This window comes from Molothrus aeneus, chromosome 1, assembly GCF_037042795.1.
Source record: "Molothrus aeneus isolate 106 chromosome 1, BPBGC_Maene_1.0, whole genome shotgun sequence".
NCBI classification, from domain to species: domain Eukaryota; kingdom Metazoa; phylum Chordata; class Aves; order Passeriformes; family Icteridae; genus Molothrus; species Molothrus aeneus.
Window position 1 is genome coordinate 68,672,358 of NC_089646.1, and position 72,089 is coordinate 68,744,446.

At 38.2% G+C, this 72,089-nt stretch overlaps 1 protein-coding gene and 1 long non-coding RNA gene across 3 annotated transcripts; one reads left to right on the forward strand and one right to left on the reverse strand.

The window, feature by feature from the left end:
- Positions 1 to 1,725: 1,725 nt before the first annotated feature.
- On the reverse strand, positions 1,726 to 26,809 carry PRP4K (pre-mRNA processing factor kinase PRP4K). Of its 2 annotated transcripts, XR_010784477.1 has the most exons (19): positions 26,716 to 26,809; positions 21,784 to 22,977; positions 18,750 to 18,923; positions 18,326 to 18,481; positions 17,509 to 17,590; positions 15,772 to 15,982; positions 13,296 to 13,369; positions 11,824 to 11,914; positions 11,301 to 11,448; positions 9,922 to 10,059; positions 8,591 to 8,744; positions 7,572 to 7,686; positions 6,936 to 7,087; positions 6,392 to 6,478; positions 4,952 to 5,725; positions 4,398 to 4,443; positions 3,791 to 3,877; positions 2,923 to 2,968; positions 1,726 to 1,911 (listed from the first exon to the last, which is right to left on the reverse strand). XR_010784477.1 is itself a non-coding variant. In XM_066558893.1 (15 exons), the coding sequence occupies exons 1-15, from the start codon at positions 26,751 to 26,753 to the stop codon at positions 5,522 to 5,524; spliced, it is 3,018 nt and encodes a 1,005-aa protein (XP_066414990.1). In that variant the 5' UTR covers positions 26,754 to 26,809; the 3' UTR covers positions 4,192 to 5,521. The 2 variants fall into 2 exon arrangements, 1 of the variants encoding a protein (XP_066414990.1); XM_066558893.1 differs by lacking the exons at positions 1,726 to 1,911; positions 2,923 to 2,968; positions 3,791 to 3,877 and having other exon boundaries at positions 4,192 to 5,725.
- Positions 26,810 to 28,223: 1,414 nt separating this feature from the next.
- On the forward strand, positions 28,224 to 36,082 carry LOC136553722 (uncharacterized). Its single transcript, XR_010783209.1, has 5 exons — positions 28,224 to 28,872; positions 31,270 to 31,386; positions 33,003 to 33,099; positions 33,607 to 33,707; positions 35,416 to 36,082. It is a non-coding gene; the product is annotated as an uncharacterized lncRNA (long non-coding RNA).
- The last annotated feature ends 36,007 nt before the right edge of the window (positions 36,083 to 72,089 follow it).

Genomic DNA, 72,089 nt, shown 5'->3' on the forward strand with positions numbered 1-72,089 from the left:
GCCTAATCTGTCTGGATATTAAATCCAGACTAAATTTTTTGAAATTATTTACAGAATTGTGTGTTGCCTTCCTAGTTGACTAGTAAATACTCAAGTAACCATGGTATGGAGGTCAGCTTGGCTTTTTAGTTGAGCAAAACCTTGTTCCTTCCCATGGAAAAGCTGCAGCCCAAATGTCAGGTTGTTTTACATGGTGTACCTCATCTGGATAACATTTTTAGGATGAGCTTTGTTTAACATAGGAGAAAGATATGTAGAATATCTGAGCTGTCCCCTTTACAGAAGGAGTTTTGCTATCAGTAGTTAAGAGCTGTTTGAAAAGTGAATATGCAGAATGTCAAACCCAGACTATTAAACACCCTTTTCTTGCTAAGACAGAAGATTACTTAAGGTGGTTACCTGTCTTCTCACCAATGAATTCAACTTCATCCTCTACAAAACTACGCTTGTGCCTGATACTACGTCAGATTTTGTGACAGATCTGCCTCTCCAAGTGGAAAGGTCTAGTGTAGCTGCAGGTTTAAATTGGCTCTCAAAGCCTTGAACATGTCAGAGTTTCACTAAGAGTCTGTGATAAGGTCCATTTCCACTAACAACACAGAATTAGGGTTTTAACACTTACTGGCAATCAAGAGTAGTTTCTTCTCTGCCTCCTTGCACCCAGTAACTTTTGTTATCAACTCCTTTTTAAAGCTGTACAGACTCCCTTTGCTAATTAGTCTTGCTAGCTACTATCAGCCCCATTTTTCAGACTGGGTATACTTCAGGTATCCTCAGGGACCCTTCTAGGTTATTTTGTTGCACTCTCACTTAAAAAGTCACTTCTGAGACTGAACCATCAACAGTTACTCTATCAGATATAGCTTGTTCATTTATACTTCCCATAGGAAGCTTAAAATTATTTCTCAGTAACTTAAACCAAACACTGAATCTTTGTAAATATTCATGGGTTTTCATTATTTTATAAATAATTACCTCATACCTACTTTATAGAAATATCTGGACCACAATCATCAAAATTGATGTTTATGAGGAAATAATTAAGATGGTGAAGAATTCAATAGATGTATGACAGAAGGAATGCCAAGGTTTTACATTTAGAGTAAGTATTGTCACAAGTTAAAATTAAATTTTAATTATCTACTTAAATTAACAAAATTTATTAAACTTAATTATCTACTTAAATTAACAAAACTAAGACACAGAAGTGTAGAACACACATGCTAAGTCTCACTTCTGTACCCACACATAAACATACTTAAACTAACAATGTGATACATAATTTACAAGTTAATAAATGAAAACACACATTCCCTCCCACTTCACCATGCTGCTACTCCCCACCTATTTTTTCCCTTAAAAAGATTAATCTGTAAGTATATATGGCTTCCCTTCACTGCAATACAATCCAATTCTTTCATCCCCTGACTCAATACAGGTTAACATCTTGCTATAAAAGATAAAAAAAGACACAGTAAAAATAAAAAGTGAATTCACAGTAAATCTTTGGTGCTGAGGGGCTTCCAAAGCTATGGGAGAGGCAACTTAACAAAAGCTCCATTTTACATGTTCAGGAAGACTTTTCCCAGAGATTCTCTAATGCCTCTGATACCTAAGGAGAGACCCCATTCAAAGAACTACACTTAATTTCTAGTGCATTCAAAAGTTGTTAATAGATACAGCTTTGCAGTAGAATATGGAGGCAGAACAGAAGACAGGATGAAGGCAAGTTTTAAGCATAGTTTATTAATTTCAAGCAATTGCCACTTCTCAACATCCTCCACCCACATTACAATTTTACACATGCTGTAGAAGATCCCTCTATCTCCAGCAGTATCACAGTCTGGTCTGCCTTCTGTATGGGGGTCAATATACACATAATGGTTCTTCAGAAGTTTAATGCCACTTACCCTATGTATGGAGATAAAGTATTATTAAAAAGGTTTTAAAGGAATCATTATCTTCTATTAAAAACTCTTGAACAGTAATTAATTTTTAAACTAAGTAGTATACACCAAGGTAATAAAAACATATTCTAACCCCACAGGGCTGGAATCTTGTTTTTTTGGAAGGCTTGGAAAACTGAGTCTGTTAAATGTGAAGCTCCTTGTCACCATGAGGGAGAAGGAAACAGAAATCAGCACAGTAGATTTAGCCAAACCTTCTATATGTAGGACCTCTAGCAAAGACATAAATGAAAAATGTGTGCTCAGGAGGAAAAGGTAAGTTATCCTCCCTATTAAATAAGCTGAGAAATTGTTCACTCTTGCACAGCTGTTCTGTTTGCACCCAGCCACATCCATGAATTCAGCTGCCTGTAGTGGCAGCCAGCTACTCTCCTCAGAGACCTCAGGCTACAGGGACAGGCACTGCCCAAAACTGGAGAGGGGCCTTAACAGTGTCAAAAAATCCTCTAGCCCAGAGGTTTTTGAAGCCAGAACTGAAGTTTTCTATCAGCTGGATGGGGGACTGAAATCCACTATTTTCTAAATAACCCCTGCCAGCTATTCTCTGTGTGGATAATAAAGTTTGACAGAATTGAAATAAATTATGAAACTACTGAAGTTAAAGAAAAAAGCATATCACCTGCTTAAATGTTTTCTGGTTAACACATTTACATTAACCAAATATAATGGCCTGTTTTTTTCCTAAATATAATATATTTTGTACTGCTTATTCTATCATTTTAAGAAAACCACATTTAAAGAGTAATGCTAGTTTACCTGCATTTAATTGCAATAAAAAATCTCTTCAACCAGAAACAAAACAATCTATGTAACAAATTTTAATACAGCAAGTATGTTTCAGGAAGTATCAGTAATGCAGCAGTGTTAATCAATTCTAAATTGAAATGCTGGAAACTAAAAGATTAAGACAGAACTAGATGAAGAGTATTTTTCATATCTTTTATAGGACAGAAACCTTTGTTCATGTCTTCTGGTAGCCTTCATCTTCTTTTGAGCTGCACCTACAACACAAAGAACAAGTAAACGAGCAACTTTATGCTTCTCCAGAGCAGCTTAAAACAATTCTGTAGGCATTAAGGGGCATCTTTTCTACTGCTTTGTTTCTGTATCACCAACTCATTTCATTGTTTCATATTCCTATTTTAATAAAGTACAAAGCAACAGAAAGAATAAGCTATTACTACATCTGTGTAAAAGTGCCCTCAGAAGTGCTGCCTATGCTGTAAAAGTGCAAGTTACACTTGCTGCATTTAACTAGCAAGCAACTAGTGTTTCACTAAACATGAAAGCTAACTTCTTTCATTTCCTGTATGAAAAAGATACCTCAATATGTAGAAATAGGGAGAGATTGGTTTCTATTAGGGATTTTACAATATAAATTGAGAAGAGACAGGTTGAAGGTTCCAAATAGGTATACAAAATCACCCATCTCCTGCTTGTTTTCGTAGTTAGTTCATTACACCTCCTCGGTGGGGTACTCCCCACCAGCAGAATGACCTGCTTTGTGGCATTTTTCCTCTTTCTTGAGTGCACTAAGAGTGCATGACTGTTGCCATTATGTACCTAGATGGATACAAAAATCCTTCTTAGTTCAAAGTATTATAAAGTACGTGAAACCAGTGGGGTTTTCACAGCCTGTCAGAATATATTAATAAAAAAATGAAAAGATGAACTTTTAAACATCATCAAAGAGAACATTAAAACAGCAGTATGGACCTGCAAAGGTTGTTTCTGTTTTCCTCACCCTGTATAACCAACTCAATTGTCTCAAGCTCTTTTAACTTGTTGCTAAATGTTTATCTACACATGCTGTCAGAAATAACCTTGTTAGGAAGGTGAAGTTGGTGTCTCAGCAAATCAGACCCATGGAGTAGGCGTTGAGTGGCCTGTGACTCGCTTTCCTTTTTTCTCTTTCAGCACCATCAAAAAGGAAAAGTGAGAAAAACAGCACAAACATTAGTTAAAGCCTGAATTTAATCCCATGTCCTACAGGAATAATTTCATTACAATGAAAGCAGACAGACAGTATCTGTAGGGTTTTTTGCTTTGTTTTTAAGCAGTGATAATTATATATCCAATTAATATAGCCTATAGCTCTCCCAAAGATCATAACATTTAATAATCCCTTTAATTAAATGATTAATAGGAAATGCAGGGGCGGGTCTTACAAATTACCTGATTTACCATCACTGAAGACAGATTCTTTTAAAAATGGCTACAAATGCCTTGTTCACAAAAGACTTTATTATCTAATGATGCATACTGAAAACATACAGAAATCTGCATGGTCCACTTTACATGCAGCAGAACAATCTTCACTTTACAATAAGTAAGTGTCAACTGTTTTATGCAAGAGACAACACTTTAAAGTCACATTTCTTAAAGAAAAGCTTCATTTACAAAAGAAATAAAAGGTAAAGAAGCAATTACCGCTTTTAAAAAGCAGCTGCTTTGTTCAAGAGTGGAAGGTTTATGCCTGTATTGAAAGACAACATGATCACAAATAATGAAAACAATGAACAAATGAAACACTTTTAGCATAAAGCAGTACACTTTCAAAATGACATACAAATAGTTAAAAATTATGTTGTCTATCTATCCTTTAGATATAAGGTCTTTCGAATGAGATCCCAACATATGTAATAACTAAATGAAAACTCTTCTGTAAGTATTGGTTCTATGTCATAGTGAACTGTATTTAACAAAATGTATACAAAGTCTATAGCAAGTTGATTAAAAAAACTAAAGTAATAAGAAACAGTACACTGAAGGCGCTCTATCCATCAAGTGCGCTCTCTCCCAGTTTTAAATGTGATGAACAGAACAGAAGTTGTAACTATGCCACAGTTGCAATGCCAGAAAATAAAACAAGATCATTTCTCAAACATGCAGGGAATTCTGCCACAATGCTATTGTCTCTCATTTGTCAGTTGTTCCAGTAAAATAACAGCTTAAACACCGGTGATGTTGATGGGTTAGCTTACCTTCAGTGTACTGAAAGTTGTACACAACCTGCTTTAAAAGAGGAGACCATCCCTGCGGGCAGGCTCAAGAAGGAACAGACCCCCTTCGGCACTGACTACACCAAGGGCATGCTGCTGTGGCCTGCACACACACACCTAGGAAAATGTGAATATAAACAGCATTTATGCTGGCCATTTTGTAAAGACAAAAATGAAGCCAAGTCTGCTAAAAACAAATCAACCACCCAGTATTACTGCTCTCTTTTTTTTTTTTCTTTCTTTTTTTTTATAACAGATGCTTTTTTCTTTTTATAATATATACGAACTGCAACCATATACATTAGCATTGTACTTTTGTGCAGTCTTGGCAATTAAAACAGTTCTACAGTGAAAATTTTCACATAAGACACAAAACAGAATTACTCTAACATTTCTAAAAGAAATATCGGCCTTGATGTTAATTCAAATGTATCATTTCTTCCTCAACTTTGCAGGGGAAATATTTATGTTTATATACATTAATAACTGCTGTGAAATTTCTTCAGTCTTTGTATCTTAATTAATCAAACCCTTTGAACTTCTTCGTCTGGTTCAAATTTTCTCCTGGATGAAGGCATGCTGTAGAGCCTGGTTGATGCTAATCCGTTTAGCTGGGTCTAGCATTAGAATCTGGTCCAACAAGTCCTTAAGCTGGTGCACTTTTTTACGCTGGTCTTCAGGGAGTCGTTGGCACCCAATCAAGTCTGCTAATAGGTCCTTGGTTGGATTAATGGTGCTCATAACAGTAACCTTCTCCTACAAACACAGAAATGGTAGCCTTGTAGAACAGAAGTAGCACAAACCCCTTATCCACCCCTTCTACAGAGCTTCAGCAGCAGCTTTTCAGCAGCCTTGTCTTGTACCTGAGCAGCAACAACCTGCCCCCATATGGCCTCATAAAATCGTCATGTGCAGAGAAAAGAGTGGAAAAAACACTGTGGAGGGGGAGGCCACAAAAACAGGTTCACACATGAACCTAACATCCCATAACTCAGAACATGGAAGTCCACATGGAAAGTTCCCCAATCTGACCACTATTTTGTGATTCTTAGATATAATGTCAAAATGATACCAAAATTAATAGTGACTTCATACAATATAACCACATCATACTAAAAGTCCTTCTACAAAACAAAGGCAGAATCTCTTTTATTATTAATTTAAGGACAGATTATATGGAGATTCCCTGTATATCTACCAGATTAAATTTAGTTTTCTTAATCACGTTCCTACATCCTAGGAAAAAAAAAAAATCTCTTTGGCCATTTTATAACTATGTAATCTGTCCACACTGCTGCAAAAGGACTTTCTAATAGCTTATAAAATCTTGTTTTTAATTAGGAAGCCAAGGTACATTTGAAAGACCATGTAGTAGGAAAGCTTGGAAAAAGTCATGGGTTAATCAACACAAGGAGGACTTACCCTTTCCGTCACTTTATCTACTTCTATATACATAAAGTTGAGATTTTGATCAAAGTGCTGATCTTTGAACACACCTTTTCGAATCATCTGAAAAATGAGGAAAAGGCAAGAGTTTCAGGCAAGTTCTCTGTGTCTTACACATTTCACAATTAACATCACTGTATATTAATTTGCTAACGTAAGTAACTTAATACTAATAAAAAAATACCAAAGGACAGGAAGAGATGTTGAGATTGAATACAAAGATACAGTTCAAACCCTTTGAAAAAGGACACAGTATCTTTCATTGACTTACGCATTTTTTTCAGGTCAGTGCTTAGAAGGTTTCTGTTTTCACTTTATACTTAGTCTATGAAAAAGAAGCTGTATACTTTCACTTCGTAAGATTTTAAATCAGTATAAATTACACAGTCAGAGTAAAGTCTAGTATTTACTGTTAAGAAAAAAATGTGTATGATAAGAAACAGAATTCCAGGAGAACAAAGACTGTATGTTCTACTGTACATTAGAGCAGTTTCATATATTAAGGACTTTTTTCTCTTACCTTGTTTGGCATCTTTCCTTTGAGATCCATGGCAAGTTTCAACATATGATTATTGGTTTTGCCAGGAAACAGTATTTTTCCTGTATAAAGCTCATATAACGTGCAGCCTACAGACCACATATCTATACCATAGTCATAGATTTTTCCTATAACTGAAAGAGAGCAATTATAGTTAATTCCATAAAGGCAGACATTGATATAATATCACAAAAGCAGACAGATGAAAAAATTCTGATTTGTAAACTATATTGGTGCTGCTCTTCTTGGGAATAAAAAGCTACCATAAAAGAAGGACATAAACCTTTTAGCTTTTGAAGTACCCTGTTTTAGAAAGGGAGGCTTTTACCTAACACCTAAACTGATCAGCTTTAAATTAGCAAAAACCAAGAAGTCAGAACAATACCTCTAAATTGAAACATAACTATAACCCATCAGAGTGACTTCTCACTGAGCTGATCACCAACATACATCAAGGGTCACACGAACATGCCTTCAAAGTCTGAATTTTTGAAAGCCATCATATTCTGAGAGTCATGTTTTGCTAAGACTAGAGAATAAATTCAAGTCAAATTTTCATCTGCTAGTTCTGGCACTTGCTGGCAAGTGATAGATGTAGCTAATCCAAAACGTACTTACTGATTTCTGGAGCTCGATAAAATCTACTAACTAGATAAGGTGTGATGTCGTTATCTGCAACATGTGAAGCTGAGCCAAAATCACAAAGCTTTAGTATTGTTTTAGACTCATTCACCTGCAAGTTGAACATAAATATCCATTAGCACTATTTGTGGAAAGAATTGATAACAGAACTGTAAAAGTGACAACACATTTAAGTCAGAGACAGGAAAAACATTCAGTCTTTAAATTGGAAGTTCCTTCCTCTCTATATTCTAAGAAAATTATACTACTTGCTCAAAATGAAAGTGAGAGTTAATGTCTTCAGACCCTACAAAATACAAAAAAAGAGGTCAGTTTCATGTACTTTCAAGGATGTACAAAACATCCTTGGTGGACCAGATTTCCTTCCAGGTATTGAAATTTTACTGATTTAGACATGCAACTCCAGTATCCAGAGTACCACTTATAAAACAGCATATTATTCACATCTCATGCTTACATAGTAGGTTTTACTGCTGAGATAATAATAAGAAAACATTTTAGGTAAATTAAAAATCTGAGTTTGTCACAGGGATGATGTCCAAAAAAAACCAAAGGAAATTGGACTTCTCTGATGTAGCTCTCATGCCCTACCAAAAAAGAGGCATTAAGGACCTTTCCCCATCATCTCACTTACATAAACAAAATCTCCATTCAGACTCAAATAATCTGCTTCCATTTTGCAGAAAGCAAAAACATCTCTCAACTATTGATGGGAAAATCTCAAATAATTCTCCTGTAAGACACTGTCCTACTTTGGAAAGTCTGCTTTCTATAAAGATAGGAGGAGATGTTTGCTTGAAAAAGATTTTATTAGATGCTGTGTTGTATTTCTTTCTTACTATTATACCACAATATCATTTTATATCAAAGTGTGAACCCTTAACATTTTCAGTAAATTTGACTTCACCTAATTTAACAGAATGATATGAATTGCAAATACTTCATTTTACGCTACAGACCATGCAAAAAGAGAGTTTTAATTATTCGTTACTTACCAAAATATTATCTGGTTTAATATCTGCATGTAGGATATTGCATCTTTTAAGAAGTTTTAAAGCCAGGAACAATTGCTGGCTGTAGGAACGCACAGCTTTAATGTGCAGTCCAACATCTTTCCCGTACTTCTTCAACACCTCTCGTAAATTCATACTGTTAAGGAAAAAGGGGAAAAAAAGAATTGGAAAAAGTTTAACAGAAAAACTGACAGTGACCTCCTAAATTCTACGACAAACTTGAACAAACTAGTTAGCTTTACATATTTTTTGAGAAATGTAGCATTCAACTTTCCACTCTGTGAGCTACAGAATTGAAATAAAAAGGCTGGTCAGTCAGATCTGTCTTATGCTGTGTAATTACTTACTACACTGGACTTACTTAATTCAGATTATATCTTTAATCAATATTTATATGAGAGAATTTATTTGCACACAAACAGAATTTTCTTAACAACTGTAAACCCTTTGTACTAATTTTCTCCAGAAATAAATGAAAAAGGAAGCACACAAAAGATAAAAGCTGAGGAGATTTTTTTGGTGACCTAAGCAGCAGATAAAAAGACCATCATTCCAAGACAAAAACATAACTGGACATAAGAAGTGTGCTATCAAGATAGCACAAGAGAATAATTTGTTCTACATCTCATTAATGAAATATGATAGTAATCTCACAAAATTTGCATTGTTGCAGTATATAACTTATTTTCACCACAAATATGGCAAAACTTAAAATATGACATACACAGAAAACTTAGGATTTGAACAACTGATGTCTCTAAGTAGGAATGGGGACCAAGGCAATTAATACATCTGATCTACCATAAAACAGTATCAACAATCAACCTGTCACAAGAGCTTAATTACTTGAACAGAAAGTGAACATGCAAGAATCACTGTAACAACTTTCTCCCTAAGGCTGTTACTGTATGTGTACTCTTTACAGAATATACAGCATTTCTTCAGTCTCTCTAGGAATGCATCTTAACACAAACCCTTAAAATGAAGAATTATGAAAACTAATAAAAATACTGACGTACACAAAAAATCATTAAGAGCAGTACTAGAGAGATGAACCATCTTTAATACATTATCTTGTTTCAAATATTTTCCAGGCAGAAAATTCACAGCAGTGCTAAAAATAAATCAGAAATAGTCCAGTAGTCTGTGAATTTGTGCCCAGAGACATTTTTTTTTTTTGTTTCAAAGTTCCTTGCATTCTTGAATCTTGGCACTAGAACAAGGTATCAAAACAACAGCCAAATCCAGACAGGTAAAGAACATACAGTAGTACTTTAGCTTTTACAGTGAACCCCAAACATTTGTCATCTTACCTGAGTGGCTCAAATACCAGACAGAGATGTTGTTTGTGGTAGAAATGCCTGAACAACCGTAGACAATGAAACTTGTCATCAGGATCAGCGTCATTGAGCTTCTTTAAAAATTCCAGTTCTTTCAGGCCAGTTTTTTGCCTGAAAACAGAGAAATGTGACTCTAAAACAAAATCAGTTAGATTCTAATATCTTTTTAAACCTAAACATTCACTTGTGTAGCTATAATTATCCAGGAATGAGAAGTGTCTTGTCAATACTTAATGTACCACAGCTGAAAAACCAAAATCACAACAATGGTTTGCTGTCAGTGACTACACACTAGGTAAGTTTATTTAATTCCTGGATGTTCACTGCAACCTAATTATTCTTTCCACATTCTCAGTTGCATCTAGTTGCATCTAAGGCTAAAACTGGATTTTGTCCTGTAATGTGAGAAATTTCAAACAGCACTCACCTGAGAAGTTTACTTGTCTAAAAAAGTGCTTCACCACATACAATAGTATTAAAAGACTTAAACTGAACTGACTATGGATTCAATTACACATCCAAGCTTATTACCTATATAACTCACCAAACTAAAACAGCTCATCACCCTCCCTTTTGCCTTTAAAACTTTTCTGGATACTTACTCAGGTAACTAAAACAAATCCAGGTACACACACAATAAGACAACTTTTAAAACTTCCAAGGTAAAATACATGGAAAAGATTTTCATTTAAGTTGTCATTTACAGAAGAGGACACAAGAAATTACTGTATAAATATTGCAGCAGATGGTGAAAACAAGTACTGTACACAAGTCAAGTCCTCAAATGACATAGTTTAAGAGATCTTACTTGTTAATGTTCACTCATTCTGAAAGACCTCTTTTTTTTATTTCAACAGTGAGAGTACCATCTCTTTTTATGTATCTTATATACATTCAAATGTTTAGAAAATATACAAAAATAATTACATGTATGGAGATATTTTTTTAAGTTGCAGATGATTGACTGGGATCCAACCCACAGCCTGCCAAATAGATTTGGTCCATCAAAATAAAATTTTTACACGTCACAACTCCCCCCTCAAGAAATGTAGGACTCAGAATTAGCTTGTAATTCTGTAACCTTGTTTCTTGTTATCACTGTTCCCTGCAGTTTTGCAAATGAGAAAGTGCCTGATGAAAATGCAAATAGCCTTCTTCCTGTGATAGCTGTAAAGAAGTGTGGATACATAGTCCTGAAGCGCTTCCCATTATCTGGCTCATATTAGCAGAAAAGGCAGGAATCACAGCTGTGATCTGTTACTTCACTTGAAACAGGGAGATTCAAATCACACCATGAAAAGCTTCCAACTATTCCACATGCTTTATTACCATCAAAAAGCCCCATTACTTACATAAGTTCATTGTTCCTGATGATTTTCACTGCTACTTCTTGGTTTGCTCTGGCCATGTCCCTGGCTCGCACCACGTTACTGAAGACTCCCTGACCAGTGTAACCATAGACATTGTAACGTTTATCTAGAACTTCACCTATATTAACACCTGAGGGATACAACCAAGCAAGTTCAAGTTACAAGGGATTAACATAATGGAACTTTTCAAGAAAAATAAACCATTCTCTATCATTACAAAATATGAGGGCAAATAGCCAATATCCTTTAATTTCATGGTGCACAATGTTTTCTATCATCTAGCTTTGTGGAAATTATGGGGAACAAAGGGTGAGTCTCTAAGTCTGGAGTCCTTTCAAAACTGAGGTTAAGACCTGCATGCTTGTTTCATCCATTACATTACACACTCAGAGAGGGATCTGGGATACATCTACATTAGAACAACATTTCAATACTTTTATACATGAGGACCCTCACTCAGCACCCTCACTCTATCTGTCCTTGCAGAGAGACAAACACAACTTACGGTAATAGCCTTCTGCATCTGTCCAGTTATCCCTGAGATTGGGGTTTTCTTTGAAGTCTTTTCCAAACCCAGCAGCCCTTAGACGAGCACTCTGAAATAAAAAGAAAAGTAACAGCTTTGCTTGTGTGCTCTGTATTTTTCTTTGACATTTACTTCCCAAAGCCCTTTTTCCCTACTGAAAAACTGTTCTCTCCACAATACAAACACACTTATCTTGCAGGAGAGAGAAACAACTTAATGTTATTTACATACCAGTATCTAAAGACTGATGCAAAGAAAGAGGATGAGATCCACCAACAAAACTATTGTTATTAAACATAAATGGGCAAAGTTTCAATTAATATTCACAAGGAATCTATGTAAGTCACATCAGAATGCACATTTTGGACCATCTGAGTAGGACTACTTATTTACAGTAAGTTTATAGTAAAAAAGTTCAGCAGTTTGCAAGGAAAGCACAACTGTTTAAGCCTTGAATTTCTGTTCAGTACATGCCACTTGTTTCATACTGTTATACATACTACCATAACACTTCTACAACTGCTGTTGACAGCTCTTAACAGACTGGACAATATTTTAACCTCAAATTCAAAACAGTGAGTAGGAAAGTTTATCTTCAATTGAACAACAGTTCCTGGAAGAGGGAGCCGCTCACTTACAAGCCATATAAATCCCCACTTGTAACTTCTGAACTTTTAAAAATGCACCCTCACACACACACTACCCTTCAAGTATTCATCTTTTTCCAGGTCAGAGGGATACCAGTGTTACTAGAGTAAAACCACAGCCTGTGTTATATCTGTCATAAAAATTCTCCAGTTAATTTTGGTTTAAGTTAAGAAGAAAGTTCTTCAGTTATTTCTCAGTGTTGTGCATCAGCAACAACGCAGAGGACTTACAGAGAATGGCACATAAAGTCTCAAAAGTAGTCACTGGACTGTCAATACCTGAGGGCCACTGCAGCATATTTCGAGAAAAGCTAATGAAAAAGTGTTAAAGTAAAACCAGGAAATGTATCTCTTCATGCCAAAAAATCTCCAAACAAACCACCAGATTACTCCAACATAGCATCATTAGCCAATTACAGTATTTTACACATTTTTTAATTAACCACACATGAATCTCTGGAAAAAGCTCATATTTAGAACATGCAACATGGTAACAATAATAAAAAGCTGAACTTATAAATAGATTCATGTTTTTACCATGTGCCATTGTATTCAAACAGCAGGTAAATTCCCCAACTGCTAACTCTGTAAAATTGCCACTAATTTCAGCAGGTTTTATTTCACTGAAATACTAATTAAGAAGCACTTTGCCTGCCTTGGCTGACCAAAAGATTAAGAACGCACAAGTCACTTAGCAGCACGTGCTTTTACAAATCAAAGTTCTCACAACCCTCAAGTGACAGTGACTTTAGCAAAAATCAAGCAGAAAAAAACTCATACATTTCATCTCCAAGAATTACCTACATCAAAGTATGCAGCAAACATATCATCTGATTCTGTGAACATATCGGGAGCTAGCAGCTTCTTCTGAGATGAACCTTAAAATGAAATTCAGATTACTCAACATGAAAAAGATGTCAAATGATAACTCTGTAGCCAGTATAATTTGGCACTTGGTATCTTTACAACATAGTCTAAGATCAGTACATTGGCAAACAGGTAGCTCTACTAATGTTTCTAGCAAATACCATTTCAAATTCTAGAATATAAAACTCAGACTAGTTAAGTTCTTCAAACAACTCAAAAATTTATATCTCTTAAAAACTATGTGCAACAGCTTTCAAGTAAGCATAGCAGAAAGAAAAAACTACATACTTACATGTTCCCTACAAATAATGACTATATATATATATATATATATGTATAGAAAGAAGTATAAAATTACTATGTGTCTATACAAAAAAATACAGTCATGTTTTCAATACACAAGTTCAGGCTTTTCTGCTAATCATGAGATATTTTACCAAAAGCCAAGTTGTAAAGCCCAGAAATTCTTTCTTTGGAAAATATTTTCTCCAACCCTGCTAAAAAGGACCCAGTGTGCAGCTTTTTTCAAACACAATGTTTACTATTGTGTTAAAGAGAAACAGTTTTGTTATGGGCAAAATAATCCCTTTCTCACCTTTTAATCATCTTTAAATTCCAAAGACATTTTACTTGGTTGATAAGATAAAAGCAAAGAAATATAAATTAAGTACACATTAATAAAAGCAAGCAAACTTCAAACTATTTCATTCATGCACACATTATGGCAGCCCTCCATGAACACGGTAAACTGGAGACCCTCCCTTCACTATGCAGTGAAGAAAAATAAACAGTTAATTCAGCTCAGAGGCTTCAGGTCTCGTGATGCACAAGCCCCTTCCATACCAAATAACCAGACTGAAATTTGACAGCATAAAAAATCATCCAGCATGCTGGTACCACTGTTTCTAGGTACAGAACTGCCACCTGACACTTGTGGGGAAGCAGTTTATACCACTTTTGAGCTACAGACCCTTCTAGAAACTTCCTCCAAGTTTTCCTTAGTTCCAGTTACCTGTACTGGGCTACCTACAATGAGTTATTGACTAGTTTCTTAGCAACTTACTACTCTGGCCCTATAAGAGGTCAGGATAGAAATAAAAATTTACTCTTACAGAGGAAGGTAACCCACTGGTTTCAGCTGTTGTCACAGCCACCTCCAACCCAGAAACCTACCACCCAGATGTGAATGTAACTTTAAAAATCTTTTTTACATGTGGAAAATGCCTAGGTAGTTAAGACTTAAATTTTCATATGCTTTAATAAACAAAATTAGGGAGCAGTACATGCTTTGACAAAATAGGAAAAACACATTGTCTATTAGACATAATAAACCTAAACTTGTGGTATGCAAAGAAAGCTCTATAACAGTTCTTTTCACCAATGTCGCAGGAGAACAATCTGAAAATATACAGCTCAAGGGAACGCCAGGATAAACTACAGAGCAGTACAGCAGTCCCAAAGAGATGCAGCTTTATTACTCTGAAGAGAAGCATCCACTAGAGACAGAGCATTTAGCCTCCAAAGTCAGGTGTGGCACAGGACATGAAATACAAGCTAACTGCAACTTGCCCTCAGAGGGGCTGGGCAGGCTCCACAGCCCTCGTTAAACATTGTTATTGCAGCTAAACAGTAGAGAGAAACCAGAGCAGCTTAAACTAGCTCAAATAGAACCACACAGCAACTGCACACACCTCTCACTACTTGGAAGATTTACAGTAATCCACTTTCAAAAGACAAAAAAAAGCAGCAGACTTTCAATACTACAGGGTGTGCTGGGAGATCTACCGTACTCCTTTTGCTGCAGCTGGCAAAAGGCAGGTTTTTATCAAAATTTATTTCATTTCAACATGGCTGTACAACAGAGTACATGATGGGGGGAAGAGAAAGAAAATACCCATTTGAGCAATTAGCTATGCTGCTAAAATGGACTTACTAGCAATGACTCTCAAAAGCTTTAATCATTCTAAATTACTACAGACCCACCTATATTCTTCTGTAAAAGTGGCTTTGACCAAAAAAAAGTATAAAAAAGGAGCATAATTTGCAACCCTCACAAAATAAAGTATAGGACTATACTAAGCTTCTAAGAAAACAACTTGCCTGAGTGAAAAGAAAAATTTGCAAGGGTAATTCTTAACCATATAGAGAGATATCCTTGTTTGCTCTTCCAAATGTAAAGCACAAATTGTGTTAAGAGTTACCAGAAATGTAGAGAACGTGTTCCACTCATATTATCCTTCCCGATGAGGAAGCTTTATTTTAATGTGATGTTTTAAGCACCATAATATTTGCGAAAACGTTCACAAATTCCATCCAAAAAGTCAATCTACTTCCTAGTCTGGAAGTATATAAGTAAACTAAGCCAAGTGTCTGAGCTTTCATAAACTGCATTAGAGAGATTTCAGAATCTTACCATTGTTCTGTTCAACTGTCATGAGGTTGTGTTTGGCTTTCACTGATGCCTCAAATGTGTCCACATTTTCCCGTTCATACTCCTTAACATCAGCAGCAACTCTTTCTAGGATGTCATCAGGAGAATTTGAGCGACTACGTGTACTACTCTGAGGGCTGCTCGGTTCAGATGGTACAGATATGTTACTGTCTTCTGTCTGGCCTTTGTATTTCTAAAAAGAAATTTAGTTTTTAATCTCACTGTTACAATTTATCACAATTTAAACATTTTCATATCCACCCCCTCAATGGTTTGAGCTTTCAGCTGAAACAATAATCTTTGCTTTCATAATCGCCTATGTCCATAAAGACAACAGATTATTTTCAGAATGGGATATAACTTCTGAAAACTCAATTTGTCACAATGCACCACAGTCCAGACCATAAGACTGAAATACTAATGTGTATTCTTTAGGTCTTTACATTTCTATAAAAACAGATTATTAATGAATATTAACTATTTAGTTATGCACAACAAAATGTGAGCAGCAACAAATTTATTACTAAACCATCCTGGCACACAAACACTGAAATACAGTCTTTGATGAAAAATTACTTATTTTATAGCCTACATTCTAGAATATTTCCCAGTTTTATTAGTGTTATGGTACAGAAAAGTAGCCTTTAGATTCAGTTTTTTTAATGTGAACTATAAATCCTATTTATTCATTTGTGTTGAAGAATTTCTGAAGCATTAAAAAACTTCAAACATCATCTTTTCAATTTTTGTCACCCTTAGGTACTATGAAATTATACAGACCTCACTTCCTATCCCAAAAGGTAAAAATCAAGATGAAGAAATACTGCTACCACTCAGCTGTCTAGGCTGAACTATTCAATCATACAAGCAGAGGTTTTTCCATTTAGGGAATTCAGCTCTGCAATTTGCTTCCAGCCTGCATCAACATCAGGTGTAACCAGTCTTTAAAAGAATTTATATGGTTTGGCTCAGTCATAGTTCTGAAGGATTTTTCAATGGGCTTTGCATAAAACCATGAACAGAATTTTAGTGCTATTTAAAATAAGCACTACATCAAAGCCAGTAATTTTGTACCTGATACTACATAAATACACTACAGCATTTTGCTTACTATGTTCTAATAGTGTGCCAAATCCCACCTTTGAAAAGAGATAGCTGACTCGTACTGTACAGTGGCACCCCCTCTGGCCACAGCTTCTTTCAGGGGTTTTGATCAAACATTACACTTGTGATTACTGTTACCTTGTTACTGGAGTAAGGAGTTCATGCAATTCACATGTACTTTTAGGGAGGACAACATGACAGTGGCTTTACATAATTTTGGAAATTGACAAGGACAACTTCTACTTGAAACAAACTGACTAGGTTAGGTTAATCGATATATAACTTACCGTTACACTGATGTTATTGTATCAGTGATACAGCTAGGGAGAAAACCTACAGAAAAAGGTAACTGAAGAACATTTTTAACATGTCTTAAGACCATCAGAGAATGTTTAAGTGTAGCAAAAAATGACTCACAGAAGAGTCACTTCAGTTTTAAAAGTAATGCTGTGACAGTAGAAGCATAGAGTTTAAGAGAGACTAACATTTACAATGAACTAACTGGAAAAATACAGCAATAGGCATTACTATTGCAATTCAGCAATAGGCAAAGAGCCTTCCATTACCCTGACATTTTACACTAAAAACACAGAATCAGTTCCTGTAACCATGTACCTGAACAATTGCTTGTCGCTGTAATCTCCTTTGTCTTATCTCTGCTTCTTCATCCTCTTCTTCCAAATCAAAGTCTTCAAGACTACAAAAATACGGTTTTTTAATATGACTTCATAAACATATAATTATCTACTGGATTTTACCAAGTGCAGTTGCTTGGCGTATAAAGCACAGAATATATTAAACAATAGCTGTTCAAATGACTCAGAAAGCAATGCAGCGTATCCCACTGCATATATTTACATTTCCTTACAAAGAAAACTTCTCTTGGTATCTCATTGAGACTTTCTGCATTCTATAATTTTAATTGCAAACAATTTAACAACCCTCTTCTAAAAGACAACAAACAAACAAAAAATCCTTGTTCCTTTTCACTGCAGCATCATTTTTACTTAATAATTTCATTAAGAATGCATACTCTTACACAATTAAATAGGCAGAGGTTTAGGAAATATAAACACAATTTGCAGACAGCAGTTAATCCTTTCAGCTATTAAAGCTTTTCCTCAAGCAGTAAGCTTTAGTAAGCAGGCCAAAAGTTTTCAAAAGATCCTGATCAGGTTGAATTTAAAAACCTAATGATACATCCTCCCCACAGGTCTGCCCACTAGCCAACAGGTCTTGGTATTTTTTGCATATTCCAAAGTTTTTCAGATTCTCACAACAGTAATTGGACAAGACCACAAGTACAAAGACATGATTATGGTTTTAGGTGACAACTCAAAACTACAGCATCAAGATAAATGTTAGTTCATTTTTGGTATCAATGGAACTGCAGATTATAAATAATCAGTGTAAGTTAGAAATATAGTCTTACTTTTCATCTGATGAAGACTCCTGTTCAGCTTTCATGCCCTCAGAAAGACTACCTTTAAATTTGTCTTCTTTAACTTTGCTTCTGCTCCGACGTCTATGGCCACCACGTGACCTGGACCTCCTTCGAAGGCGAGATCTACTTCTCCGGCCTCTATCCCTGTTTGATAAAAACAAGAGATTTGGATTTGGGACTGGGGGATTGTTTTTAAGAAAAGAAGGAAAATCTTTTCAGAAAAGTAAGACATGAAATGATTCCAAGTAATGAAACAATTTAATTAATGGAGGACAAAGTGAATTTAACTGTGCTAGCACATATTAATATGGATAAAAAAACCCAAACATGGTCTCTTTACACATATGATAGCAATCCTTATTCTTCCTGTAGTATCTTACAAAATACACTTAACATCACAGGGTATCCTTACCTCCTCCGAGGAGATCTACTCCGCCTCCTGGGAGATCGGCTACGTCGAAGGGGCGTTCGAGATCTCCTCCTAATGGGGGACCGAGATCTTCTCCTGGATGGGGACCATCTGCTGGGTGGGCTGACATCCTTGGATCTTTCACGCCTAGACAAAATGTCATCCCTGGTCCGTGTTCTTAAAACAGAGGAAGAGAGTGGTAGTAAAAATCAGGAGCAAGCTGAAAACAAATAAATTATTCCCTCTAAAAACTCACTTGAAAATTTTGCTGCAGGTGAGGGACCACCAGATGGGCTTCTGAGGGAGGGAAGGATAAGTAGCCAGCAGAGCTGGCTGCCTTTCCTGTGTGTCTCTCCCCATCCTGGGAAGTGTGTGCCCATGCAGAGCTCTAGCTCAGGACAAGTCTGGAAACAGCTCATTAATTACTACCAACAAGCTAAGAGAGGTTTTAAAACAAAGCCTGTGTTTAGATCTTACATAAACAGTGGCCTGTTTTCACGTTTACCAGACACAGTACTGAAACAATACATAAACCCCAAACTCTTATTCTTGAGAATTATTTCACCAACTTCCCACCATGCTATTGAAATTTAGGCTTAGGATCATGCTATTTCACAGGACTGACAACAATGTCCGTTTCAATTTGGGCACTACAACATTTCACACATTCTAAAACAGCAGATGAAAACTAGAATTCTTAACTAAAATCTAAACTATCCCTTCTCAAATTAAAAAATAATTCAAGTCTGATACTATATACACTCTTCAAAATGTCTTTATTCTTGCCTAAACAGATAATTCTCACAATTATTCAAGAAAAAAAAATCCTTGATGGGATTAAAAAGCTTAACTGCATGACAGCAAGAGGTCAGTCAAAAACTAGAAAGAACATAAATTATAAATTTAACAACTACTCTTATGAAGCTGCATTAGCAATCAGAAAATAGTTTCACCCTATTTCAAAGGAAATGTTTCTACTTTATTTTTTTCCTGCTCCTTTTTTTTTTATTAAATTGGAACAACTTGGAATAACAGCTGTTATATCTCATCAATGAACAAAATATCTTAGGTCTGAAAGACTAATTCCACTCATTCTGCGACCTTTTTTCATTAGTTTTTGAGACTGCTACATCAATTTCAATTACCTTAACTAGAGACAATGATCAGACATACAGAACTGATGCAAAATAGTAAACAGTGAGGCAAAAGGAAAATTTATGCGTATGCAGAGTACTGGCAGTTTCTACAAGGAATTACTGTACTCAAATGCTGGAACAGGCCCATACCTTTAGCCCAATTAATTTATATTATGTTCCTGTGAACAATATTACATAAAAAGGCACAGGATGAAGAGTTCCAGGCTTCCTGACTAACAGAGCCATTGTACTGCCAAAATCTAATCACAATATCTGTCACAAAAAAATAAATTAGTTCAGAGATCACCGGGTGAGATGAAAAGTGGAAGATGATTAAAAATTCATAGTAACATCACATAATGTGTAACTTCAGTCAAAGACCTGAGAAGTGTCTTACAAGATTAGAACACTGGAAACAAACTTGAAAAATGAAATTACTGGGATTTTTTTTTTGTTAAAACTATTCATTAAAACTCCTGAAATTCTCTGGCAGTTTGAGTAATTACAAGTAGTTAAAACCCAAACACAGGTGGAATTAATTTAGATGTCTTACAAGAAAAGATTATTCCTGCTGATCTGCAAACACCTCCAGCAGAAAATATTTTAGTAGTCCCCCACTCACATGCTGCTCACCACGCAGTTACAGAAGTATGACTTTGACAGCAAAATTCTAGACACATGCATCACTTGAAATAGGTGTCTAGACAACCAATTCAAGCTGGCTGCAATGCAAGCTGTCAAGAAAAATGAAAACTGAAAGATGCAAAACGTTGCAGAGGAAAAACTACTATGCCAGAAAAACTCAGTGGTTGGGCCAACACATTCCTGATAAACTGACAGCATTTACAATACTCGCTTGATTGGGTTAGCATCACTGGGGCCACTCTCCAAAGTACCCAAAGATACCCCATACCTGAAACCAGAGTAATCTCCATTGATTCAGGCTGAAACTTTCACATTTTTAGGTGCCTATTCACTAAGCTTTGTGGTTTCAATTCATTTTAAAATTCATATTTCTTAGTTCTCAGCCTGGGTGAAACTAAACCCCCTGATACAAAGTTTTAAATTATTTATTGTCCACTGCTGAACTTTTCTAACTCTTAAACTTCTTACAGCCAATGAATTAACTTCCAAAAACGTGCACACTCATATTGTTCTCTTCTTGGAAACTCGCCACCCAGGCATTATTAGCATTCAAATGTCAAGGTAACTGCTTTCATAGGCTAAATCTTTTTTAAAAAATGCCAAGACTACACCAATACAATAAAGAGTTATCCATCCTTCTCCTTTAAGTGTATGCAAAATATGATAATTACAGATGGCAGTCCAATAACAAAGCAACATTACCATTCCACTAGCAAATGAAAATCCACAGTATTTTGAAGGAAAAAAAAAACTCTGAGAAGGACATCTTGACATAAAAATTGGCTTACATTCACACACACTGACTCTGTCATAAGGGCTTTTTTTGAGGGGAAAGAGGGGTTAATTACCCACTTTTAGCCAACACTAATATGTAACACTGAAGAGGATTCTCACTCCACAGAAGTTTCAGAAAGCAACAGAACTACTGACAAAGAATCAAAATAGTAGCCAAATTCTGAATCCAACCAGCATTAAAAAGGAGAATACAGTTACAAAACTTGCTCCCAGTAAGAGTGTGAGCAGCAAATGACTTAGCACTTTAACAACCACAAGATAAATTTGCACCTCTGACAGCTGGGAAGAATAGTCTTTAAAAAAAACTGAATACATACAAAGGAAGCTCATGATATAATGTACTATCTGAGTACCTTTTTTATTACCTATTTTCTGAACAAAATGAGGAGATAAACTCCAAACTAGAAGATAGTTCATCTCCTAACACATTTTTGTGGTGGCTCATGACGCCTTTAAGTTACCTGGGAGAAGAAAGACGCCTCCTTTCTGATTCTCTCCTTTTTCTTTCTGCAGATCTACTCCTCACTCTTCTAACTGGAGAGCGGGTTCGAGAGGGGGATCTGCTTTGTTTAGATCTACGGTCGTTAAAGAGAGGGGATCTGCTTCTTCTTGACTTTTCACGCTGCTTGGGAGATAAGCTTCTCCCCTTTGGGCTGCGGCCAGGTCGTCTAGGGGACCTGTTTTCTTTCCCTGAAGAAGCATCTTTAGAAGGAGATTTAATTGGCTTTTTTTCTTTGTCAGTCTCTGATCTCCTAGGTTTTCTATCTTTGGACCGTGATCTTCTATCTTTGGATTTGCTTCTTAGTTCTGCTGGAGATTTAGATTTTCTACCACGATCTCTGCTTTTGCTTTCATTTACAACTGGAGACTTTCTGCGGTCTCTTGATTTACTTTTATCATCAGCCTTATTTCTATCCTCTGGAGGAGACTTAGACTTTCTGTTTTTCTCCTGAGATCTCCTCTTAAGTATTGGAGACCTAGATTTCCTTGTCTGATCTTGAGACTTACTTCTCTTATAAGGACTTTTGGATTTCCTCCTTTCTTTTGACTTGCTTCTAGTAGTTTTCTCTTTTACTCCATCAACTCCTGCCTTGGATTTCTTTTTGTCAGATCTGTGCCTAGTCCTTTCTTTTGATTCACTCTTACTTGATTTCTTGGAACTAGTTTTATTGTCCACAGGTTCTAATTTCCCCTTAGTATTTGACTTTGCTGTAGGTCTTGTTCCATTTCGTGCTTTTTCATTAATCTCCCCCTCTTCTTCAGATCCTGACTCATAACCTTGTAATATTAATCCCATCCCAGACTGGACTTTTCCTTCCATTAATTCATTTTCAAGTTCAGCTTTCAGCAATGCTCTTTGTTTCTCTAAGTCTTCCAGAGGAGCCAAAAAATCAATTTTAGTTCTTTTAGCTGGTCCATCTTCTTTGTCAGAGGCATCAGCCACCTCTTTCCATTTATGTTTCTTATGTTTGTGTCTGTGTTTATGTTTTTTGTCCTTGTCATCTTCTGAAGAATGTTTGTGTTTCTTGTGTTTACTTCGGTGTTTGTGTTTCTTTTTTTTGTGTCTGCTGTGCTTGTTCTGAGGTTGGTCTGCCTCTGACACTTCCCCATTTTCTTCATTCACACTTTTCTCGGATGCCTCAGCGTCCTCAACCCTGCAAGAAACAAAGAGATCAGTACAATAAATTCACTGTAGTCCTTTATCTCATGTTAAATAGACAGCCTTTTATGATAGAAACTAACTGGCATTTATTCACCTACCTTTGGGAGAATTAAAAATGTACCAGTAATTAAAGTAAGTTATAACAGCAGATACACTTCCTTAGGAACAGACAGCTATGGCTGCAGAAGGAAGTAGTACAGAAGGAACAGACAGCAAATGCACTGATAAAACCCAAAGTGTGGATGGAATCAATGCTTACACCTTTACATTCAATTCTGATCTATCTGTTGATAGCATACAACAGTGCTGAATATTTATTTGTCAGTAGTACATCATCATCTATCTGCTCCACTCCAATGCCTAACCCAAGCTATGCCTTTTACAAGTATTTTCAAGTGGCAGAAAACAGTTGTGCTACAAAGATCAAAATTTATTTCAAGGTATGATGCTGACTGCCTTACAAAACTTCCTTGCAAAATCTCATCCAGAGTGACTCTCTTAGCTGCAATTCTTTTCTCTAAGCGTACACACCTGTTCAAGTTCAAGAAGTTCAAGAAATGTTCTTACAGATTTATATTATTTATGCAATACAAGAAACGCTGCTGAGGAATGGGACAAATTAAGGAAGTCTAATTTCAGAGCAGCTTTCTGATAGTATGCAGCAGATTAGTAGCTTCAAAAAAATGTGGTAATCTTGACACCTGTAAAATGCCATTGACCAAAACTGCTGAAACTAATACGACAGGTTATTAAAATAAAGACATACAGTGTTTCTTCTAAGAAGAGTATTTTCAATTAACTGTAGTTTCTCCAAAGAGTATCTTTAAAAAGTATAAAATTCAGTCCTGATGTTACACATTCCCTTGTATTATCTTTCATAGCCACTGAAACTGGCTTAGCGATGGGGGTTTTTAGAGTGTTTAGCCAATTCCTCCCGATCTCCTTCAGAACATCAATTAAGTTACTGTCTGTTAATACAGACATTTGCCTTTTGAAATATTATTACAGTTGCCAGAGCTCATCTTTTTACAAACTCACCCCATCTAAACAACAGCTTTGAAATTTACTAGTTGCCACTTCAATAACTTAAGCATAGCTCTTTGCTGTATACTAAGCCTCATTAGGTGAAAAGAAATCCCCCAAACATGACAGTCAGGAGTGGGGGGTGAATGTCTACAGAAATGTGGAAATTATCTTCTGAACTCTACTGGTTTCAGTAGTTTCTGAAGAATATTATCAATCATCTGATCCAATAAATGTATCAGAGATGTTCTAAGCCAGACCTAAAGGACAGCACCTCACTATAAATTTGATTAGTGTCTTCCTAATTAAGGACAGGATCTTAAGCAGTGCGCATTTACTCTCTCCTGCCTGAGTAAGGCAAATTCCTGTATTAGTAAATAAAGCTGACTTTTCTGCAAAGTACACTAAATTATTGGCTAAAATTGTTTTTTAAAACTTTAGTGCTATGAAATGATTAATGTCCAAAAGGAACAGACTGTTAAGAGTTAAGAATATAAAATATTGAGAGACTTAACTCAGAATGCTGCTTGTCTTTTATGTTTTTATAACTACTTCTGTTTATTCAAGGCACACAGAAAGGTGTTTTTCTTAACTGCTACCCCCTGACACTCCACACCATTATGATAAAAGAATATCAGAACAAAGGAGGAAAAAGTGGCTTAAAAAGAGCTTATTTAATCTTGCACTTGGCATTATAAAAAGTTTTAAAAAGAAGAAGCATTAAATGCAAAACTTCTTCAACTTGGATTTGCCATCCTGAGCAAGTCTATCTGTGACCTAAGTGGGAAAATGTAACAAGGAGAATTTTAAGAGAACTATGTGCCCTTCAAAATTTCTTTTCGTTGGTTCCAGGATCCTGTGTAAGTCCCCAGTTAGCACATTAAAAGTACTTCAAGACATTATAAAAATATTAAATACAATACAAATTGCATCCGTTCAAGCTGTTCCAGGTAAGTCTTCCTTCTCTTAACAGCAGAAAGCGATACTAAAATATTTAAGAAAGTTATTTTGCTATGTATGTATTTTGGAATTATGTAATAACCTCATCCTAAATTCTGGAAAAGCCAGCTGGTAGCTAAGGTGCCAGACAAGACACATCACCACAACAGCATCTCAGGCCACTACAGGCTGCCAATACAACTGCCAGCTGTCTTTGTAGCTCAACAATAACATTAGGTTGATTAATGTGCAAGAAACAGTTCAAGTTTTCTTCACGTACAGGGAATACTTTTATTTCAAGTAATTTCATTAAACTCTGAATAAACTTTTACTTCCACTAAATGCTTCAGAGATATAATGACATGGATGAGAAATCCTTTTAAGAATATTTCAGAAGGTGATGAGGCATGTCTACATGTTTAGGTGCTAAGGGCTTTAAATAGAAACTGTGACATGAACTTGTTATAGCCCTACTTTTTCCTATTTTTGAATTCAAGGAGAAGAATAACAGGAAGTTCATAAGGATGTGCAGCGATTTCACCCATCTCTTCCTTCATACAGGGGTCTTATCATCAGCTTCTACCTTATCACTTAACTTTCTACAATACTAAACGCTGTTCTCCATGAGCATGTGTTTTACACGGCTCACATATACACCCACTGCTTTTCCTCACCCATTATCTACTCCCAGGATAAATAATAAAATCAAGCCTCAAATCAAAACTTTTAAGGAGAAAAAGACACAGAAAGCAGTTTATATGGCTAAAATATTAATGCGGTAAAGAGGAGCGATAGAGCAAGCATCAGATCGTTAACTCCCAGCAGAATTTCCAGAAGACTGTGTTCATTCAGGAGAGTGTGGACAAGCCCAAACCCCGCGGCACAAACCGGGGCGCCTGGAAAACGCACGCCCGGGAGCCCCGTTCCGGCAGGGAGGCGGCAGCTCGATCTTCGCTTCCCAACGGGAGCCGGCACTTGCCAGTCATTTCGAGGCCTGGAAGGAGGGGCTGGCGGCAACAAATCACTTTCTGCTGTTACCAGCACAGGCACTTTCCACACCGCGAGAGCGGCCGGGGCCCGGGGGAAGGAGGGAGGAGGGTTCGCCGCAGGGCGGGCAGCGGCTCGGCGGTCCCAGGGCAGCTCCGCTGGCCCGGAGCCCCCCGGCCTGGCTCGGAGAGAGTGTGTGGGGGGGTGTGCACGCTTTCAGTGGCGTGGGGGATCCCGGGAGCGCCGGCCCGGATCGGCCTCAGGGATGCCCGAGCCCTGCGCGCCCGGGCGGACAGCAGCGGCCTCGCAGCCACGCGGAAGATGCGCATCCCTCCGCCCCATGTCCCTCGTTCCACGTCCCCCGCACCGGCGGCAATCCCGGTTCTCCGCGGCGGGAGCACCCCCAGGGCGGGAAGGCGCACGCGGGACTCCCGGGGACACGCGCCCGCCGCCGCTTCCCTTCCCCCCTCCCCCCGCGCGGCCCTCCCGAATCCACGGGCGGATCCGGCGCCCCAGGCCCCGCCGGGCCGCCTCGCCGCGAGCCAGCGGCTCCTACAGCAACCCCTCTCCCCCGGCGCGGCCGCTTTCCCCCGTCCTCCTCTCCATACCCCCTTCCTCCTCCTCCCTCACCACTTCCACCCGGGCCGCTTCTGGTCGTCCCCGTCCCATGTGTGTGTCCCGCCTCCCCAATCTCCTCGCCCGCGCTTCTCCCTCCACCTCCCTTCTCCTCCTCCCCAAAGCTCCAGGGCGAGCAGCCTCCCCCCCTCCAGCCGGTCCTTACTCGGGCGGTCGCTGCTCGGGCTCGGCCGCGGCGGCCATTTTGAACTTCCGAACTCCTTCGCTGCCGCCGCCGCCGCTGGGAGGGGGCGGGGGGAGACGCGGGGCCGGAAGTGAACCCCGCGCGCGGGGCCGAGAGCGAACCCCGCGCACGGGGCCCGGAGCGCGGCGCAGGCCCCGCCCCCGCCCCCCCCCCCCCCCCCCGCCTCAGGGTGGCGGCGGCGGCGGGAAGGGATCGGGAAGGGATGCGGCTGGGAATCAGTGGGGTTGGATGAGGTATTGGGAGCGACCTTTTCGCCGTGAGGGCCCTGAGACAGAGGAACACGTTTCCTAGAGAAGCTGTGGATGCCCCATCCTTGGGAGCGTTCGGAGCAGCCTGGTCCCGTGGAAGAGTATCCCTGCGCATGGCAGGGGGTTGGAACTGGGTCAGTTTTAAGGTCCTTTCCAACCCAAGCCGTTCTGTAATGCTGTGGTCCTGTTGAAAGACGTCGCTCCGCTTAATTTGCCTTTCCCGGCTCGGCCTGGCTGTGCCGGCCTGAGGGAAGGAGTCGCTGGGGTTCGGCCCTGTCTCTGGGTGCGCTCCGGTGGTGGCTCCTGGGCTGGAAGGAGGGCGCAGGTTTCTCACGGCATTCTCGCCTTTTAAAATAAGTATTAGATTTAAGATCACTGCTGCCTGTCTGGTAACAGGAGCTGTTATAAACTTAGCATAGAAATGACGTAATATTGCTAACCCGTATTTCGTTTTTAATTTCAGCAGGTGATTTAAGCAGTCATTTATGGCATTTTTCTCATGCAGGACCCCCACTTCTTTGAGATAGTTGTAAAATCTGCAGACATCCCCAGGGCTGGAATCTGAATCTGGATGTCGTTGCTTCCCAGACTGTAGATAAGACACTCGAAATCATGAAGTGGATTTTATTATTGCCTTCTCACAGATTCACAGATTATACTGAGTTGGAAGGGATCCACAAGGATCCTCGAGTCCAGCTCTTAAGTAAATGTCCAGTACAGGGATTGCATCCACCACCTTGGTGTTACCAAGCTCCATGTTCTAACGAACTGCACCTCTGGAAAATTAACAGATTTAACTACAAATATCCATGTGTTCTGTCAATGAACCCACACATCACCACGAGGACATCACAACATCCCAGCTGTATGCTACTTTGCTTGAGGATTTTGAAGCCCAGATTGCCTGGTCTGGTGGAAATATTTCTGGTGGAGATACATAGGTACAAGCTCTGCCATTTCACAAGCTGGATCAAAAGTAAGATCAGGAAACACCTGGCTCAGATCTGTGAAACTGACATGGCATGTCAAATTTCAGACTGCCCTAAAATGGACCAAGGTAAAAATGAGCTTTGGAGATGAAAAGAATGAAAACAAAGAAAATCTTGCAAAAAATTGCTCTTTTGTTGCATGTGTCTCAGGTGCCTTAAAATAAGAGTCCTTGCTGTTGTGACATGAGCCCAAGCATAATCCTCATGCATCTCACTCCTGTGAAATGAACACCTCATTTGGAGAAGTAGCAGCTTATTTTCAGCTTGAGGAACCCTGGAGTGCTGACTTCTCTTCCATATTCCAAGAGGAAGGACAGATAAACCCAGTTTATGCCTCTTAGCATCTGTCATGTTTCCTGTGTTAGAACCCAGACATTTGCTGCAGAAATTAAAAACCCCTAAGGCTCAATCAAGGTGTAAACATCATACGAAAATCAGTTGAAAATCCAGTTGAAACCTGGATCTATAGGCTCAACTCACCCTATGGAAGATGCTTGTGCCTTAAAGTTGGGTTCTGAGAGAAAACAGCATTTCTGAATGTGTGAAATGTAGCACTAGAGCCACAAGATGCTGAGAAAATCCATTTAAAGGGTCATGATGTCGATTGTGGCTTTAAATGTGTTTATTGTCATAGGACTGAGTAGATCTTAATGGAAAATCATTGAAAATCACACATGTGGATAAAAGAAACCTGCCAGTGCTTTGTCTGTGAGAGTGCTTTTATATCACTTTATAAAGTGCCTGGAAAGTGCACAGAAACATCCCTCAGAGGTAACCTCATCTCAGTGCACATCATCTGAAACTGAGCAGATAAGCAATTTTCATGTAGCTTGCTCGGCATTATCAGGATATGGTTATGTGCCCACACAGTGATTTTACCAGTAAGTCAGGTTTTATTTTTTGCTCTCATCCAGTTGCCTCCTCAGCTTAAACTTATTGCTGCAAATAATTTTGTTTGGTCAATGCAAAATGTATTGGAGCCTTTCAGTATGAACTGTAAATGCTATTATCAGAAGCTACTGTAAAACATCTTCATGCTGGTTTGAGTAAAGAAAATGTAAGAACTGTAAAAATTCTAAAAATTTGTTGTAAATGTTCACATTTTGATGATGTTCATTCTGCAAAATCCTTTCTCATTTAATATGTTGGATTATGGCTGTTTCTATGAGTAGTTGATCATCATATTCCAACAATTTCAGTATTAGTAGCTTTTTAATGACTCTTAACATTACTGTGAAGGTATTTCTATCTAGGTGAATGCCTTTTAGCTCAGAATTTGGTGACATTTCTTATAGCTAAATATTATCTCCATTGATATATGAAAGACCTTGAGTAGCATAATCTGTCTCCTAATTCACGAAAGAACATTGTTCCAGTACTCTAGTTCTGTTCCCCTTTGCATTAATTACTAATGTCACTTTGGTATCAAATTACACTTTTTTCCTCATTGCTTAAATAATGCTTCTGTTAGTAATTTCAAGTGCTTTGCCCTCCATAAAACTATGTATGTAGTGTTCACCTTCATGTCTCTAGGTAAAAATCTTGACTGGCAGTGCACAAAGGTAGTCTGGGCATTTTTCTGTTTAACCATTCAGTATTGCAGGTGGTTGCAGTGATTAATTGATTTTAGCAAGGTTGCCCTGGCTGCTGCTGTGATATAAACCAAATTCTTGCTTTGTGGGTTGAGCTACTGCTTTGGTTCTGATTGCTCAGTATGGCCAAGTGAAAGAGCAGGTGATTGTGAAATAAGGTGATGGCTCATGGGTGTGTGCTGGAGTTTGTGGCAGTGGTCAGGTGAGGAAACAGGCAAGGTTAGAAACGTGGAGGAATGTGGAATGACAGGGCATCCTGTGGTTGTAGCCAGGCATCTGTGTCATGATGGAGGGTTTAGATTAGATTAGGAAGGGTTTTGATGGAAAGGTTTAGATTGCATTACGTGTTAGGCTGTCTAGTTTTGATGCCTTTGTTTTTGGGATACCTGGGCTTGTTCTGAGGTTTTTACTGCTTGACAGGGCAGGAGATAGAATTTTTAAAAAGGTTATAGCAGAATTTCTGGAGAAAAAGTAATTGAGAAAATGGAAATTTTTAGAACTAAAAGCAAAACAGGTTTTTTATTTGCTTCACAGTGAATTATAGTGTCCCGTTTATTGAGACTGTAAGCCAAGAACAAAGCTACAGTCCAATATAACTTTTTCTCTAAGGGGGTAGGAAGGAAAGCACATGGAAAGACAATTGAAATTGGCAGTATTTCAAAACAGAGATGACTACAGCAGTGAAAAAAATTATAAGTGCTTATACAAACGGTTATTTTTTTTAAGTGAAAGGAGACCTGCTTTTTATTAACAAATTATAAATTATTTCTTGAAATGAGTATTTTAGTGTAAAATTATAAGGAACTGTTGTCTGCTGATTCCTTGCTTGAGGACTTGATACAATGAGAGCCTTCCTGCTGGCTAAGGGGATGGTTTTTGAAATAGTTTTAAGCACAGCTTCTTAGCACTAAACTTGTGTTTAACTTCGTACCAAGTTCTCGCTGTAATTGCTAATGTTATTTGGTACAATATGTTTGTTGTAGCTTTTAACCTACTTGAAAGCCTAACTGGTTAGTGGAAAGCAATGTCCAAATTGAATCTTAAATCTTAGAAAGAGTTCAGAAGTTGCTATGAAGTTATTTTATATTAAAAGCTTTACAAGAAAGGGTTGGTGGTCTTGATTGCATTTCCCTTTAAACAGAAATTCTCTGGGCAAAACCTGCAGCCTCCTACCACTACTTTCTCCAGACCAAATGTAGACTGTCAGCAGATGTGCTTAGAAGAAAATGGACACGTAAAGTGTGTTGTGTCTGCCACTAAAAATAATCCTTGAAGCTTGGGTATTCTGAGATATCTGTTCCTTCAATATTTTTCATATGCTCCATAATTTACAACAAAATAATTCCACTTCAAGTGCATATTTTGCTAACTCATTTTTAATTGTGGTTTGAAATCTTTAAGAGCTCCTTGTTATCATGTTTTGGGTTTTGTTCTGTTTTGACACTTTGAGTTCACTAGGCATTCTTAGAGCTGAGCTAACCTTGGATTTGCTGCCAGAGCCCCCATGGTCAAATTATGTCATCATAATAAATAATTACTCTTTCTTCTTAAATGCTGTGCATCTCAGCCAAATTTGGCCTCATATTGCCTAAATAACCACAAAATACTTTAAAACTACATAGGAGTTCAGTTTGAACATTTATGTTAATAACTTTAATGTGGATAAATGTCTTTCTTCTATTTCAGATCAACGTGTTTTCTCTGGTTTTAAGCTACTGCAACTGCTATGGCTTTTAATACTGCTATGGCTTTTAATACAGCTAAGGAATGGATCAAGGTCTGCAAGCATCTGTGCAAGCATAGGTACTGTTTCTAGCTGTACTGAATGCAAGATGTGAGATTTTTTTGCAGTTCTTTTTCTTTTTTCTTTTTCTTTTTCAGTGATAAATATTTGCGAAATACAAGTGTACATACAAGTAAATTTGCTTTAATTGAGGGAAGAAGGCTTTAAAACTCATTAAGATAGATTAGAACAGTGGTTTGAAGGGCAGGGAGGAAAGATTAGGAACTTCCTAGAGTTTGCTTGAGGGCACTCAACAAGGATCCCCATCTTTCCAAGGCAGTAGGTGGGCTGGGATGTGGCAGCTGCATTGAGCTTGCAGCTGAGCAGCTCTTACATAGGTAGAGGAGAAAAGGCAACATTCAGTGCAGGAAATCTGGATGGAAGGACATGATGAGATGCTGGGGTTTTGAATACTTCTTGGGTTGATTTGAGTTTCTGATGGGCTCATTTTGGCAATTGATTATTGCTTGGTTGGATAATTAGCTGTCAGTTTAAAAGGAAATTCTGCCTTGTTAAGTTAGTAGCAGCAAGTCACTTCCTTTTCCCAGTGTTGCTTCATCTCAGTGAAGCTTTATTTCCGTCTGCAAGAGGTAGAGATCCTTGCTTCATGCAAAGAAGACTCTATAACCGTATCATTTTGTTGTTTGTTGTGTTGCTAAACTGGGGTTGGGGATGCTGTACTGCTGAGAATGTCAAAGCTGGAAGATGCTTCATGTCTGAAGCTTTTCTGGCTTTAACTTTATGTTAATGTGATTGGAGTTACACCAGAATTGTAATACTCTTCATGATGACCATCTAGGTTCAATATTCAGTATAGATCTATTTTTACCCAAGGGTTTAGTCTCTTTCTGATTTCTTTTTGGACATTTCACGATGTCAAATGAGCAAATCAGCCAAAATGATTCAGCCAATTTTCTAGAAGGTATATGGGGAAAACTTTCTGTTCACGTTTTCAACTAGAACCTGCAAGACTGTGGATACCTTCCTAACAGTCCACGGCTTGAAGGAAATACATACGCATTCTTCAGGAGGTGTCTTCTGTTAGAACAGTTGAAAGGCCACATTCCTGATGGAAAAATTTGTTGAGATTTGGCCTTTTCAATGTCTCTGAAAAATGCAGTGAACAATGACAATACCTTACTGCAGGAAGCTAATTGTGACAGACTGTTTTAGGGAGGCAGGGACAGGAACTAGGAAAACTTGCCAGTTTCCTTTGGCACTTGGATTGTTGACGGCATATAAAAGATGTTGGCTGCTGAACACCAGTGAGGCTGGAAAACCTGTGAGCTGTTGCCAGAGATAAAGACGAGATGAGGAGATGAACTTAAGTAGAATTTGGCGTGTTAGGAAAAGTGATAATGGGTCATGGCAAAGTGGGCAAATAGTAAAATAATGGGGATTCTCAGAAAATGAGAATAACTTGGGCCACAGTTTGGTCTGAAGTGAACAGAAGGATTTAGTCTCAAACATGTGAACCAGCATTAAATTAACAGGGTGCACAATCACTTCCATTTACTATTGGTGCCATTACTCAAATGACAATTAGTTGAAGCAGCAGAGGGTTTTGGTGTGTGTGTGTATGTGTATATAAAAATTCCCCAATGTGAAACATGGCATTAATGTTCTAACTTCTTAGGTATTTTGATTCCAAAAATGAAACCTAAAACTTGTCGAGTGTTGAAAAGAAAACAAAATCACAAGAAAAGAAGAAATTAAGAGAGCTCTCAATACAGGTAAAAAAGCCAAGCACTCATCTGTGTGGGTGGGTACACTTGCAAAATCTTCAATTGCCTGATTTGCCTGTATGCAAATTTCTGCTCCCAGTGATCCTTTTGAAAGTCAGTGTGTAGAATGGGTAGTGCTTCATTAGCCTTGCTTTATTCTTTAGAGAGCAAAGTAGATATACAAAAAACAATGAGATTAAGGTTACCAAGGCAACTTTGATTTTTGCAATTTAACTTTAATTTTGATAATATTTAATTTTTATTTCTTGTCTTAGCAACCTTAATGAGTTGAGGCTTAGAGTTTTTTAATCCAGCTTTTATATTATGTTGTAGGAAATATGTTGGGAATTTACCTTAATATACTAAAATAAATGACCAGAAATTCTGTTTGCTTTGTAGTATGTACTGCTGAATGTTCTGAGTTACTAGGTTCTACATTGCTATACCCCATGAATGTGCCATACAGTGGCTATATAAAAGTTCATGTATTTCTTCCTTATGTCCTGTGACATGCAGACCCTTCCGAGTTACTGGCTTCAGCTCCATCACAACATCCTTACATGTGTTGGTGGTATCTTGACTAAACCATGCTGGTGCACACTGAATTGGAGAGTCAGGTAAGTGTTTATGCTTGAATACAGCCCATGAAAAAAGCAATAAGATTCTCAAATATTTTTTAATCTATACGTAGTCACATGTGACAGTGTTCACAGGGGTTCTTGGATGAGGGAAGAGACAAGAATGTTGACTCCATGTTCAGAAGGCTTGATTTATTATATTATGATACATATATATTACATTATAACTATACTAAAAAGAAATAGAAGGAAAGGTTTCCTCAGAAGGCTAGCTATGAATAGAAAAGAAAAGAATGAATAACAAAGATCTGTGGCTCGGACAGAGTCCAAGCTATCTGGTCTGTGGTTGGCCATTAATTGTAAACATTCAAGATGGCCCAATCACAGACACACCTGCTGCATTCCACAGCAGCAGATAACCATTGTTTACGTTTTGTTTCTGAGGCCTCAGCTCCTCAGAAGGGAAAAAGTCCTAAGAAAGGATTTTTAGTGAAAGGATGTCTGCGACAGTCGCAAAACTGGCAATTCATCCTCCCTTTTCTCTTAGTCACTAGAGACTCCAGAATCCAGCAGTATTTGTAATCTGATGCTTGCTGTGTCATCACATTAAAAGGTGTAGGCAAATTAATAAATAAGGCTTGGTGACACTGGGTGAGGAAAAAGTCTTTAAATTTTTCTTTCTGTAAACAGCTGTCTGCTGAAATGTCTCACATGATCAAGTTCTGCTTTTTACAAATTATCTTCAGAGTTGGTACTTCTGTTTTGAGATTGATTTATTTATATAACAGCTAACATCAGCTTTTATCTCGTTTGTAAGCTTCTGGGAGGGTGGTGAAAGGACAATTTTTGATATTTTGGTACTTTGTTGCTTGTACAAAAGCAGTAATATACAAACTATGTCAGCACCAAAAAAAATGAGTCAAATTAAGTTATTCTGTGCCAAATGATACTTGCATGGTTGAAAGTATTTCATTTACTCTGAAACAAACACTGGGTATCTTCTCAATCATGTAATGGGCTTTTTACCCCCTAATTTTATGAGGTATGGTCTATATATTTAAAAGTGTATGCAGCACTGTGTTTCTTAAGACTATATCTTGGTTTGACATTTCACTGATCTTTGTATTAGTCTTAATAACATAATTAGCATTTTATGTTATTTTAACAATTTTTGGATATTTGTAACATAATGAAAATAAACTCCTTGTAGCATGGTAGCTGTATTATGCAAAAAGACATGTATTATGATCACTGGAAGTTTACATGAGGAAGCTTAGAAAAGATAGGAATGTTAGAAATGTGCATTGTAGGATAAAGTTTTTATATGATAAATACATGGTAATCTGGTAGAACAAAGCGATTCAGGTCAAATGAGAAACCTGAAAATCATATTTCTCCTTCCTGCATTTTCACTTTTAAAAAGAAAGGCATATTTATTGTCATGGCAAATACATGAAACACAGTAGTAACTTTTCAGATGCTGTCATTTTAATGATTATAATGATTTGTGCTTACCTAATTTTGTTTTTACCTTTTGTTGTGCTGAGCAGCACTTTAGCAATTTTATAATGCAACTGTGCATCCAGTAATGATAATCTGTATTTCCAAGATGTGTGTGAATGGCAGTTAAACAGTTCTGTAAATCACTTGCCTATTGATTGTATTTGTAGTATACACAAAAATAAAACAGAGCAGTTCATTCCTCAAAATTACTTATCTTTAACTTGCATCTAATTTTGCCCTACAGGTTAAAAAACACCCAAACAGCACAACAATGAACAAACAAAAACCAACTCAAACAAATTACTTTTCTTGAGAAGCTGTATTTTATGTGTGTGTCACAAACATAGCACAGAATGAGGAGCAAGGTTTGTGTTCTCTACAGCTTTGTCTTTCATCACCTGACATTTTCATATCTCATTTTTAAGTCTTTCCATGACTGATGGTATTATAAAATATTGGTATCATGTATTTTGGGTTTCTTTTTCAATTAGTTTACTTAGCTTATTTCTTAAATGGCAATCCAGAGAACAGTTGAAGGAGCAAATGGAAAATTTCAGAGCTGCTACCACTCTTTTGTCTTCATTTTGGGATCAAATATTCAAAACCAGACATCAACTGAGAGGACATCACAAACAAATCTATTGTGAAGAAACAATAAACCCACAAATGAAAGAGAATAAAAAAGCCTGAAGATAATCCTGTGTGTTTCAACAAAAAAGCAACTTGAAAGAAGGATTCAAGCTAATTTAAGTGTAGCATGTACAGTAGGTATGATCGGTATTATAGCAAAACTTGCTATTTTGTTTCTTAATTGCAGAATATTTGGCACATATATTTATTTGCTGATTTACTTAGATATTTTTGTAAGAAAGTTGCTCTTTGATAGCCTAAATAAAAATAGCTGTCTCCTACTTGGTTTGTGATATTACCAGTCTTTGGAGTAAATTAAGCATTTGCTGATCAAAAGGTGCAGCTAAGGTTTTCTGCTATAGTTTGTTACAGGCAATAGCAAAGTACAGCCCCTGAAATAGACTTTTTCAGGAGCCAATACAAATGCTGTGAGACTTCTTGGAATTCTGCAAGTTAACTAGGTGAAAAACAGCTTCCTTTGGGTCATGGCTGCATTTTTAAGAGGACTACTAACTAAAGCACCAATTTTATCAGTTAGTGTAAAATTCTACTTATCTGCACTTGTAAGAGTTAGTATCAAAACCTTGCCTTACCTCAAGTGTATCCTTTCTTCCTAAGAGATTTTGAGAAGGCATTTGATGTTTTCCTGTTATTCAGAAAAGATCTCTTTTTCTTTGATAAAGAAGATAATAATCTCTAGCAGCCACCTGTCCACGAGTTGACATTACAAAATATTCTGATAGTTTTTCTAATATTTAGGTAGAGAAGCTTGAATACATCTCTTTCTCTAAGTTTCTTCTAAGTATGTACATTTGGCTTGGGGTGTTTTCTCTTTTTGTTGTTGTTTATGGACGTACATGTCTGTTACATTGTCAGAAAACATTTTTACAATAGTTTAACAAGAGAAGTCACTTTCTTATTTTCACAGTTGTATATCATAAATTAATTTAAATCATCAAAGCTTTTTCCCCCAAAAAAGCTTTGATGATTTGAATTAATTTATGATACACAAAAAAAAAAAAAAAAAAAGCTTCTTTATCCGAACTGTTTTCTAGGACTTAAATAATTGTCTATACTGAATCTGGCTTTCCTCATTTTAAGTTGTTATTGCTCATGTGGAAAGAAATAAATGCATGTTTTAGTAGCTCTCCGAAATTGGTATAATAAAAGAAAGCAAAAATGCAATTTGGGTTCAGCTAGTCAAAAGTCTAATTGCCTGAAGTGGACTAGAGCATTTTTGTTAGTAAGTAGGGAGCAGATCAATGTGCTGATGATTTACCTTGCTCATAGGCATCTGCCTTAGGGGCTTTTTTAAAATCAAGTAGTCAGTTAACAGAACTTATCTCTGTTTTAAGTGACAGAAGTATAATGTTAAGCACTTTACATCATTAAAACAGTTGCTTGTGGAGTTATACTGGAGTATGACAACCCAAATTTTATCTGAGGTTACATTTGAAATGTGGCATCTGATTTTTACAGCTCTGTTTTGAAGGAAAAAATGAGCTTTTATGGACTGGATCTCTGGAGCTCTCTCTGGAAGAGGGAAATTAAGAATTTACTTGAACTTTTCATACCTACTTCTTACTCGAGCTTTGCTTGACTTTTGTACAGCAAAACAAACTTCATGTCAACACTCTTCATTTCCTACAGTCCCCCTGAGGTGCAAACTCGTAAAACTGGCATTGGCTGTAGTCCCAGCCTGCAGGTGTCCCGTAATTCTTTCCACTCAAGACCTTGTCCCCACAGCAGAACAGGATCTGTTGGGAATCACAGCCAGCTCAGTGCTGTGTCCTGCGGCACACATGGAATAGCTGGTGGCAGAAGGGTGTGAGGATAACCCTGCTGTGCTCACTGTGACTGAGAGCACAGGCTGGGCCCTGCACACAGCTCCAGAGTGCCAGAGCAAGCTGCCTCATTTTCTCTTCGTCCCTCTCGTTATGCCCAGATTACAGATGCACATGGGAAGTATATTTTAGAGTCTATGGATACTGCAAAACTTCAAGGAATTCCTTTAAACTGAGAAAGATCTGCTGTCAGGAGGTTACCAGCAAAGTGTTGGACTTGGAAATCCAGCTGTGTTCCTGGCCGTCCTGTGGCGCTTTGTTTGTTTTCCTCCAGGAGGGGGCAGCAGATAAACAACATCGGGGGCTGTTTTCTTACTTTTCAAACGCTTTCCAGTGTCCTCCTGCCCGTGAATCACAGCAGGGGCTCCATACTTAACGGGAGGGTTTAAAATTATAATTCTTACCTGTTTGCTACGAGGACAGCTGGAATGTGTGAATCGGAAGTCTTCATTCTGTTCAGTGTTAAGCAGTAGAATATATTCAGCAAAATCAATCTCAAGTTTATAGAAAGGGCAGTTCAGTATTGAGAGTTAAGATTTTATGACATGGCAGTAGGTGTGTATATATTTTAGAGGATAAAATAAGCAAGCAACCCAACCCCATGAGCTTATTAGTTAATGTCACCTAAGTCTTACTTAACATCTTTCAAATACTTATTTTCTATCATGTTATATATTACAAGTCAAAACAATGTTCTCATAGTTTTATTTTCTGATGAGAGAAAAAAGACTTAAGAATGCACTGAATCTAGGGACGCTTTTCATTCGTGTGTAATTAATGTGCTCATGTACATTCTGTGCTTGTGCATTCTGCTGACAGAGCATAGGAGTTAAAGTCCTCAATTCATGGCAGTGCTAATGATGCTAAAGAATATAGCCAAATTTTATTGCATTATTTCAGCCACATAGTGCAGGTTTATCATCTAAAACTTTATGGAGGTGTACAATATTACTGATTGGGAGTATAGTGGAGTCTTTTAAACTGTAGTGAAAATGCTGATTATTACATACCATTGTGAATTTCTTGAAAATGTGTGGCTGTAATTCTGTTTAAGTTACAGATCAAGCAGTTAACAAAAAGCTACAGAGAGAGAGCAGTCAAGACTTTTCAGCTGCTAAATTTTATCCAGTAGTTTATATAAAGAAAGAAAAAACATAGTGGCTTCTGTGACTATCAGCTGCTATAATCAGTGTTCAGTAGCTAACTGGGAAGAATTAAACTAATTCCTAACAAGACTGATTCACTGATAGACTTGCCTTGGTGATTTTCATTAAAATTGTGTTGTAATGCATGTGAGACCTTTATGGAGCCTAAAGCTTTATCAAGTTGACTTGACATTTTTTTTTCTTTTCTGGTGATTTTCCTTTTCAAAGATTAAAAATGTTTAAGAGAAGAGGAGGAGATAATTACAAAGATTTATTCAGAATGGCACAACTTGCCTTTCAGAATCGCCTTTCATCTTAAATCCCACTCTTTAAATCACAATTTTTCCATATAGGCCCTATGGTTCTACTAAGTCACTGATTTAGCACCTTCTATGCATCAAACACTTCAACAACTCCCCTGAATATTTAAGTTCCTTCATGCAAGTTCAGGGCTTTTATTCTTTGAGCAATGTTAGCTTTATTTTTCTAGTGCAGGAAAGATCCATACAAATAACTGAGGATGAAATTCCCTTTTTCCTCTTTCTTGTTTTGAATACCATTGCATAAAATAACTCTGTGATTCATTCTTGCTTTGTGTAGTAATTAGCAGGAAGACTTTTACCAGTAGAAGTCTTGAGCATAGTATAAATTAATTCCACAGTATTCTAAAATACTTGATTTTCTGAGTGTCTGGACTTGAACTGCCTTTGCAAATATGTCATTAAAATAGCTCTGATTTCCTTATAGAGTGTTTAAAGAATGAGTAATCCTGTTTATTACATCTAATAAATGAACGTATTGCATGTTTTTGGGAATAGTATTTACTCAGTTATTAATTATTTACAGTGTGTTTTGAAAGGACATTGTTTCCTTTTGCTGGAAAGGTCAATAATCCGGATAGGTGTGTAAGCACTTTTTAAACCTGCTATAGTTGGTTTTCACAGGACAAGGATTTTAAACTTTTGTGCTTGCATTCTCTCTTTGAAGTTACTATGTGTTAAAGATGTGATTTTAAAGCATAAAGACTTGTGCTTGAATTTGTGAGCAGCCAGTGCTTCCTCTGTTGTTCCTGAGGTATACTGAGGATGATGAGGGGGATAATCCAGAAAAATCAATGAATTTGGGATAACATCTGTAATCTGCATTGGCTTTTTCAAATGTTTTACCATTTCCCTTCCAAGGAATTTTCTCTTTGTTAGCATGTACATATTAGCACATACATAATTTTCATATGGAGTTTTTTTCCCCCCTTTTAAAATAAATTCTATTTGCAGGCCTGCAAGAGTAACAGATCATATAGCAGAAACAAAAAAATTCTAGAAAACTTTGGTAGACCATTCAAACATCAAAATAGAATAATCCAATATGATTGTGTTGCATTATGCAGTATTGGCTGCTAGGAATTTAATTCAACACAGCAAACCATGGCATTTGGGGAATATAAATAAATAATTGAAACATAATAAACTGAAGTATTTCATTGTATACAGGTCTGATAAGAATCTTTGTGCTCTTATCTTTCCCACACTGGTATGAATCTTTCCTAACTAATAGCTTTAAATACTGATGATAAAACACGTTAAAAGCCTAAATTAACACAGCAACTTAGAAATGTAATCCCTTTAGACCTCTTACACAGGAAGAATAGGTGATGATTTGCCAGCTGTGACAGGGTTCATTTCCTCTCTGACAGGAAGCATTCTTGTAGTTAGCTTTCCAGAAACCCATGGGAATACATGCTGGCATCAAAGCCCTTCATTGGAAATAGGGAACAAGATCTCTCTGACCCAGCGGGTGCAAACACAGGTGAATTGCATGGATGTCCTCTTCATGTTACCACTTATGTAAATTGCTCAGGGAGGAAAAATAGTACTCTACTGTTGAGTATTGAGTGCTGTGTAGTAGTGATTATTTTGTGACATGAAAAGGATTTCTAGGAAAAAAGGGTATTTTTTCCCCTATTGATAGTTTTTTCTCTTATGTTGAATATGCAAAAACCAAAAACTGTGACCCTGATTTAACAAAAGCAGGTGAATTTTTAACTGATGGTTTTTTAATGGCAATTTGGGATATTGATCTTTAGGATATGTTTGATCCTAGTTTAGAATTTGTGTTCAGAAGACACCTATGTAAAGATAGAAACACTGCAAAGACAAAGACTACTTATGTTCCTGCCTTGTTAACTGAAAAGGGCTTCTTGGCTAGTTCAGAGGGATGTGGACTTTAACCACAAACTTTTTTTTTCTCTTCTGCTACTCCACAGGCAGATTAGAAATAGGAATGTCTTCTCAAAACTTCTAAAATCAGCTTGCACATGTAGGTATATTTGAAGATTTCCAATATCATAGACTTGGGTTTCCACCTCGACTACGTTTCCTTTCCTTTTCTGGAAAGCTCCCTACTTCAGCTTTTTGTTTTGAACTTCACTGAACCTCTGTTAAAGGCCCAGTCTCTGTGACTTATGCTCTGGCATTCTTTCTGACTCAACCAAGTGATTTGTTCTAACAGACTTTGCATTGCCATGGTTATAGTAAAGCCATAATTCTGAGAGTAAAAAAAAAAAAAAAAAAGATCTGAATTACAGAGAAAAAAGTACCTTGTAGCATTATCTGCTTGGCACTGTGTTGTCATCTCATTGCAGGGCTTCCATACCATTGTCTCCTTATCACAAGGGTTTCAAACCTTCTTGGTGTTTCTCATGGGCAGCTCCTCAGAGCACTGACCCTTTCTTCTTCACAAAGTGGCCAACTGACTCCAGTTCCCTTCTCAACCAGCCAAGCCACTCTTTTATAGCACTCTTCTTCTCATTGGTTACAGCTGTGGCCTGTTAAAGTCAGGCCTGTTCCTAAGCTTTGCTAATTGGCCCAGCTGCAACTCCTTAGAGGTAAGAAAGATTACTTTCTACACTATCTTTATTTTCTTATATTCTATCCCCCTATAGAACTGTTGGCTCCATTCCATCTTGTTGACATTTAAAAAGTGAAGCCTTCCTTCTTTCTTCTAAACTGAGCATTTTACAGGAATAGAAAATAAGGTTAAGTGAATACATAGGATGGAAACGGGCTATGTTGGGTTAAAGCTCTCCTGAAACCTCCTACTTGGGGTGTGCAGTGAGTGGGTGGACAGGACAGTGGGAGCCAATTCGATGCTTGTGATAATACTTAAATAAAACAGCTTGTGGAGGACTTGTCCTATAGGACCTGGCAGCATAGTGGATGGGGAATATCCACCTTTGTCCTTAGTGGCAAAATTACCTTTCCCTGAGCTGAAGAAACAAAATACTCTGGCAGTCACTTGGCAGGAGTGTGGCGCTCCAACACTTGAGTGCTGTGGGTGGTGCTGCATCCCGGAGCCGTGGCATCACTCAGGGTGGCACAGGAGAGTAGGCAGATGCCTGGCAGGAAACCTGGGTGTGAAGGGGGCTGATAGACATCTCTTGCTACTGGGACAGATGGCTCTCAATCTCTGTGGTAGCAAGTGTGCCATGTCTTCAGAGACAGACATTTGCTCTATTAAATATTCTTAGCTTATGTAGAAGCCAACTGACAGGCCTTCAAAAGTTACAGGAGAAGGAGAGTGATGGGCAAAACAGCTTCTGCTGGGAGGCTATCTGGGCAGTGTGGCCAGGCACTGTTAATGGTGTTTAGGTGTATAAGTAAATAAGTGTCTATACCCCTGCAAAATAAATTAAACTCATTAAAAAAAAAAAAAAATCTTGAACTGCCTCCTATTCTTTGTTATGCTGCTATGTGACCCACAGCAAACACATGTAACTGGTTTTAGGAAGCTACTTATTACCTAGGAAAATACAATTTTCTACCTTGACAGCTGCTCATGAACATGATGTCAGCCTCTTCCCGTTCATTTCCCCATCGACAGTTGGAGGTAAACCTAAAGAATGTTGGCTATGCAGTGGTCATGCAATGCATTAATTCTTGAAAGATAACAGTGGTAGAACTGGTACAGGAGAGATGCTTGTAATTGTGCTGGAGTGAAATGCTGTCTTGAGGAGAATTGTTACTTGACTGATTCTTAAAATATGTTCACTTTTCATTATTTTTTTAAAACTCAAATGTTTTCATTGGCATGTTTTATTTTTGGATGTAAAAATGAAAATTGGTTTGCTTATGTGGGGCTTGTCCTCTATTCAACCCTGACCATTCTGTGATTCTGTTTCATTTTTTCAGTCTGTTCTTTCTTCCTGATTAGGTTCATTTCAGGTCCTCCACTGTAAGACTAATATTTCAGAATTTTCATACAAATGCGAAATTGAACATTGTAAATTAGATTTTGTCAGTAGGAATGTAAATGAAAGGGGTGGCCTGTCCTTTAAGAACACACCTCTCGATGTTTTTGTTTTTGAAAGCCATTCTTTTCCTTTGTATTTGTGACCTAAATGTTCTCCTTGATGGCTTTACAGAAAATTCTTTGTGTGTTTTCTTGAATAAGTTAAAATGAGTTTTCCTTAATGTAATTTCCTATTGCTTTTTGAAAATTTCTGCTACATTTCCACTTTCTGGAATTTGTTTGGTTTTAGTTGGTGGCCTAGAATACACTTGAAGCTGTCCCTCTGAACTTTGATTCAGAAGAAAATATCAAAACTCACTTTGAAAATGGTTCTGGCCAGTCTATCTTGGTTAGACTTGTGGTTGAAGCCAAATTTAGACACAGTAGGTTTGCTACTGGCAAAACAGACTGCAACCTTTAAGTGCCCAGAGCAGTGTCTAAGATCATGCTTCATTAGCAACAGGATCATGTGAAAAATGAGCTGTGGCTTGGAGGATGTGCTGTAAAAGCTGATCCCCTGATACTCTCCTGAATTTCCCACACACTTGGCGTTTGCTTGGAAGATAAAGCATCCTTCCTATTGCTTTTCATTTTCTGGTAGGTGGGAAGCTTTCCAAATGTGAGTGCTGCTCTTGTGCCACTATGGTGGCACTTGCAAACACATGCAAGTGAGAGGCTCTACAAATGTTGGCTGTGCTCAGAGAGTTGGTAAGTGTAAATAATCCCTCTGCCAGAGAAATTCTGTAAATCTGCTGGCTTTTAAAAAACGCCAAAATCCCACGCTTTAAGGTATGCACTCCTACCCAAGCCAAGTATTTACATATATTCCTGTTGGGACCTTGGCTCTGTGCAGGCTTTTTTGCTTAAGGGAATTGCTTTCTGGCTCTTCTTTACAGCTCTCTCTGTATCTAACTACCACATAGACCCTGCTGGAACATGAATGGAACAATAATGGGATAAATACAAAAATATCCAGTAGGTGACAGTATCAGTGCATGTGTGTGAAGGGGTACTGGGGCAAGTGGTAGTAACTTATATTAAAAAACCAAAAACGTATTCATTCACTATTTTTATGTCTTAATTTGGTGGTTTAGGCTCACTACGCAGTTTTTTCACTGATTTGTCTGCAACTTCGCTTGTTGTGTTTTGGTTCCACCGCCCCACCCCGCCCCCGCGGATTGAGGAAATGATCGCATTCTTGGTAGTGCTAAACACATCTCCTCTTGCAGTGTTGTCAGGGCGTGTCTTGTGATAAGTGGGAGCACTAGCTGGTCCTAGTAAAGCCGAAATACATGTTCCAAGTACGTCCTTAGCAGCCTTATCGGATGTTTAAATGTTAAATTCATGTCTGTTTAAGCTCTTTACACTAAATACTCTTTTTTTTTCGTTTTTTTTTTTTTTCCTAAAGCTGAAAGATTTAAACTAAGATAAGCTAATGTCCACGACTTCACTTCTTGAGGTGTGCAGTGGTTGGTGGAGAGAAGGTTTGATTAGCTTGGGTTTATTACTTACATAACAAAAAATAAAAAGCTTAATCTATTCTGGTTCTTTAGCTGTCATAATAATGGTAGCTCTGATTACAAAACTAGTGCTGTGTTTGGAAAGTCTTTTGATGCCTCAACTGAAGTCTGGAAACACATTTATCAAAAGTGATAAAACACCTTGAATTTAAAGAAAGTTCCTTCTTCACTTAGAGCTTTTCAATATCTGGTAATGGAAAAACAGGCTAAAACACTTTTTCCTAGCTTTTGTGGCAGGTGGGCAAAAATGCAGAATTGTAAACATTATCCAAGTGTTGTAACAAAAAAATGAATGAAATTCATATAATGGAATGATGACTTACTGACCTTGTTACAACGATTTCCTTAGTGATTGGATACAACTTAATGACAGGGAACTGTACTCTTTAAGTCCTGTGCTACTAAAATTCCTTTTAAAAGTAAGCCATTCTGTAATATCTGTCATGATATTTTGTCTCTTTTTGCAGTATTACTTTAGAAGCATTTTTTTTCATTTACTTGTAATAAATCGGTCCTTCTTACAGGGACCAATTATTTTGCTGCTTGCAAATTATCAATGTGCCTCCTTCCACCAGCCTGCTTTGCCCTGTTAGGTGCATGTTAGCCATCATGATACTATAAACACTTGCATGCTCCACTTCTGCTGTGAAAATGGTTCCATTGGAAATGAATAGAATTTTTCTTTAATAAGTCAAAAACTTATAATGGCAGTCTATAAGATCAGGAAGTGAATAACTTAACTAGTGTTCATTAAAGTAAACAATAACACTGTCTAGAAGTACTCTTTTGTTGTATGTGAAATCTGTACTTAAAAAATATTTAGTTCTTATCTTCATAATGTTCCTGACCTAAATAGTTGGGATGTTTGGAATTGCCACTTGTGAAAGACACTGCCTGAATTGGGTAAATACAATTAAGGCTGGGGTTTTGTTGTGTTGCTTTTTTTTTTCTTACGTAGATTATTTAAGGTCTGTGTTGGTCTTAAGATTTGTAAGCACAATAGAATGTAACACCCTCTACTTCTGAAATTGTATAAGAAACGCAATAAAATTTAAGAATACTAAAGGAAAAAAGAAATGAAAGAAAAAAAAAGAAAGAACAATCAAGACAAACCTCACCCAGTCCCCAAGCATATACTTTGCACCCACACAGAGCCTATTGACTGATTCAGTGGGCTGTGTTCAAAAGTGAGGAGTAAAGAGCAGAAATAACACACAGATCTGAGTGTAAGCAAGACTAAGGATGGCATAACTACAGTGATGAAATATGCTGAAAAGTGTAATCTATAAACCTATACAGTATTCTCATATAGTTAATGAATAAATAGAAATTGTTTATTGATACTCAGTTAGAAAAGAGTGCATCTTTACATGTGTTGATACTTGAACATATGTGTGTGAGTATGTAACTGGGCTGTTCACAACAATCTTTTACTTTAGGGCTTTTGTCTTATCAAGAGCTTAGAGCTGTGTAGAAGATGGGATGTAAATTTGCTTGAGATATTTGCCATATTAGTGACTTGGAAGAGGCAGATGACAGCTTCTGATGGCACAGAATCAGACAGGTTCACATTTTTTGTAGCTTTGCTGTCAAAGACCACAAGAAAATTTCCTGAAAATTGTGTGTTTCTGATGATAGTAGAGATGGCAAGGGTTCTGTGCTGCTCTAAAGTAATGTGTGGGAAAATGTTTCATCTTTTGTATAAAACTTAGTATGAAAATGGTTTTTTTTTGTTTGCTAGATCAACCAATTAAATTTTTTGTTAAGTGTGAAGGAAAAGGAAATATGCTTTCCTATTAAGCATACTTGTAAGGAGGTCTGGGGGGTTTTGTGGCTTGTATTCATGTAATAGCACCACCACCCAAGTACCACTACCCCAAACAGAGAAAACCCATTAATATTGGCCTCACAAGCCATGAGGTTTTTAAACTAGTATGGTTTACTAGTCTAAAAATCAGTCTAAAAATTAGGTTTAGCCAACTTAATTGTTTAATCTGACCTCTCTGTGGGTCCCCTTCTATACTCTTGGAGAATGATAGGCATTCCTACAAGACATCATAATTTCATGTGAAACATCACTTAAATGTGTGGGCTATTCACCTGTTAGGATTTCTTACTGCCTGCCTACAGTTAACTTTTCAGGGGAAATTTAGAAGGTAATACACCAGTTTGCTAACAGTAGGTGTATCTGCCTATACGTGATTTTTTCAGTATCTTACCTTGTCTGCAGAGAGCTGCCAAAATAAATGGATCCTCAATATTTATTGAATCGAAACCTTAAATTCAGAGAAGTTGATGTTACAAATGGGTAAGTTTGGGAGTCTCACTGTTTGATGTTAGGTCACAAGTGCTGAGACTAACCCACACGTCACAGATTAGATTCTCTTGTAACTTGTGTACAGCTGTATTCTTGTCTGGTCTTGCATGAGGAAAAGTGCCAGAACCCAAAGGTTTAGGTTCTAGATTTGGTATTCCTGAATATGAAAGAACTGAGGTTTTGATTAGTATCAGATGATAATTACACTGTCTGAGGGTAGGATTTTGACCCATAGTAAATGTGTGGCAAATCTCACATTTTAATGTAGAATGAATCCTTGACAGTATTTGTGTTACAGTTAAGTTCTTTATTCTGAGGTATGTCCTTCTGTCATAATGCAAAATAGGTAGAATATATGACAAATGCAAGTTCAGAGCAGTTTGCAGCTTTCACTACGCTGAGCTGGAATTATCTGCAAACACAAAAGTGTGCAGCTCTGGTGTAGGTGGTTGCATGCTGGAGCAATTGTATCCAAAGGATCTAAATGCATATAGGTCCTATTAAGATGGAAAAGTAAATTGGGACAATTCTGTTTGTAGGAGTTTAGATTTTTTTGTCTCTGTGGAGATTTTATTTTAAAAGAACAGATACATCCATAGTCGCACAAGTGAAATAGAAATACTGCTGAAAACATGGTGCAAATACCACTAACTTACTGCAGTAGTAGGAAAAAAAAAAAGTGAAAAGCATCATCTTACTTGTGTAAAAGGAGAGGCACTTTAGGTGTAGAATCCCTCACTTAGGAATACAGCCAAGCTGTCAGTGAAATTGCTCAGGAGAGCTGCTTGGGGTTAGCTCTGCTGCTGGGCAGAGATCTTGCTAGGGATGGCTCATGCCCTGATCCATTGTTTGGCTATTTTGGAATTGTGAGCACTACAGCTTGAGATTAACAGGCTGTGTTTGTGCAGTGCTCACTCACTGCTGCTGGGGGTAGTCATCACTGAGATAATTCTGTTTCATCACAGCATTCAGAAGAGCTTGGACCTTCACACAGGCTGACGTCACACTGGTGATGAGGTGTTTGGCAGTAGTTTTTGCTGCTCTTCTTCCCCTGACAAACAACTTCTCTGAAAATACATTAAGAAGTATCACCTGAGTTCAGGAATCTCATTAACCCATTCCCAGGACATCTTTACCCTCAAACGACTACTAGTGGAACAGGACTTCCACTGTTTAGGTTCTTAAAATTCCCCCTAAGCATTCCAGCAAGGAAGAAGTTGTTGGAATTGTCAGGCTTTCGTGCTGAAAGCCAGGGGTTATATGTAAGAAAAGAAGAAATTGTTCTTATGTGGCAATTAAAAGCACTAAATGTAGTCTTTCCAAAGTGCTTTGCATGGCATATGGTACAGGTGGTAACTCCACTGCTGAGAGGATTCTGGGATTTGTCCTGTCCAAAGGGTGAAAGTGTTGATTTCTGTTCTGGTTACCTCTTGCTGATGCATTCTACTTACTTACAAATGAAGAGTTTGACATTTCAAGGCAGGATCAGTTGAAATGTGCCAAAGCTGACAGCGAACCTTACAAGTCGTTTCTTCTTTTCATCTTTTTTTTTAATACAGTCTCTATGTAAAACAATAAATGATTCAAGAAAATACACTGATGCTGTAGCACTCAGTGCAGTAAACAAAATTCACTAAATTTCTTAATGGTTGCTTTTTATAACAAAATGAGTATATTATCATAAGCTTATCCAATGTTGAAATAAAAATATAAACTATTAAAACATAATATCAAATAAACTGGACTTTAAAAATTCAGTGGCTAAGTATACCTGAATTTTATTTAGCCAAATAGAAATTGCTCTTTAAAATGGTTTTACTCCAAGACTCCACATTTATTATTTGACTATGGTTTTAAAAACCTATGGGGATAAAAAACCTAATATCACAACTTTCTACCAGACAGAAGCACTGTTTCTCTGAAACACAATTGTGAAGAATATACTACTACAACAGGATAAAAGTTTTCCTTCAGGTAAATTGTAGATTTCTTGATTTACAGGAAAATGTTAGTTAGAGGCTTATGTTGAGAGAAGTTACTGGCAATTTGTAAGTAGAATCTCTACTAAAGAATTAAAGAAAAAAAAAGTTAAGAGAAGAAAATTGTCACAGTATAAGAAACTGGTTAGCATCCCCAGTCTCATCTTCCTGTTGTACATTTGGCACAGAAAAGGTTGGAGGTACATACCAAACATAAATACTTTGTCCCTCTTCTTCTGAAACAATAGTAGTTGGACATTTGCAACTGAGTACATACAGTATTACTAATGGGAAATTAGTAATTAGTTTTCTTTCCTTAAAATACTGCCATGTGAATTGTACTAACTTGTTTGCACAACAGTCTGATGGTTCTTTAACTTGAAATTTCTTGAGTGGTAAGTACTCATTTATGACATCAGCAGTACTTTATTCTGAAGGATTCCAGTGGCGTTCCACTGCCTGCTTTGGGGAAATGTTTTGATCCTTGCTGGTGTTGGGCCCCGAGGACACTGATGTAATGTGTTGGTTGTTTAATAGCATTTAGCAGCAGCAAAGGGATGCGAGGGAGATGTAGCTATGTGGAATTTAATTAAACAAATTGGAATTCAGCCAAAACTCAGATCAACAGTCCCAATCTTGCAAAAAGCACAAAGGGACTTGAAATAGTTGGTAAGTGAACTGAGCTTTCATTTTGGTGTCACCTTGACAATTGTGTTGTAAGGAATCTGCTTTTCTAGGGAATTTATTCAGTAGTGTTGTGAAGAATAGTCTGTACCACTTACTAAATTACTAGTAATGGCTAGAGATTATTTCTTGCAGCATTCTGCCCTGTTTTTACATCTTTCACATAAGCACCAAGCATTTGAGAACAGGCAAGAGTAGCTTGGAGTAGCAGAGCTGCAGGTGTAACATGCTGCAGTTGCATGCCCACTAGAATTTTTAATATGCTGGGTTTTTTTTTTCTCTTTTTCCCCATTGTTGTTCAAGAAGGCTATATAGTAAGCTTGATAAGTTAATTAGAAAGGGGACCTTGAATACAAAATAAATGCTCTATTTCTTTTGTGTGTGTGTGTGTGTTTATTACCCTATTATAAGCAGGCAGAAATATTCAGCATTAATTAGTTTACTGAAAAGACTGACTGCTGATAATAGGTCTTGTATGTACAAGGTATAATTTATAGAACCAAATTCTAATCTGTTCTTTATCCCAACCCCAGACAGCATAGTTATTCTGAAGTAAAGTGAAGGATTTTGTTATGTCCTTGTAAGTGATCTTTCAATTTGAATATGACAGTTCTACCAGAATTATTTCTTTGCACTCTAGAAAAGGAAGAAAATTTTGGTGCAGAAATTAATAATTTTGACATATTTCTGGTTTGCTTTTTAAGACATCTTGGAACAGCAGTCTTTTATCAGAAGTTAACACAGTTTGGTATTTCAGGAACAGCTAGTAGTGGAAGTCTGATGTGGCTTTCATGTGTAACTATCACTGAATAATATAAAATATTTTAAATGTACCTTGTTTACTAACAATTATTTTCTAGTTGAACTGCAAGGTATAGTAGAAATCTTCCAGGTCTGTTTCTGACTCCAAGCTAAATTTTTCAAGGAATATCTGAATTAGTATGCTTTATTTTCTCTCTGTGTAATCCAGCAAAGAAGGTGGTGGTGGTGTGCATGGTTCTTTGAATGTCAATTTCTGTGAGTCTGAGGGGACTCTGAGCGAGGTATTAAGGTGTTAACTGTGCTTCCTCTTGAACAAACTGATTCTTGCATTCCCTGTCCTTCCTACTTTGCTGTCAGGAAAGACCTTTCATAGAGCAGTATCTCCACAAAGTGCAGGCACAGCACAGGTTAAAGGCTGTAGCAGACCTGACAAAAGACTCTTGTGTTATATTCAGGCAAAGGTTCTACTGCTATAAATAATGCATGTTTTGACTGGAAACTTCGAATGGAAATATCCCTCTCTGAAGGCTCATTGATTTCAGTATAATCTCTAGGGGCAGATTCTGCTTACATGCTGAACATGCAACACATTCCCCAAATTTGTAGTTGGTTTTCTTCATCAGCACTACCTGCACAAGTGAGCTCCTTCCTATAAATTAAGATAAATGTCATATCTGCATAATCATCTGGGAATTTCTGTCACTGTGTATTATAAAAGTTGCATGAAACACCATTACAAGATGGGGTACCCACTAATGTTGAGAATTCAATATTGTATTCCTAGAATTACAATATTAGTTTCCTTTTTGCTTGGTTGATATTAATTGGAGGGCACACCATACCTGTTAAATTTGATTATTAGTAGGGAATGACTTTAAAAGAAGATAATGAACATTCATTTCTTGCCAGATTTTTCTGAGTTTAATCACACTGTACCTGATGTTAACCACAGGCCTAGGCCTCCATGTACAGCCACAGCGGCTAGGCTGATACCTGGCTAATTTGTGAATCTGGAACTCTAATCCTATCCAACAAGATGGGCACAACTTTTCATACTATTTTAATTAAATTGATTTAAAACCACACCTTAAGGCCTCTTCTAAACATAATATCTTACTGACTTCACTAAGGGTGTCTGACAGTTACCAAAGTGGTGTCTAAGTGTGTGAAGGCTAGTAGTTTGTTTTGGGCTAGGTTGATTTTTTCATTAATTTGGATCCTTTTGGTTTGCATGCATTCATCAGTCTTATTTTGAACTAATTTAACAGTGCCAAGATGAATTTTGCAAATTATGTTAGTAATTTATAGATATTAAAATAGTAAATCAGCTCCTGCCACACAGCTTGCAGAATTGTAGAAAAAAGAGAAATAGATTGGGGTGGCCAATGATATTTTATTGCTGTCCCCTTGTCCCCTTTTGGCCCCCTAATCTCCTGTAGTTTGTGTTCAAGCCTGAGCAATTTACACCTAGACTGCATCTCAGATGGAGAATTTAGGAATACAATAGGATTTAGGTGTAGAAGTCCTGAGTGATATGGAATCCTTCCAGAAGTGCCTGAAGGCTGATTTCAGAAAAGGCTGGAGGAACACAGGACCTCAACCTCTGAGTGCCCATAGGAACCCAGTGTTTCAGCGTGGGTGTGTACTGAGGTAAGCCAGGTGCCTCAGAGTGCTGTCTAGAAGATGCTGACATTGAGTAGAGAGCCTTCAAGAGGCAAGGCTGAACACAGGATTGGCTTTTTAGCCCCAATCTTCAGACTGAAGTACCTCCAGCTGGTCATGATTAACTCATCAACTCTTAACTCTTCTTTCATCGTTGGAGTTTCCATTGACAAGACACAATCTGGCAAAGTCCTGGTGCCTCTACTTTAATATATTTGTCTCTGTAAAGATACTGTGTCATGCTTCAGAAGACTTCTTTGCACAGTAAGACAGTGTTTTGTATTCTGGGTTTCCCAAGAGAGTGCAGAAGGATTAAAACCTTTTGGAAATGGGGATTATTAAGTGCTTGTATGAAAATGTTATTTATGCATGAGGAGCCCAATTTCTGTTTCAGAGAATATTCAATTGTGCTGTATTAAATGGAACAGGATTTAGGTCACATCCTTCAGTGTAACACATCTTAAATGTTATGTTGTATAGACATTCTCTTATTTTTCTAATGGCTAATAGCGACTGGATTGATCTATTAGCAGTGGTTTCAGATGTTCTTTTAGGTTGATGGTCAGAGCTCTTCCTTTAGGGGTGGCAGAGGTCACATAAGGCAGAAGAAGGTTTTTTAATTTTTTTTCACTGAGGCTTCTAAGTCTGGGGCACAAGTGAGGCAAGAAAAACAGTTCTGTCTCATGCCTGAGTCTTTTCAAAGATACCTGTCCTCTTTAGGACAGTGTTAGAAATAGAGAAGAAAAATTACTTCCTTCCCTTCTTTCCTTAGAAGATTCTTCTTGAAAACTAATTCACGATAGCTACAAAAACTTAAAAAGTAGGGAGGAGAGCCAGATAGAACTGCTCAAATATGATTTTTGTTGAAGAACAAAATTTTGTTAATGCTATCATATGTACTTAACTCTAAATTTTGCAAGACACTGCATTGTTTTAGTACATTATTATTTTCTGTGCCGTAAATATACGGGACTTAGTGGTATACATGATGTACATTCTTGGATTGCATTGTACCTCAATCAGTGTTTCCAACTTCACATTCCTGTTCCAAGGTAATTCTGCATATAATGGGAAATCTAAAAGGCCGACAGAAATAAATTGGCGACAAACAGAGCAGCAACGTTGGCAGAAAATATCTATGGATTATGTTTCCTCATTTACATTGTATTTTCTAAATAAACAGCTCCCTGTGGACTCGTAAACACAAAAATATGTGCTAAGAGATGGCATGAGAAGATGAACCAACAGAGGTAGGGTAGGTGAAAGTCCAATGCTGTAAATATATATTCAGCATTGTTTTGGGTCATTGCCCTGGTAATTCCACACCCTCTGAGTAATATGGTCATACAGCAGTGACAAATCACCATAGCCCTGGGAGAAGGAAGCTCTTTTTGTGTTCCCAGACAGGCATATGCAAAGGTATGCCCATAAACTGCTGCTGAAAGTGCTGATTGCATCTAATTGGTGTTAATTAATTCTGGTCTGAATTGTACCAAGTAATAGCTGTTAGCAGGAGCAGAAGAATTTTCTTCTTTATAGGTGGCGATTCAAGCCTTGCTGAGGAACAGAGTGCGCTGTTGTGCTTATTAGTAACTCTTATCCCTGAGGAAAGGGATCTGTAGCGCTCCTCTTTTGTGTCATGAAGAATACTTTGGCCAGAATTTTAGTATTCTTGCCAGTACGGGTTGGCAAGAAAGCGTGGCTCCCTGTCCTCAGCCCTGCCACTGAGGTGACACGTACTAACAGCCCTTGTCCAGAATGAGATTGCTCAGGGAGTTGTTCCCAGATTTTTGCTCCTGACGCACTTGCTGTGAAACAACGTCTCTCTCTGGCTCCCAGTTTATAGGAGTGGGTGTGTCCAGTGTTAGAAAAGGCTGTGCACTGGTAAATAGCTGTGTTACCGTTTCATTGTCCTTGTTCTTTCTTCGTGTGCAAATACAAGGAAGCAACAAGCTAATATGATGTTTTAACCTAATACTAAGAAAGCTTTACTTCCTCTGCCATAGTCAGAGCAACTGGCTCAAGGCGTTTGATTGTTGTCTGATTTTCGGAAATGATGTCTTGGTGGTTGGAATGCCCTTTCTTCACTTGCCAGCTGCTGCATTGGGGTGCCTCGGTTCCGTTTCCTGTGGCAGCTTTAATTTCTTTTCCCTTAACAGAAAGTGAGCAATGCAGCACACCTTTCCTAGTGTGCAATTAAACCTGTCTTAGTCACTGCTGGTGGAACAGGCAGAAACAGATCTTTTGATAGAAACTGTCTCTAATTAAACTGAGGCAAACATGTCCTATTTAAGGTTTGAGGAAATCTCTTCAGGAAAAAAACCATGCTTGCTAAGGATAGACTTAGCATGACCTTCCTTGTATTGTACTTTCCTTCCTGTAGATGACAGATATGGTTAAATGCTGGTACCATTTCTGCAAACAATGGCTTTACTCCACACCCTGCTGCAAGAGGTCACACTGGCTGCAGCTGATTCTTCCCAACCTGGTCTCGTACTAACTTCAAGCTTTTCTGGAGCCAGATGTGTGATTGAGCTTTGCAAACTTAAGTGGCCTAAGAAGTAATGCATTTCACCTAAAATTAGGTACTTGGATACTTTCTAGAGGCAATGGAGACAGTATTTGCTCCTGGAAGTACTCAATCCCATTCTGGTTGGGGTGGTGGGTAGCAAGTTGTTTGCTTCCTAGGTGTAGCCACAACAGGAAGTGTTTTAACAAGTGACCTAATATCTCTGCTCTCTGCAAACCCAGCCTTGCAAGAGGATCTGGCATGGGATCATTTTCAGTTGTATTTTCAGAAAAAATTAAGCGCTGTCAATAGTCAAATTGGTTATTACAATTCGTTTCTGCAATCATCTGACAATTGTAATGGTATTTCAAAAAGACCAGTCCCTGCAGTCTCGTGCTCAATGTGGAATTTTCATAAGTAAAAGTCGTATTGTCCATCATGTTTTTCTCTATTATGTATAAAGAGCTACTCAGACTAAGATTGGTGAAGGAATACAGCTAATGGTAGATTTGAAGAAAAAGTAACACAATGGCATAGATTTTAAGGCCAAAAGAGGTCATAACAGCAACATCTCCCAGATAACTTCTGAGATAAACATGGACTGTATGCTATCTGTGGCCTCAGCACAAAATTGCTTTTTTAATGGTCTCACTTAAGCAATTTCATGAACAGCAAAGCTACTAAAGCCTTGTTCTCAAAGTGTGTATATGCATGATGCATGTCCTCCCAAGGGGATTCTCTGATGTCTAGTTCTGTGTTCCATTCCTCTGTGGGGAATAAGAGATCCATGGGTTAAAAGGATACCTTCTGTGTTAAGGACTGGCTGGGCTGTTTGACATCTTTATTGATGATCTGGATGAGGGAACTGAGTCTACCTGTAGTAAATTTGCAGACAACACCAAGTTGGGCAGGAGTGTTGATCTGCTGGAGGGCAGGAAGGCCCTGCAGAGGGACTTGGACAGGCTGGATCAATGGGCTGAGACCAACAGCATAAGGTTCAACAAAGGGCAGGTCCCAGGTCCTACACTTTGGCCACAACAATCCCATGTGGAGTTACATCTGGCACTGGTGAGGCCTCACTTTGAGTATTCCATCCAGTTTAGAAATCCTCACTACAAGAAAAACATTGAGGTGCTGGAGCAAGCCCAGAGAAGGACAACAATGCTGGTGAAGGGGCTGAATCACAAGTCTGATGAGGATCAGTTGAGAGCTGGGGTTGTTTAGCCTCGAGAAAAGGAGACTCAGAGGTGACCTTATCATAGACTTAAGTCATGCCAGGGAGGTTTAGGTTGGACATTAGGAAGAATTTCTTTACAGAAAGGGTGAATAGAATTGAAATGGACTGTCATTCCCATGCACAGGAAGGTGGTGGAGTCACCATCCCTGGAGGTATTTAAGGAAAGACTGGATGTGATACTTTTTGCCATGGTGTACTTGACATGGTGGTGTTTGCTTATGGGTTGGACTCAATGATTTCAGAGGCCTTTTCCAACCTGATTGATTCTCTGTGTAATTCTGTGATCCTCTCTCTTTTGTCTCTTTTTACAAATCATTTAAGAATTTCATATTTAGCAACCCCCTACCTTTTTGTTGAATTTCATTAAACTTTGCTACTGGGTTCCAGAATTACTAAGAAGCACTGGACAGGCCCATGTCTATGTAGAGCACAAAGCTAAGTTTTATTTTCATGGGAAACTTGGCAATAAATTTAGACTAAGTGGTGTGGTGATGAATATTGAGAAATGACTGATTTCGTAGTGTGGTTGACCCCAAAAAGCACAGAAAGGTGCCTGTGTCCAATCTCCCACCTGGCATGTTCTCTGTAGTCCATTTCACAGAATTCCTGATAGACAAGAGGTGCCTTGTTTTTATGAAAACACTCTATAATTTGAACTTAAAAAAAAAGGAAGTTTACTACTTCAGTTCATAATAAGTCTTAGCAATAGGTCACAGCTGAAATGTTACTTATTTCTAAATTGGTGTTATTTTTTGCTTTAACTTTTTGCTATTGATTCTTACACTGCATTTTCCTGATAACTTAAACAACCCTTTGAGACTATCTATTTTTTACAATGAGGCGTGTGTGCACTGTAATTGGATCATTCATTATTTTATTTTTTGATAAATGAAGCACATTGAATTCTTTGGGCACCTATGACAGGGCATTTTCTCTAGCCATCATATTCTGGCTCCTCACTCTGTAATTGCAATCTATGTGGTCAAAAACATTTCTAAATTAATTGTCAGATTCTGGCTATAGTATGCTTTCTAGCTGGCACAGGTCCTGCAGAAAGAGAGCAATATCCAGTTTCCTATCTGCTTTGCATGATAAAAATGCATGATAAAGTAAGGATAGCAGCATCAACTAATTTGTTGGGGTGTTTTTTGGGTTTTTTTCCCACTATGGCTGGGAAGATGCTACTTCAGTACAAGCTGTAGAACGAGCTAATTTGAAGTTGCATTTTTATATTTATATTTAGTTTTCCTTTTACAACTCTTGCATTCATTAGCAAGCATTTGTTGAACCATGCTGTTCCTTTGAGATCCTCAAATGCCCTGCTCAAAGCCAAGCACTGTGTGCTTTCAGGAAGATGTTGGTCTATCACTACATGATTCCATTTTTTCTCTCTATGAAGAACAATTTAGATTTAGTATTGCCAGCTGTTTCTTTCTACGGTGTTGTGCTGTGGCTTTTTCTCATGTGATTAGTGATCCTGATTGATTCAACTCCTTGCCCTGCACAGGGATAGCATCAAGGCTGCTCTGTTGTGTTAAATTGCCTGGCAAGCTAGCATCACAAAAGATTTAAAACTGTAAGCAGAAAGAGCACGTGTTTGACCAGATTTTGCTCTTCTATAAATTTCCTCTGAAGGAGTAATTATTTATTTATTTATTGCAATAATAAACAAATGTGATTAGGTTTCCAGCCTGTCTCAGTTTTATCTAGTGTGGTCATCCTCTTATGATTTTCTTGGGTAAATGCTTGCACCGGTTTTGTTTGTTCCCCCTATCTCACACATGAGAGCATCATCTCACTGACTGCTAAAAACCTCTTGCTCACAGCGAGTTTCATGCAGACACAGTAAAATGCTTAATCCTCAGTCTGAGAGTGATCAGAAGAGTCAAGTTAACCATTTCACCTTATGGCTAAACATTAATTACATAGAGTGCACTAATATCCTTTTTTAGGAAACATTTTAACCTAAAGCATTCAGTGATTAGTGCTGGCAGGTCATTTTTTTCCTGTGCTGCTGCAGAGCAAAGTTAAACTTCACTGGCTGCAGCTGTGCCTCTAGCTGGGTGATGAGTTCGTGTAGGTTTAAGGCAACACTACTGACAAAATGGATGGATTGAAAATCAGATTCCTCTGTTGTTACAGAACAGCCAGGCTAGAATGAAATGGCAGTGGTTCAAGCTCATGCTAGACAGACCATATGGGCCTTATAGTGAAATGAAAGGGTGTTGCATATGTGTATTGCTAGGCATAAGGACAACAGCTCCAGCTTTCAGAACTGCTGGCAAGAGTCCTACATAGAAGAAATGTTCCTTTCCTCTATCCCTTAAAAGTCATTTAGGAGTGAAGCCAGTGTCCTTGCCTGTCTCATGCTAGAGCAAGATGTACTAGGAAAACATGCCTCTTTATAAAGAAGTGGACATCATTAATATATTTCAATTATATAGGCAACTAAATTCTGAAATAATCCACTAAAATCACCACAAAACTATCAATTCTGAAATACAGGACTGTAAAGGATCTCTTGGGTGTTTTTGTCTTACTCCTCCCCGTACTTAAATGAATGCTGATGAATTTATTAAATTCAGTTTTGAGAGTTTGTCGTTTTCCTGCCCTATTGGTCCGGAGCTCTGATTCTCTCCTACCTTAATTTTCTAATTCTCACCACAAATTCTAGTCTTACTGGGTGATGCCATTAACAGCATATGAGATTTTTGAGGGAAATACCCAATTGTTTTGTGTCTGGGAGAAGAGTTTGAGATGACAAGTGTGTCTTGAGTAAAAAGTGCTGGTTGAAGACCTAGGTGGTGACTTAAAGCTCCATAGTAGAAACAATAATTTTTCCAGCATGCAAGTGGTGAGTGAGCCAAGTCATCAGGTAAAGGAAGCAAACCCACAGCCTTCCAGGAAATCTACTTCTAAGGCTTTTTCCCAGCCTTACAATTTGCATGGCCCTACTGAGTACATACCTGAATTGGTAGACCTCCATAGGAGATTTTCACAAATCCCATTGTCTTTTATGTGGTGCTCTAACTAAATCAGAACAAGGGTAAAAACAAATAAGCTCTGCTGTGACTCAGGCACGGGTAAGTCAATGGCAATGCTGTCATATGTTAAAGCAAATTGCTCAGGCTGTGGGAAGTGTATCTTTACAACCTCTACACTCACTCTCACCCCCCCCCGCCCCCTATCCTTACATCCTCTCTTTCATCCTCTGCATCTTTCTCTTCTCTTTTAAGGTCACGGTGCCATTAGTTCTGGTGCTGTGCTCTGCGTAGCGGAATGAAGTGTGTGTGCCTGTCAGAAGGCAAATCTCACAGGTTTGCTTTGGCTTTGCTTTCTGACTTCTGGGTTTAGCTGTTGATGTCATTTGCTAAAAAGCAGAAGGGATTGAGCCATTAGCAATAAGGCATTTCCTTCTAAATTTATTTTCCTTTCATGAAATGCTTTCACGCTTTTAAGCAGAGCATTGTTTCTGCATCAACCCTGTCTGAAATTGTGTATTATGCTGGCTGCCATCCAGGAAAGGAAAGAACTATTTAAACACCTCTCCATGCAGTGACAACTGAAAAAATTGGGAGCTACTATGCAAATCTGGAAAGTGTGAGGGTTGTATGGCTTAGTGGTTTTGTCAGTGCTGCCAATGAATATAAGGGCCCTGCTAGCACTGTGTGTATGAGGCAGAGGTAGTAGCAAGCCCACAGAACCAGAAGAAACTAATATCTACCCCAAACTCTGTCACTGATGAGTCTCCCAAGAGAGTAAGAGAAATACAGTGCTGCTAGAAAGGGGTTTAGTAGTGTGAGAAATGGCATTGTGTTGTGCAATTTGACTTACACAGTGTCGGTTTTTGAGGTCAGGTCTGCAGCTGGTATAAATCATGACAGTGAAAACAAATGTTGATGCTAATTTCCCTTGTAGTCTTTAATTCATTTTTATGTAAATATGACAATTGCAAAACAATTTGAGGCAAAAATCCTAAACACTGTGATAATTTAAGCAAAAAACCCCACATGAATCTAGATCCATCTGCAAACCACTCAACTTTATTGGAAAGTAGTTCAGAATTTTGTATCACAAGTACCAAACACTGCAGCAGCATTGGATTTAGAGTTAAGTGTCTTCTGCTTTTACACAGGTGTAAATTTGGATCATATCCAAAGACATTAATTGGCTTGCACTGTTTCTGCACTGGTGTAAGGGAAGAGAATGGTCTGCACTGGAGCATCTGGGCCTCTCCTAGAGAATCACAATTCCTTCTCTAGGAAGGGATCTATTTTACAGACTTCTGTTGACACCACAATATGAGCCAGGGATACAAAAAGGTGTCATCTCTGGCTAGTGGAGCCGGGCCAGGAAAATGTCCTAATACAAATGCAATTGCCCCAGTGAAACTATTATACAGTTACAGGGTGACTTTCAGAAGGGTTGCCAAATGAAGTGGTTCTGCTGCTCCTGAATTACATCTGCACAAGGGATGCTTTGCTGGATGCTTTGGCTGGAATGGTTACTCCAGCAAAGCGTCCTGATAGTATAGATCAGATACAATCTTTTAAAACCCGCCTTCTTTAGCAATTAATAATTAGTAAGCTTTAGGCAAATGGGAGATCTGGGTTTTAGGCAAACTGTGGAAGACAAGTTAAAGCTGCCCAAACCAGCCTGTACTACATAATACCTGTGAAGCGGTAATTACAGTCCTCCCTTGCAAGCACAACATTTAAGAAAAAACTGTGGTTTATTCATAAGCTGAGGATATGTTCTTTTGGGTTTGGGTTTTGTTGTTGTTATTTTTGAGGGGTTGTTTTGTTGTTGTTGTCTTGTTTGTGTTTGTTTGTGGTGGTTGTTGTGAAGAGATACCAGAAGACATTATATTCCCTTGGTGTAATACCTTTAAATTGTAACACAGTGTTTGGGTTTGAGTGACGAGGGAAAAGCAAAGCTGCATCTGATTTGGATATATATGTTTATCCTGCAACCTAACTCCCAGGGCTTTCTTAGGACATCCATGAAGCCAATCCCAAACCCACATGTCTGAAAGGGCTCTGTTCTGTCCCATTCTTCTTATTTATGGAGCCTTTCTCCTGATCTGGTGATCTTTTGCCTAGTTAAAAATAAATGGTTTGAGAAATGAATGAATAATAAACAGGGCTAATAATAATACTAAATAAGCAAGCTGTTCTCTTAAAGAAAAAAATAGAGAAAGAAACATCTAACTTTTTCTAGCTATTTTCTTTATTTTAGCAACATGACTTGCAGTAATGCTTCCAGCACAGAGATTCTTAGAGAGTCATAATTCTTCTGCTTTGTAATTTGTTGTGGTTTTGGATAATCTAGGCGTTGTTGCCAATGGCAGAATGGGGAAAGTGGACAAATTTGTTTGTATGAGTACACTAGCACTTGCATTCATCTCTGGCTTATATGTGCCTGGAAGGATTCACATCTCTCCTCTCCAAGTATATGGCCTCCATGTGTTTGGGATTTGTTGTTACGTTCCAGTCAGTGCAGCATAAATCCTTATTAGGTAGGTCATAATGATTCTTACTACTCAGCTGGGCATGTATTTGATAACTTTAGCACTTTGCTAGTAGAATTTGGAACTAACTTCTACTGAAACAAGGTAATAAAGCAGCCTTTGAATTTTTAATATCTCTTATTGCATAAGTTAAATAGTTCTGTCCCTTTGCGCTGACTTGTTAAGACATCTCCCTTAATATGTTGTCAAATTAAGATATTGCAGAGAAAAATATTGGAAGAGAGGGAAAATCTCTACAGCCAAAGAGCTAGAGAAAGAAATTTCTGTGTGTATTATCTGAAATGAGGCTGAGAACAAGTGAGGTACCACCAGGAAAACTGCTGCCGTCAACACTGCTGGGAAGAGCTGTGGTGAACATCTGGTTCTTGAAGCTCTGTTGCTCTGCAACACATCTGGAACACTTAAACACATTTTTAATGACATGAATGCAAAATGATGGAAAATAAGGCTCAGCAGTTTGTTTTACTGTAACACATTCAATTATCCAAGGGTCCAAACCAGTGATGTGATGAGCCTTCTCCAAAATCATCCAGTAAAAGCAGACAAGAAAAGTGACCTATTTCCAGATGGACTCCCACAGATCATCCACTGTATGTCCAAATATTTCATAGGCAAGCACACCAGCTAATGATATGTAGGGTAAGCAGTAGCAAGATTATAAGCTCCTCTCACTCATCCAAAACTATAATCTCTGCTATGTTTCAAAAAAAGTCTTCTTTAGAATTTCTACCACGCATCTCTAAGGGAAGTAGCCTTTTGTGGGGATGAATTCTGATTTTAGCCTTCAAGTGTTCTTTTTGTTGTTACAGTATCTCTTGTGAGAGCCAACTGAAACTGATTTTAAAATTATTTAGTATGGACCATCCACTGTGGTTTGGTATCTCTTGTGTTTCTGATTAGATTAGCACTGCTGAAGGGTTTTGCATGCCTATCACAGGAGACAAATAAGCAGTCTTCCAAATAACAAGGGAGATCTTTAAACTTGAAAAAGACAAGCTTTCATTATGTCAGAATGGGCTTTGTATAAAATGTTACAACTCCACACAATTATTACAAAAAGGGCTTTTTTTATAATAATTCGAGACAATAATTTGAGACTTTCACCTGAATCTTACCCATTGGTCAATGTGGTTGTCATGCTACATTCAGAAAGCCCTGCAGAAATAATTTCATTTTAACAGCTAATATGTGATTCTGCCTGCATCACAAATATGCCTTCAAGTCAGAGTTTACTCATAAAAACCCAAAAATGCCTAAATGTACATGGTTGAATTTGCTTCTTTCCTGACATGAAATCTGCCAGCCCCTTGCTCCCTGTTACCACTGCTTAGGAAGATGCTCTTTACTCAGGGTGTGGTGAGGCGCTGGAGCAGGTTGCCTACAGAAGTTGTGGGTGCCCCATCGCTGGAAGTGTTCCAGGCCAGGTTGAGGGGATCCTGAGCAACCTGTTCTAGTGAGTGGCATCCCTGCCTGTGGCAGGAAAGTTGGAACTAGGCAAGGTCTCTTCCAACCCAAATCATTCTGTGATTTGTGGCAGTGATCTTGGTGATTTAAGCCTCCAATGGAGAGGGACATTTTGGTATCCAAGTGAGTTTTACGAAACCAAATAACTGTAAAAGTTGGAGATCTTTTTTTTGCTGTTGAAGTCTCTAAAATCTGATTTACTGTCAGCCTAGAAGGTCTTCTTTTTACCAGAATTACTCCCTGCTTTGTCATTGATGGTGAGACTTGAATACAGGTTCACTCTGAAAATTTTAAAATACAGGGCATAGCTTAGTAACCAGCTACCTGTCACTGTTACCAGATCTCCAAAACCAAAATAAGACCTCTTTACACCAATTTTTCTGTGTTAAAGAGAGCATAATTTATTTAGGTGCCTGGAAGGCATGGGGAATCACCCCTCCTAATGTGCCCCCCAATTTCTACAAGCTTGTTGCTAATTTTCAGTCCCTACATGCATATTATAATTTGTTTATTACCATAAAAACCCTCTCCATGTTCCCCAAGTTCCTAAACCCAGTCTTGTTTTGCTGTAGCTGCATTCCTGAGCCAAATGTGTCCTCTTTTTCTTCTAACAACCTTACTTGGAGAACAATTTCTGCATGCCTTGCTTCTCTGCAAAAGGTCTGCAGGCACAGTGTCTTCTCTGCCTAAAATTCACAGTTACAGTTTCTTTCTACTAAAAGCTCACAATTACAGTAGAAACTGAATTACCCTTTTTGGTATCAGGGGAGTTTTATGTGAGGATGAGAAGATGAGACATTTTACTGCACCAAGCAAAACACAGGATTTAAAACTAGTAGCAGGAAAAGCTTTTTAAAAATAACTGCCAAAGCTTGTGCTGATCTAATATGATGAAAAAACCTGACCAGCTCACCTGCAAGTAGAAAGCATCCTTAAATAAAGTTCAGGAGGCCACTCCAGCTTGCTGACTTTGAAGGTACAAGATCTGTCCAGATGTTTGTTTTTTCAGCAATCGGGAATGTGTATTTTCTTAAAAGGTATAGTGTTGTCCTGAATTACTCTGCCTGGAGGAACTCTGTTGTTCTCATTAGTTTGAAAAATGGATAATGCAAGGCAGAGGCAGGCATGCTACATCACCTTTCTGAAATGCCCTGATGGTTCATTCACAATGTTCAGTAACCGTATTATAAGTGGTCTTCTGGGTTTCTCCTTTGGGGGGCTACTCCTGGTACATCCTAACTCACTTATCCCGCTGCAGTAGTTTGAGAGTATTCACTCTGGCTCTACAGGCTGAATGGAAGACCTGTCTTGGGGATTCCTGTTAGCTTTTTTAAGTTTGCATTAGCAAAACCATCCAGTTGTTCACGGTCCCTCTAGCAGCCCTGCTGCCAAATCCTGCCCTCGAAGGCAGTGAGGTGGGATGACAAACTTTGACCCCACCAGGTCATAGCAGCGGGATAGGCTGCATCAGAGTAGACCAATTTCCTCACTACATATTTGTGAGGCTTTTGCTTTGGTGCTGCTGCTCTGGGTGAGAATGGAGATGGACAAAAAGCCAGGGTAGAGACATTGCTGGCCTGCATCTGTCTCATGTAGGCAGGTAATGTTCTACCCACTTAAAACAGGGCTGGAGAAGATTCTGCAGCATAAGGCAACACCAGCCTGGTCTTAACTGCCCCTGTTTGTTTGGTTTTTTTTTTTTCCCCAGCTGTCACATTTGTTTAACTAGAATAGACAGTTATATGAATAGCCCTTTGCTGTATCCTCTTCTGATCTTAAAATTTCTGTTTAAGTACTATGCAGCAACCAATTTACTTCCTGCCATGAAATGCATTATGAATTATCACCGTGGAACACTGGGATTTAGAGTAATTGAGTTTCAAGCTCTGACTTTCTGATTCAAAGCTCTTGGAGTGATACATATCTGCCTTTGCAGCCAGCAAAACCCAAAGAGATTAGAAGCTGATGCAGCTGTACTCCTGTTCTCTCTCAAATTAGTTTCCTGTCCATGTTGATTTGAGAGTACAGTTGCAACATAAGGTAGTTGGTGGTTTTGAGCATTTTGGGTTCCACCTCCGGTCAATCCCTTTTTTCTTGTTTGTGCTGAACTTGTTACAACGTGTCTGGATAAGAAACAATTCCAGAGTAAAAGGCAAGCAGCTTTCAAGTGAGCTACGTGTGTAAATACGTTATCAGTGGCAGCAGAATGGTGATGGTGCCTCCACTGTCAGAGTTTGCCACTTTGAAGGGGCCTGTCTCCCTTTGGTACTGCACATAACACATTTTGGGAGCCCCATTGCAAGTAAAACATTTCTTTAAAGAGAGTTGGTTTGCAAATTGCAGTGGTCAGAACTGAGGCTCACAGCATTCAATCCCAAGCTCTGAAGCAATGAGGGTGTCCTCAAAATATCGGTCCTCTCCGGAGCTCCTTCTGTCTTGCAGACATATGGCCAATGTTAATTACTGCTGAACAGAATGCTAGAACTATGATAAAAGATCAAATTATTTAAGATCCTTAATGTTATTTTGTGTGTTGAATTATATTTTTTCTTGATTTAAAGCAATTTTTTGTAATATTTTTTGCTCTTTGCTGTTCCTTCTTTTTTAAAAACTTGTAGTGGAAGGGAATGTAGAGTTTGAAAATCAGGAATGGTTAAAGTGTTATTTGCTGAAATGTGGGAAATGAATTTTCTGTTCTGGGCCAGTTTGTTTTGACATCTGGGAGGATGCAAGTTTTCAGCTGCTGGCTAAGCATTATTTCATGGTCTTCATATAGTCTAATCCAGCATTTCCTTCTTTGAATCATACTTCTCACACTTGTTCTTAGTTCATCAACATCTTTTCTCTTTTTCTCTGGAAGTTCAGCAATTTTTCAAGAATAAAAGTATTTGATTTTCTTCTCTGGGGAAAAAAAACCCAACAAAACAAAACCTAATGATTTTTGCAGCATTTTTATAAAGATATTTGGCTTCAGCAAGAGACAGTGGAAACATATTTGACAGAAACAAAGATCCTCATTAAGAAAAACTTCAAGTATCATCTGAAAATTTGATTCTGGTTGTAGCTGGACTGGCAGCACATTAGCATAAGCACAAAATTAAGGATGAGCCTGAGTTTTTTACTGAAGTGGTATTTTTGATGCTAGAAAGGAACAAGCTCTCAGAGGACTGAATTAACAGACTCCTAAAAATCTCTTTCCTGTGCATATACTGTTAGTGGTCATACAATAAGCCAAATTCTCTCTGCATTTCATTAGCTTTGCCCATGCATGCGTATATAAAGAGTATGGCAATGCCCATTGAGCAGACAGTCTCTCAGTGCTCCATTGTGTTTGCACATGCATGCATAAGAATGTTGCTTTTTAATATAGAAAGGCTACTGTTATGTGCTCTGTGATGATCTTTGTGTAAGCAAGCAAGGCTTCCTGCCTTGTCCTGTCTCCTGCTGCCAACAGCCCTGTCTCACCCTGTGTCTGCATTGGGCAATTGGGCAAAGGGCTTTGGCTTCCCAGATCCCAAACTCCTGTTTCCCATCATGGGATTTCTATCCTAAAATTTATCTGCCGAGATCGTTAAAAAAAAAAAAATTCTACCCTTGTGATGTGTGTTATGGTTCAGTCTTTTTCACTTAGAACCATCATTTTCATTCTGTAATTAGAATTAAATTCTAATTTAATTCTAATATTTGGCAAGAGACCGTGGAAACATATTTGACAGAAACAAAGATCCTCATTAAGAAAAACTTCAAGTATCATCTGAAAAGGTGGGACAAAATGACCCAGATCTGTGCAGCAAATGGTGTTTGCAAATAGGTATCAGTGTGACGCCCAAACAAAGAAATTAAATTATTTAAAAATATTACTGTATTTACAGACATCTTTTCTGCAGAGGGAACAAGGCCAGATCCTCATGTATTAAACAGTACACGATCAAATCATTTGGAAGTCTAGAGGAGTGTACAGTGTGGAGGAAACATTATTAAAAACCCTGTTGGGACTCCTAATGTGGATTTTTGTGCAGGAAAAGACAGGTGGTATTTAGGAGTGTGAACCAGTAATTAAAAGCTACATAATAGATACATGCTTGCACATATATTAAAAACCTGTGTGGTGGAGAACATAAGTGATGGAGATAACCACCAGAGTAAGATGATACCACATAAAAAGTGTACAACTTTCCATGAATAGAATGTGCTTTGGCTGTGAGCTAAATTACACATCTCTCCTGTTCTAGTTTAGAGGCAGCTGTGGAGTGATGGTGACCTTCCTTGTCTGTGTGATAAAGCAAGGTGTTATCAGTGGAAAATTAGATCAGTACTGCCTTCTTCAAGTCTTTTTTTTTTTTTAATTCCACGTTAAATGCCTGTAACAAGAGAGAAAAACATTTTATTGAACTGTTCAGTCTGAAGTCTCTTCTAGATATCCTTGCAGGCCAGCAATGCCACTCTCCCCCAGCTTTCCTCAGTGCCTCACTTTGCTGTGGGGTGTTTCTTCTTTCTCCCCTGGGGAAGCTGGTTAAGCTGACTCCTCTGCAGGAACTTGTGCTGATGCCTTCTGAAGTCAGTAGGCATCTGCTTATTTAATCAAATTATTATCAAAGCAAACCCTCATCTGCAGTGCTTCCTATAGCCAGTGGGGAAACATTAACTTCTGATCTGGCAGGTTTTGGGTACCATCTGCCCTGCCAGGCTGTCAAAAAGTACAGCTCAGTAACCCAGCTGGAATTGTTTGAGAATATGTCATGGATATATATGAGCAGAACGTGATGGTTACTTCTCCATCCTCAGTTATTGCTCTAAAGCAAGCTTTCAGGAGGTTTCCAGCTGACATGGAAAAATCTTAGAGCCCAAAGTAAATACAGCAGGAAGTGGTGGCTCTCCACATTTCCTCTCAGGGGCTCCATTGTTATGAAGACACTGCTCTTGGAGGGAAATGACCAGGTAAATCCTGGCCTCTGCCAAATTAGTCCAAAGTAGGGCCATGGACAGATAAATGAGCTTGACAGATAGTGCTTGACGGACTAGACCGGAACTGATCCTCTTAAAATCAAAGCAGTCATGACCATACAGCAGTTTCCTCTATCTGAAATGGAATTCTTGAAACTATTTGGGTTTGAAGTGCTGAGAAAATGAGGTTTTATCTGCTTGTAGAGAGCTGGGAATGGATGGGGGGAGATCAACGGGTTTGATTATTTCTTTGCTTTTAGCTCAACTATTCTGTGTTATGAATTATTCATGGCACCAGTGTATGGTACTGCTAACATTTGTTGTTGCAGGTTTCATTATATGCAAGTGTGCAAACCCTTTCACAGACACTACACAAGACTTTTTTTCATTATGTGAAAGAGTGAATGTATAATTAACAGTGTACCAGTGAAACCAGCACTTACTTGCCCTATCATAACAGGAATCTGTTCTTCTCTAATAACATTTTCCGTTCATCACACACACTGTATCTCCTTGCAATATGAGTTATAACCTTTCTTTTCTTGAGTCAGCTTCAAATGATGCCTTTTCCCCTCCTTATTGCTGTGAAAGAAGTCTGAACACTGTAGAATGTGGTAATTTAAGCTCCCCATGTTCAGATATTGCTGGCCTCTGCTGGTACATAAACATCAGGCTTTCATTAGCCATAAGCATGAGAATTTAGCTCTGAATATGGTTATCCTGATATATCTCTGGAATATGTCCATTGAGAGCCACAGCCTGACTGCAGATGTCGGCTTGTACCTGGGGTGGTGGAGAGAGCTTGCCTTGGGAAAAGAGTCAAGGCAACTGGTACTTTGTGAATAAGGGCCTAGATTTATGTGTAAATAAGAGAGGATTTTGGCTCTAGAGTACAAAATTATACTCAGGGGATGGTGTTTTCATTGCATTTATTTTAAGAAAAATCTGCTGTTGGAGCAGGAGCAATTTAACTCTTATTATACTCATTTCTGTGAGACTCACTGAAATATTCCCTGCTGGAATATTATTCAGAGGGGACTTATTCTGTATAAGGTTCTTCATCTATTTAAAGTTTCTTAGGTTAAAACCTCATCTGCTAAAGAAATCATTAAAACAAGCACTTTCTGTATGTCGGAGTCCACTCAAACTTTCAAACTAACAAAATAATATTGCCTTTTTCCCTGCCCCTTTTTCTTTAGGTCCATGTTCACCCTTCCAACACAGTGCTCAGATAAATAGGTTCTGTTTGCAGCTCTTTGCTGGAGCAGCAGGGGAATAGAGAAAAAACGATTTATTTAAGTTGTCATTACTTCAGCGTGGGGGAAAGAACACCACAGTGCTGTGCCTGAGAATCTTTCTGGGACTGCTCTGTATGTGTGAGGACTGAGATGAGGACCAAGCCAGCCCATGAGGAGCACAGACACACTTTGCAGGAGTTTTCCTCCCCTCAGTCTGTTGTTTCTGCAAGCTCAGCAGTAAAGGGAATCAGAACAGGGAGATTTAAATGTATGTTTTTTAAAACATTCAATGTATACTGTCTTAAAGTCTGCCATGGCTGTGCCAGAAGGCAAAGCTTCCCTAGAATATTTGAAGAAGTTTTTCAAAACTTTTTTTCCTCCCTTTCTCAGTTGGAGGTTTTTGGTTTTCACCAAAAAGGAATTTTTCAATAAAAAGGAAAGTGTTTTACTCAAAAGTCCTTAGAGCAGAAAATCCTTTTGTTTCTTAAATTAAAAACAAGCTATTTTACTTCAGAAACCCCATTCTTGACTTGTTTAAAATCTCCACAGAAATAATTTGGGATTTTTTTGTTGGGTTTATTTTCAACAGCTAAACTAATAAAATATAGTAGACTCTCAGGAATATTCTATTGTTGTTACAATGTCTTAGCAAGTGAAGCCTTCCCTGATCTTTGATTTCGTCTCATTACCTCTGCACACAGTAACCTCAGCAGTGCTCCAAAGCCATTCACTGTACCAAAGCCAGATTGAGCCCTGCTGTAACTCCTGCAGCTCAGCGGGTGAATTTGCCCTCTGAAATCTCCAAGGCAATTTAGAAAATCTTATTTGCAGAAGGGATCAGATGAGAAATTGTTGCTGTTTTGTTTAATCTCATTCAGTTTTCCAGTAGAGATGGGACTGTTTATTCCCTGTTCTGCAGCAGAATTTTCAGTGCATTGTGGAGTTCAGGCATGTGAAGGTCACACACACCCTGCCTCGGTTGCATTTTTTACCTCCGGAAAGAAGAATGTCTCAAAAAGGCACAATTGTTATTGCTACTTATATTTATGCCTTGAAAGAGCTGCCATTATGTAGTAAATTACAGTGTTTATATATGGATTTGGGACCTTGAACAAAAATAGAGGGTTTTCTTAATCCTGTTTGTCAGAGGCAAAGATTAAGTGTAGATGATCCACTAAAAGAAAAATGGAAAGAGTGTCTGGATTTGATCCTAGCCTGACAGAAGTGGTAAGCTGAGGATGGAGCTGTTCACTCTTAAAGGCAAGCCAGGGATTCTCCTGAAAAACATTATGTCTATTGATAAATTCTGTAGAAATCCTCAACATATGAAAATATAGCACACACAACATTCAGAGAGATATAAATGAAGCCAAGCAGAATTCCTAGATATTTCTGGCACTGTTGCACAGAGAAGCCTTTGTGGTGTGATGAATAAAAAGTATTTAACCTCTGGCAAAAGCAGTTTGTGAGTACCATACATTTCAGAGTAGACAAAGACTCTGCAACATGGCAAAGGGAGAATATGTGACATTCCATCCACTGTAACCCCAGATAGTTTCCAATCCCAGATATTCTCCAGGGACTGGGAAGTGCATCTGGGACTTCTGAGGCATCTTTTGCATTGTAGCCTGAAATCTAAAACTTAGCACTGTCTAGATGTCTGTGAGCTCTTGTAGGCTGCTCAGGCTGATGTGAAAGAAGCTTCCTAAGATTATTCCTAGTACACAGTGGGTTTTGCCATATCTGGCTGTAGTGGAAATTATCTACAAAAATTTGTAGCATCTGTCTCAGGGTTCAAATCTGTTTGACATGTAGGAAGAGCCTGGGTGGTTAAATGAAGCTTCAAAGGTGACAACTGTGTTTTGAGCTTCAAAGCCAGTTGGATCAGCTGTAGAAGGACAGAAGTAAGATTTCTGCTCAAAGCATTTGAGAAATGTAACAGAAAAAGGTACATGATTCATGTTTGTTAGGATATTACAACCTAAATTCACACTCCTGTGACAGAAAAGGTGTTGCTTGCTTAGAGCTGAGACTGTTAAAGCCTTACTGTCAACAAATGCTGAAATGCAGCTTATTTTATTGCCTCTGGAAGTGATCACTGTGAGAAGTCAGGGTGATCAGCAATGTATAGCCTTTCTCCCAGCAGGGAGGGGAAATGCAATTTCTGCTTTGAGAAATCCAAGAGTTGACTTCAAAACAACTTGTTGTACATCTACTGCTATGCAGGAGTCAGAATTTGCCTACCACATGCTCTGTAAAAAGCCCCAGATGAATTTGCTGAGATGCTCTAAAAATTTCTTTATTTCCAAGGAAAATCTAGTAGTGGAACACAAATGGACCAATACAGACAGGCCATGCAGTGCTGCCAAAATTGTTCCCTCTTCTGCACTGGGAGAGAAGCAAAAGGGCAAAAGAGAAAGGTTGGCATGGATTTTCAATCAGCCAGTCCTGGATTACTGCTGCTCCATACAGCATAGTACTCTCACCTCCCTTTCTGCTCTGATTTGCTGCCTTTTTCTGCCATGTATAGAAACAGACCCTCACTTATTCTTAGGTATTGGGGAATAGATGTAAGAAGCAAATTGTAGTGATAATGTGCTGCTTTGATACCTATAACCCTTGAAAAGAGACTTTCTTCCAGAAAATAATATGTTCTGCCCTGTGCCCCAGATTTCCCTACTCTAAAAGTCAAACTAAAACTCTCCAAAAAAATAAGTTCATAAATAAACCTTCTCTTTCTTGATGCCATGCCAAGAACAGTTCCTGTTCCACAAAGACCACTGCTGGTATTCTTTAGTGGGCACTGACATGATTTGAATGTCTTTTAAAATGTTTTTCTGTTTAATTCTCTTTTTTTCTTCTGCTGAGCTCTCTATTATCCATGGCTCTGGTCTTGCTTATGTGCATTCAACTAATTTTTGTGGTTTTGAGAGCTGCAGTAGTTAACGCTGAAATCTGTGAAGGCTGATAATTAATTACAAATCTTCTCTGTGAATTCTTCCAAAAAGAGCCCAGTGCTTGAGAAAGGTTGTGAACAAACAGAACCAGGACCCAAAATCTCTTCCTGCCATACTTGTGTCGGAACTCTACCAGGGCAATACTCCCCTTGTTTTAGTGGGCTGCTCCCTTGCTTGCGGCTGATCTGGTAAAACACAGAGCTTCATGC

Excerpts from the sequence above, each read along its gene's own strand:
- PRP4K (XM_066558893.1), bottom strand. The coding sequence starts at position 26,753 with ATGGCCGCCGCGGCCGAGCCCGAGCAGCGACCGCCCGA. Across the intron at positions 7,687-8,590 it reads TTAAACCAGATAATATTTTG|GTGAATGAGTCTAAAACAAT; the intron begins GTAAGTAACGAA and ends TTCAACTTGCAG. Across the intron at positions 6,479-6,935 it reads AAGGAAAGATGCCAAACAAG|ATGATTCGAAAAGGTGTGTT; the intron begins GTAAGAGAAAAA and ends CTCATTTTTCAG.